General features: G+C 55.2%; 3 protein-coding genes across 3 annotated transcripts in view; all 3 read right to left on the bottom strand.

The window, feature by feature from the left end:
• Positions 1–34,383: 34,383 nt before the first annotated feature.
• Positions 34,384–34,704, bottom strand: TCIM (transcriptional and immune response regulator). The gene has a single exon (XM_026082915.1). It carries the CDS (start codon positions 34,702–34,704, stop codon positions 34,384–34,386), a length of 321 nt encoding a protein of 106 aa, XP_025938700.1.
• Positions 34,705–51,498: 16,794 nt separating this feature from the next.
• Positions 51,499–59,721, bottom strand: IDO2 (indoleamine 2,3-dioxygenase 2). The gene is made up of 10 exons (XM_026082913.1): positions 59,602–59,721; positions 58,563–58,736; positions 57,868–58,035; positions 57,540–57,658; positions 57,106–57,120; positions 56,356–56,455; positions 56,117–56,234; positions 55,613–55,664; positions 53,486–53,634; positions 51,499–51,869 (listed from the first exon to the last, which is right to left on the bottom strand). Exons 1-10 carry the CDS (start codon positions 59,719–59,721, stop codon positions 51,499–51,501), a joined length of 1,386 nt encoding a protein of 461 aa, XP_025938698.1.
• Positions 59,722–62,148: 2,427 nt separating this feature from the next.
• LOC112974199 (disintegrin and metalloproteinase domain-containing protein 32-like) overlaps positions 62,149–69,134 on the bottom strand; it is a 21,406-nt gene continuing 14,420 nt past the window's right edge. The window contains exon 18 of the mRNA XM_026082914.1: positions 62,149–62,270. Coding sequence (XP_025938699.1) covers positions 62,149–62,270 — 122 coding nt within the window. The remainder of the gene's footprint in view (positions 62,271–69,134) is intronic.

Below are 69,134 nucleotides of genomic sequence, written 5' to 3'. Positions count from 1 at the left end.
GAGGCGGTCGCAGCGTGGGAGTGCAACCGCGCCAAAGCCGCGCACGGCCCGTGCTCCGCGCGATGCAGCAGCTGCCTTTGAGGTGGCTCAGTGCAGCTGCGAAAAAAGGGTAACGCTGTGCTGAAAGCAGACCCTGGCCTGAAAGTCAGTATTTAGCATTTGGAAGCAATCTCTATAGACAGAAACAAGTCAGAAACTATGAAGTAACGCAGTGGTTTGCTCCCATGCTGGGCGTCTGGGAGAGCCTGGGTGGGCACTGCGGTGTCCCTCGTGCACGCGCATCGGCCTTCCTCCGCAGTGGAAACTGCTGCAGCAGCTTGCTTCGATTTTATTAAAGCAGCATAAGCACAAGCTGCCTCCAGACTAGACATGTTATTGAATTAAAACGCGTGCCTATGCTAGTGGGAGTTTGCATTACAAGGAGTTGGAGCAGAAATGCTCGTGCTGATTTTGAGGAAGAGCCGCACTGGCCAGCAGCTCCCCGAGGTTTGCAGGCGCTTCCCCGAGCGATGCGGCCGAGCCTCCCAGGCGGAGGAGGACCACATCCTTTGGGAAGCCCCTTCGGCCCTCGGTCGCCCCGCAGCGTTCGGCGCTTGGCCACGTTGCTGCTGGCTCCGCTGCCTCCACCGCAGCCTGGAGGTCTGCACGGGCTGAGCTTGGAGGCCGTAGGGAACCGAAGGGATGGCCGTTCCCATCCCTCTCCTCTAAATCGGGCTCTTTGGCTTTGCACAAYGGCTTTTTTTAGACAAGCGATGGATAAGCTGCCTCTGCGCTCTGCCAGCTGGAAGCTGTCCTGCAGCAGGCGAAACGAGCTGTTTTGTTCTGTTTTGTTTCGTACCCGTCCTGGTGCCTTCGAGCAGCAGCGTCCCTTTCCCAGCGCTCGCCCCTGGGGCGTTCTGCATCTCTCGGAGCGTCACGCAGAGGTTGTCGCCGTCCGCGGCGGGAGCGGGGTGTGTTCGTGGCGCACGCTGGCGGGGAGGAGGTGAAGCCTCCGGGCAGCATCAGGGTGGATGCAGAAGCACCGAGTTGTGGCAGGGACGTGGCCTCGCTGGTGGGCTTGTGCTCGCGGTTTGGCAAGTAACACGTCGAAGGTGGGAACATCCTCCACTCTCTGGGTAGAAGTTAAGGCTTCGATTAAAAGGCTCGTGAGTAGCAGCCCTGGTGCAGTCTGGCTCCCGGCAGAGTCCACGCTGCTCAATTCCTCGGATCGAACCCAGCTGGCTCCGCTGGCTGCGTGCACACAGAAACCGGGAATGCCGCTCCAGCAAGTGCTCAGCCACTTCCCGGGATTAAAGGACATGGCAGGAACTTTGTGAAATCTCTGCTGAGATGCGGCTCAGCTGCAGGGTGCAAACGGAAGAGCAGGGTACTCTGTGTCCGGGTCTCAGCCCTCTGGAGGGTCTCCTCTTGGTCTGGTGTAAACTGAATTCCTTACTGTGATGGCACAGGCTGGAAAACGTTGAGGCTGTAAAAAGCAGAATTAGTGATACGAGTGTGCCTGTGGCAGGCGCTGTGCCCACCTTCCTGCTGCCTGGCGTTTAGCTTCGTGCACGGGGTGTTTCCTGGGCATCTCCTTGTACTTCAGAAGCTGCTGGAGGTGCAGGGCCAAGAGAGCTGCTGGTCTTGCTCTGCTGTGCCCAGATCTTTGTTTTGTGAACCTTTGCCTATCGAAACAGAGGCTACCTAGCTGGAAATAGCTGACTCTCAATTTTAAATTCTGCAAAAAGCAAAACTCAGGAGAGAAAAAAGCCCTGACTTGTAGGCAACCAACTCAAAGACGGAATAACTACAGGATGTGACATCTGTTYACATTAAAGCAAGCGCCTTGTCAAAGAAAGTAATGTGCATGGATGAGTTGAGAAGTAATCAGAAGAATAGGTGTTATGGGTGTTTCAGGGTCTCGGGGGCTGGAAAACGGGCAGAAGTTCAGCAAACAAAAAGCAGTAGCATCTGCTTGAGGCAACTGCTGAGGTTTTTCCTAGCTGAACTCGAAGTCTGGGCTGTGCCGRGACAAGGGATGGCCATTGCTTTACCCGAGGACACGCTGGTCTCTTCCAGCAGAGAGAACTGACCCCTCCCTGGGTAGTCGGTGTGGTCGTCCTATGGACCCATCTCCGTAGTTGTTATTGGAGGCCCTGTAACGCCTAGGAACGGTGTTTTGAACGCTACCAGCACCACGACAAAGCGTGAAAAATACATATTGTTACTTGATATAAGACTAATGACCTGTTCTCCAATTATCTTTAGTGATACAGCCATAATCAAATTTATGGAGAAGCTGCATTACTCAGCGCAGTTGACAAGGATGCAGTGAATTAAAATTTATGCCTGCCTTTTCTATCAATTTAAAAACAGTCAGCTGGCACTGGCAGTGGATGTTGTGCTTATCAGGCCTCAGCATGAGATTTGCTAACACAACAGACGAAGTGTCAGTACTGCCAGTCTCATCCCGCCCCTCGCCTTGGAAATAGCTGCTATAAAACCAGGAGAAATTAATCGTTAGTCCGTTGTGCTGGTGCTCCTCAGCGTGGTCCCTGCGCCCTCATGTCCTTAGAAGCAGGCAGGAAACAGCAAAGAGCCTCCACGTGCCTTTTTCTGCCTTGCTCTAATGCCCCTTTGGGTGATCTCTGTTCCACCTCGGTAAGAAGTCAGAGCACCCAGCACCCGTTTCTGATAACTTCCAGAAAGCAGAGTAGTTTCTTGTGTCAAACCTCAAATTCAGTAAAGCACCTGATTTTTTTATTTTTATTTATTTTTTTAATTTTAGCACAAATGGGAGGTGGGGTGGGGGGGAAGCGACAGCTGTTTTAAGCGTCGGTTTTCACAAAACAGCTCCCAGCCTTCCTGTTGTCCTGCATCCCAGCAGGACCCGGGCTGATGTGATGTACCACGGAGGGGAGGTGTTATTTGGAAACAGTGAAGGAACCTGAAATTAAAATATCTCTAGCACCTTATGTGATGCTATTCGGTTCTCACAGTCAATGCAGTATTCAAAATAATTGCTGTAGAGGAAATATGTGTCTTATCACAGAGAGCAATGCTTTGACAATGAAAACATTTCAGAGCATATTTTTAGAACAGAAAAAATCAATCTGAATCTTAACGGGGTTTTTTATCACATGCCTTGATAAGTGGAAGGGAAAAAAAGGATCAGTGTTTTTGCTGTGCTCCTMCATCACTAGCCAGTTTTCAGCAGGGAAACGGATAAACTCAGCAGACAGCGAGGTTCAGTGAATCTCCTAACACATGCGCTTGCTGGAGAGGCAGAGAGTAAAACCTTTCCTCCAGAAAGTGAAACGGGCAAAGCATGCCCTTTTGGGTGATTGAGAGGACTAACAGAAAGAACAAAAAACCCCAAGAAAGCAAAACCTTTTGTTACCAGTAGTTTTACGTTTTTGTAATCCACAAGTCAATTCCCAGTTATGACAGTGCCAGGAGACCCAGAAGCATTAATAAAGTGAAGCAGTCCCTGCAAGGCAGAGTGACTTGCCGGTGGGACTCGGGAAAGGGAAAGGAGTTCGTGCCTGCCTCTTCCGCCTCTCCGTATCTTGGAAGAGGGATTCCTGGCGTCTGCAGGAAGTTTGGTTCCCGCGCGCGGGCCCCTGCTCCGACGTCCCCGGTACCCGGTGCCGCGGTCTGAAATCGCAGGGATGGGCAGAAAGGGGCAGCGAAGCGGCGCRTGGCCGCGGAGGGGGGATTTCTGTGCCTCTCCTTGGTGCCCCTTTGGGAAAGTCAAACCTTTACATATAACCTAAAAGGAAAGTCACGCTGCCAGTGCTAACAAAATAGGGAAAGGCGCTGCGCTCAGTAACAGTAAATTAATAACTAGAGAAAACAAAAACCTGCTTCACTGGCTGAAGCAAAATAACCTGTTGCTGAGAGAAGGGAAATGTGAGAGTTTCAATGTGCTTTTATGAGATCGGTGATGCCCGGGGGAACGGGCCCTGCTGCTCCCCGCGCCGGCGCCTCGGGAGCTCGGACGGCTTCGGCGCGATGCTCCTCCGGGACCTCCTGGCGCCCGTCGTGGTCACGCGCTGGGGAAGGGGGCTCAGCGCCGGCGTCCGGGCGAATCCCTCCGAAGCGCGTCCAGCGGCAGCAGCGCGGAGCCCGGGTCGGCTCGGAGCAGCCTGCGGGGCCGGGTCCTGCCGGGTCTTGCGCCCTCTGCAAGGAGGGGTTAATTCACACCTGCCCCTGCCCTCGCTCTGTGCCTGTGGCGCAAATTAGGAGCCTTAATTATCTCAATAGAGATTAATTACATGAGTCACTACAGCAAATCTCCAGTTCATGCCATGCTTTCTAGTTCATTTAATTCATTACCCCCTGTGAAATTCAGTGGATTTCTAGATAGAATTGCTCATTTAGATCGCATATGTCCCTTGCAACATCAGTCCTCCACACCTGCCCGTTCTCTGTTTTTTTTGTGGTTGTTTTTGCTCGCCGGGCTCTGCACGGCTGAACGCGACAAAGCAGTTTGATCGAGGGGACCACGTGGGACCAGGCCTGGAGGAGCAGCTGGGAAAGCTCCTGGCTCCAAATCAAGACACTAGATCAAACGTTGTTTTATCCAGCTGGCCAGCAAACTCCCTGGGTGGACAGCGCGGGCTGCGGCCCCTCAGCCAGCATACCGTGTAATGACACCGAGCAGCCAGTGATTCCAGGTCTTCACAAATCATCCCGTTTCTTTGTTGCTTCCTTGCTCCAGACCTGGACTTAGGGATGCGTGTCCTCCCCCCGTGCAGGAAGTCGGGTGGCCGTGCTGTGTCAGTCTTCATTCCCAGGCCTGGTTTTGCTTCTTCCAGCTTCCCTGCATGCATGAGAGAAGTCCTTCGTATGAGACATTAACCAGTTGTGCAACCCCTGCAATGATTCTTAGAGAGCAGTTCTTCACACTTTAATGTACTTCTGTAATAGAAATAAATGGGAGCGCTAAGACTTTTGGATGTGATTTAATTAGTTTTACTGTGTCTTCTGTACTCAGCAGACATATATCTTAATAGCAGAAGGTTTAATACAAAGACATGCATTAATAAGAAATTCAGACTCAAAATAATGCAAAACGACAAAGATCTGAGAATGAAGGCAGGATCTTGCAATTGCGAGGTGAAGCCACAGTGCAATAGGTGAACAACRCGCCTGTTAAAAGAGAATTATTCTCTTCGCCAGGGGCCTTACCTCTGCTTCAGATAATGCTGGATTGCACATTTAATCCTCTAGAGACGGACTAAAGACACACTGACATTGGGAAGGGCATTCAACAAAGGCAGAAAATGACCATGCAAAGCTTATTTGAGAATTATTGTCAGGTTGGTGCCCACTGTCACTTGTTCTGGCATGTTTATTATATCCAGTGCTGCACCATGCACAGAGTTTACAACCTGACCGCTGCAGGAGCATTTGCACTGGTGCAAAACAACACCCTGCTTCAACAGCGTGGCTGTGCGCGGCCGAGTCTCACTGGTTTCCAGGTCAAGTGTAAATACTGGTCTGAGCTGGGGCTAATGCACCAAGGCGGCAAGAAACCTGCCCGGGCAGTGCTTTATACCTGCTTTTCCTCAGGTGCGGGTAYGAGTTATAATCAGGTGCATGAACTGATTCGGGAGGAGATTTTGGAAACAGTAATTATCCTCTCATTGAGCCCTAGTGGCCTCTTTCCATTCCAGTCTGATGCCACTAAATGGCTGGAAATGATTGTAAATTAATTCTGTCGTTRTGAATTACTGATGGGAGGGGTTTTTATGAAGTCATGTAGGCCAAATGTCCAAATTGTCTGCTGAAATATGCAGGGAGGGAAAGGGAGGCATTTGCTACCTGTTCACCTATTTTGCAGCTTGAAGGGATGTTTCCTGTTAAGGGCTTGCAGTGGAGGTTTTTGTTTTTGTTTTTTTATCTAGCCCTTGTACCTTTCTGAATTTTTTTTCTTCCATTGAAAGCTTCTTTTCTTTAACRGCTGATTCCCAACTTTTCCCACACTTGGTTATAGCTATTTTTCAAGACAAGAAGTGCAGCAGCAATTAAAGGAGTGAGCTGGGAAAGTCAAACACAAAGCAACAACCATAGGAAGTCTTTTCTTAGATGCAGATCTCTCTGACTTTGATTTAGTACATCGTGAAGATTTTTGTCAGCATAATGATACTTCTTAGGGTGCACAATAAAAAAATGCAGTAATGGACAGACACCGTTCTCAGTTATCAGTCTGATCATTAGCATTTTGCTATCATTAACCTTCACATGATAAATTGCCTGCTTGTAAAAAAGATCCGTCTCTGCTGGTCATTAGCAGGTCTTGTTCTGGACAAGGATGTGGAAACGGGCCCAYGCGTTCTGCCAACACGGATGTGAGCAGGGCACGATTCGGAGAGCGGAGGACTGGAAGGAAACCCACCGCCAGCCAGGCCCGTGCAAATCAGGGAAGTTATTCCAGGTTCAGACCAGGATTCAGCCCTGGAGATATGAAGACCTTCACTGGCGTTTGCTCGGGYAGGAAGCAACCTCGTCCTCTGCCCGGTGGAAGGAGTGAGACGCGCAGCGAGGCTGCCCCAGTGCCGAGGCTCCGGCGGCTGCGTGAGCTTGGGAAGCAGATCTGGACGGGAACAGGTAAGGGTCTGGCCTCTGGCCTCTCCTTTACTACAGTTTAGCACTCTTCAGCTCTGCAGAATTTTGCAGAAAGTGTTTGTGCCTTTCTCCCTCCCGCGTGTACGCTGCCATCCCTGGTGCCGAGCTTCCTGAGCAGGGATTTGCCGGGCTGCTTGTCGCAGATGCCGTCCTGTGCTGGCAGCGCTGAAGGAGCGCAGGAAACGCTTCAGCTGCCAGGGAATTAGATACGCATTTATTTGGGAATCTGTAGTACACAAAGCACTTTAATAACCATATTCATCTAAAGGCTACATCAATAGAAATAGTACTGCCTGTTCCCTATTGAATGCCAGTTAGTGGGGAATGCTGTTATTAACATTTAACAGGAGCTCCAGGTCACCTTGATATAATCGAGCTAACACACATTTTAATGGGTGTTTAATTAGATTTACCATAGGGAAGATGCCATGTAAGAAAGTTGCATTTCTAATTTCAGAGCCTGAGATGGTGACTGGATTAAATAAAAATGCAAATAAAATATTGTGAGTAATAGACAAAGGCTAATTCATTTTCCCTGTTCAGTATCATTTTTCATTGTGCTTTGAAGAGATGTATCTGTTGTTACCTCTTTGCAAGCGTGGGGCCCTCCCGAAAGTGCGGGGGCGGGGGTGTTTTTAGCCTGCAACGAAATCTAAGGCTTCCATCGATGGGTGACTTTGCTCTTAGGTGACCTGGTCTTTGAGCACCTTGCTGTGAGGCTCTCCTTAAATCAGGTATGGGGAGCCGACCCCTTGTGCTTTAAACGGGGCTGAAACACAAGAAGAGGGATACGTCTGGCTTCCAGAGCAGTTTCCTAATACAGTGGTGAGCTGGTGTCCCAGCATTAGAGAAGAAATAGCCTGTGTCCATCTCCTACCAGTTTCGATGCCTTCATGAGTCTATGAGAGACTCCGAGGAGCGTTTTGTGTAACTGCCAGTTGTTCCTTCGTAGAAAATAAAAGTTTGAAACATATTGCTATAAAAGATTTGACACTTCTCTCAATGGATTTATTAAAAAGACCCCTAGAGTAAAGAGTTATAAAATCCGATCAAGTCAGCGGTTCCAGCTGTGTAATTGATATCCATTATTTTCTATTGACTGCTGTGCAGGACTTCATTTTCTGTAGCGTCAACAAAATTCCCTTTCAGCCTACTACAGAACTACCCTGGGGTTCATCAGAAAATACTGCTGATCAGCAAACAGGGAGCATAAATCCCAGGAGAGCGCCAAGGCGTTTCCCTCAGTTGCTTCCCATAAATACACACCTTCATCCTAATCTACACTATCTTGCAAATTATTACATTTGCATAGTTACAAATACGCTATGGCTTAGCTGCAGAAAAGAGACGGGGTGGCAGCTTCTTTTCCCAGATGATACAATTTCTTCTCATCCGCTTCATTTTTATGGCAATTTTATATGTCTTACAGAAGCAGGATTATTACAGTAAAAATTCCAGTGACACAAAATAGACAGAGGAAAGCTGTCACCGCAAAAGCCAACGTACCAGTTTGTTTTAGGGTGACTTCTCTGGCTAGCAGCTCCGTGCATTTCTGGGAGAGCCGTGGAGAGGAGCCGTCGCGCCTCGGGCAGAGCTCGCAGTGACCTTCCCGGCGTTGGTGCTGTTTTGGGCCAAAGCAAAGCCGCCTGTTACCGGGCCACCATGTAGCTCCGTGTCTGTCTGTCCTAAGCGTTTGTCTGCCAGGACACTTCTTTTCCATTTCCTTGTGCTCCCAGGCGTGTGCTGTGTTTTGCGGCTGCAGCAGCTTCCTGCCGCAGCAGCGTTCCCGGTGCATCCCGGACGGACACCTCCTGTCATCCGTGCTCGGCTGGGCTGGAAGGTGAGCAGCAGCTCCCTCCCAGCGCAGCAGGCTGCTGTTCAGCCCCCTCACAGAGCGTTTAGGTACTGGAATTGTTTTTGGTGGATATTGGAGTGATGGAGAATRACTGGGACACTGATGGTAACTGTCCTAACGTTGTCAAACATTGTAATAAGGAGCTGCATATTCCAGATCTGAAAGCACATTTTTCTTCCATCCTCTGCCTAGCAAGTATTTGTTGCTGATAATCATTCACCTCATGGAACAAAATGAGATAAAATAGTATGAAAGTGAATGAAACAGCATTGTCTGTGTGGTCTGGAAGCATTAAGAAACAGCGAGACTGGGGAATAGTTATCAATGCACAATATGCAGCTGGAAACAAGATTTTCCGGAGAGCCGAGTCTACGGCCAGGGTTCCCGGTGGGCGCAGATGGGCAACCGGAGGGTTCGTCATCCTAGCAAAGACCCCGTGCAAGGTTTCCTCCCCCTGCCGAAATGATTCCTTTTCCACCTGGGAGGTTAAACACCGCTGTGCAGGGAGGTTTTTTGCAACCGACATGCACAGTGCCATACTAAAAACCAGACTGTTCTGCTAGCTTTTATTTTTTTTAAACTTTGTTTCTCAGGGACCAGTGTAGCCATTTGCTGCTCAATCAATTAATGTCAAGCAGCAGCAGCCATGAAGCGTGGGTCCTTTTGAATCGCGGTGTGCACATTTATCACACGCTTTCTAGATGCATTGCTGGAAAGGAAGGAAATCAGCAGCATCGGGTGGAAAATCCGCCAGTGCAGAGCAGAGGGGTTTGTGCTGTGCCGCGCGGCTCGGAGCCCTCAGACACGGTTCTCCTTTCACAGCGCTTTCCTGCCAGGCTGGCAGTGCATCTGTGCCAGCTTTCTCCTGGTATTAGGCAAACCACTCATTTGTCCCTCTCATTATTTAAAGCTTTTCTATGCTGTCGACCTCCTGCCCCTCCTTCCTGCAAATCATTTGCTTTTCCAGATGCTTCACTATTAACTTGTACCATTTTGTTTCATTTTCTGCTCCTTATCTCTCTTCAGGAAGGAGAGGGATTACCTCATTCCCACCACCTCAGAAATAGATCCTCGTTATGGATTTGTACCTGGGGAGGAAGAAACTGATTTTCACTCCCAGCCAGTTCTGAACAGATATTTGAAGGTAATTGTTCAGTCCAGGGGCATTTCACTTGTCTAATAACCATAAAAAGTGCTTTTATTAGCTATCTATGTGAGGTTGGGACTATTTAGAAGATATTTATGGAGAAGATATTATTGCAGAAGACCAGAACATGGACGTCAGATTTACGTTTTTATTTCAAGGTGGAGCAAAGGGGAATGTCCTTACATCTATTAAATGTTTGATTGGTTTGTTTAAATGTTGGGCTCATCCCTGGCTCAGGCTAAACGCGGACGAGGTAAGGGAGCACGGCATTGCCCTCGCAGAGCTCGCTTTGGTGGCGCTCCCTCCCTTTTCCCTTCTTTTCCTTTTCCTCACCTGGGGCGTGCAATCTAATGTGCAATGAAAAGCCTGGAGGTAGGAAATTCCAGCTTTCCATTACCCGTCTTTTGGGATGCAGACTCAAATCAGGATCAAAAGCAGCTGCTTGTTCTGCCATGCACTCAGTGCGATACAATTCTCTCGGGCTGTCAGGATGGTTTGATCCCTTGTACAAAATCCTTTTGCATATCCCCCCCCAGCGCACATGTTTTTCAGTATTGCCTCAAATCTGTCACAGGTTGTCTCCTGAGGTGCCTAAAACCCAGCAGGGATGAGTAGCAGTTATCTCATCCGGTAGTTGTGAAACTGAGTGCACTGGTAGACGCTAATAGCATTTTTATTCAGGATCCAGAAGGTATCTCTAACTTCTGTCTAGCTAAACCCACTGCAATTCATAAGGCTGAAATTACAATGTGATGAGGCCCTTTCCTCTTGGCTAATTGCTGCAGAATGAAATAAGGGCCAGAATAAAACATGGTCATCTGCTAAATTGCTCCTGTGCCCAGCCATCAGGCTGTTTACTGCGGCGGACGATATATTGATTGTCGCAGCTTTTGAATGCTCCAGCTCTGCTGAAAATCGGACAGTGACTCCTCTGAGATTTAATACTCCTGGTTCAAAGCTTATTCTCCATAGCTGGTGATGACTGACTATTTGAAAATAAATTAAGAATGGCCAGTGAGAACTCTCTAGAAGTGGCAATTATGCGGTCCAATTTTGCAAGTTTACCTGGAGTTACATCCAGGTGTTTTCACATCTGCTGATGAGCAGAAATGCTTGACTGGTAAGTCAGCAATATTGGGGCTCGAGGACACCTGGACTCATGATCTTGTGCCTTTTTTATGTGTGCCTGTGCCTTATAGTTTTGCTAGTTTTGCTGCTAGCTTTGGAGACATCAAAGAAAGTTCACCCACACTCTTAGCATCCAGCTGCTGGTAAAATTTTTATGAAAGGGCCTTAATTATGCATGATGAATGACAGCTCAGTTACACAACTCATCTCATGGGTGAAGAACAATTGTTTAATACTAGATGCTTCCGTGCAATAGGCTCTTTTTACACTGTTAGCCTCTTAGTCTTTTTTAAACCTTCGACCTCACCAATAGAGATGGGAGAATTTGCTTGTATAGGTTGTGCCAGCTGAGTTGAGTAGGTGGTCCTGTTCCAGACGCTGAGTAACCCACAGATATTCTAGATTCCCTTAGGCTATCCAGGGGGTGGATGATGGGCTGCTCCGAAAACCCAGCTTGCTACCCAAAAGACTGTTGGCAGCAAGCTAACCAAAGGGCTGCGTTGGCTGCGCCGCTCTGCTCAGTTCAGGAGCCGATGCGCCTCCCTGACCCCTGGCCCTCTGCGCCCAAAGCCGTCTAACGCACGGCAAAATGCAGTAGATGTGGGCAGGCTGCATTTAGGAACCTCGTGTGCTATTCTGTGGGTGTAGTTATTGCAGGCTGCGTGCATTACACGGGTTTCCTGCGATCCAAGTGGAACTGGGAAAATGTAAATGGGATTAAATTACCAAAAACGAGGCAGTGGGAACGGCTCCTCCTGCAGGTAGTTAATATGCAAGCATGTGATTGCTCCCGTGTTTTCATTTTACCCAGCGTATGGCTCAGGAGGGCCCGTGCTTGTTTTAATTTGAGATGACGCTGGTCATCTGGGTCCTGGGTCCCCAGGACAGCTGGGACTTGGGCCGTGCGCTCCTCTCCCAGACGCCTTGCACCGCGAGCTCTTCCTCCTGCCTGATCCCATCACTGGCAGGGGGGTAACGGCGGGCTTGGCTCAGACGTGATTTCCAGCCCGGCACAGATGGTCCATGGGGATGCGCCTGCGGGAGCGAAGCCGCCCAGGCGTCAGCAGAGCTGCAGAGCTTCGCCCCTGATCCGCGGGCTCCGGGAAGTCCCCAGACCACTCTTGGTGGTCCGTGAAAGGTAACTAAGAAAAGCAGTCATCGTCGGTACTTTTAATTCACTTGACTTTTTTTTTTTTTTTAGTGGCCCACAAACTGAAAAAATCAGAAAAGCCCTGCAGCGCAGGAGCTGGAGCGCAGGCGCAGCCAAGGCAGGGCTGAGGCTCCTCGGCATCGCGGCCCCGCAGCCCTCGCCTCTGCCCTGCACCGKCGCGCTGCTGTTGGCGGCTCCAGTATATCAAATGCATTGTAGTGATGACATTATAGATATGTCCTTGGGCTCTTAAAAGCCTATGTAATTGCCCTGGGCCTAGATACTTACGATTTTTTGTTGCCCAAAATCTATATAATTTTCTTATTTTCTAATAGTCCATGCATAAAAAAGCACTAGAAAGCTGTAAATCATCCTGGGTTTTTTAAGGGTGAACTGAATCCAAATCATGCTTTCCTTCATGAAACGGTTTTTGGTATAAAGGAGAAGATAGATTAAATTATGTTTGACTGACAGATTTAAATTGAGACTCCTTTCCGCAGCCTCCACATTCATGCTCTAAATAGGAGGCTTGGGATTAGGGCCATTAAATTACTTAGTTTATTGGAAAAATAAAATATCAGGAACAGATGATGATGAAAAGAGATAGGAACRCAAACTGAAAGAGTGTTAAAAAATGATTAAGCTAAGGTAGCAAATGTAATAGAATAGCACTAAAACTAGATGACACGTAAGAAATTCTCTCAAAGTGGCAGTGCTGCGACTGTTAAAATACAGAGGTGTGAAGTCAAAGACAGATGAGCGTGATATTGCCAAGACCCTGAAGTAGGGCTTTTTTGCCACCAGCAGGGCTGAAGGTCATGTCCTGGGTCAAAGCACATTTAAAAAAGGAGAGAAACAAAATGCTTTGGGGCATTATACGTGTGAAAAGTTCCATAGCTTTTATAATTACATAGTGCAAAGAAGCAGGTTGGGAGGCAAGGCAGCCAGGCAAACCCAGGGGCAGCTGGACGTGACCTTTCATGAGAGCAGACTGCAGAAACACCTGCACGGCTCGTCTGTTTGGCTGCTGTGAGCAGACTCTTTCATTGCTGATGAACGTGCCTTCAAGGGGAAACTAAAAAAGTGTTTTGAAAATTATCTTAATTCCAGGGTAATTGTGCTAGAGGATTGCTGCAAGACTAGTACCTCCTCTTCGCTCCCACTGAATAGGTGTTTGCTGTCTTCTCTGTGGGATGCTCTGGAAATCATCTGCTCTAAGGAGAGTTTCTCTGCTCAGGCTGCAGCACAGCACAGCTCAGCGGAGCGTTGCACCCTGCCTAGTGCGTGCACATCTCCGGGACCTCGGCCAGGCCAGCCCAGCCCGCGGACAGCAGGGCACGGCAAAAGGCACGGAGGAAATTACATGCAGGCCATGGAGCGAGTTGAACCCTCTGCTGCCCTCGTCGCAGGCTGAAGGCAGTAATGTGCCCCTGCTTTCCATCTCCATTCAGCTCTCCTGGAGAACATTCCCCCCATAACTGGGGTTTTCAAGACCGCTGCTGTCAGCGCTGCCCTGCCGCCCTGCTTAGCAGTTGCAGCACGCCTCCGCCAAGCCCCACGTCCAGGCAGAGGTACGTTTCAGTCTGCGGGCTTTGAATAACTTCTCCTAACCTCTTTGGGTCTTTGCATCTGTATTGCCTCCCTCATTCTTTCCAGTAATTACATACAAGGCCATGGAAGGAGATCAAATTCTGCCGTCTCCTTTGAATCCTGGAAATTGCCTCTTATGGTACCCTTGAGTCTCTTTAAAGGAAACAAATTAAAACGCTGCAGCCCCGATGATTGCAGGTAAAGCCGTACATCAGAGGACCTCACACTTTCCAAACAGCCCTCTATACGGCCAGTGAAACATTTCCAAGAGATTGATTTCATATAGGGTCTGGGGAAATTCCACAGCTCCACAGATAATCTATAACCCTTTGCCCGGAGAAGAATGATAAATTCTTTGCCTTATTCTCAAGCATTTGTTGTGATTGCAGAAGGAGCAGCAGTGCAAACAGTTTTCCCTGCTCATGAAATAAAGCTAAACTTAGGTCAAAGGAGCATCTTTCAGACGCTCCTGCGCCTCCTGTCAGGGTTCGTCTGAATCAGGCTGCTCCCCCAGCACCGTGTTTCCCGTTGTGCTCTTACAGCTGTGACGTCCGGCGTAAGCTGTTGCCTGCTTTCTTTTCGTCCTTTGCTTTAGATTAGTTATTGTAATGAGTTGTTGGTTCTGCAGACTAGCAGCATATGTCCACTCAAGTGGCATTTGCACGTCCCCACTGACACTGGCAGCTCGGCTCGATGAATTTCACTGTCCTCACAAGCAGAATCTCTTCGGGTGACCACAGACTTGCACTCGGCCGCTTTGAGTCCGGCACCGATCGGTCAGCGGCGCGGTGGGGTTTGGGGTCCGCACAGGGCGTCTGCCGCGGCAGACCCGGGGCTGCGGGGACCTTTCCCGACCGGAATCCCGGGAAGGGCTGGAATAGCCCATGTGGCATTTACATGAAAAAGGCGGATGGCCACTAGGTGACAGCATGGGACTGCACGGGTGGAGCGGAGGGACAACTCCTCTGCCACCACCCGGGGGGTGCAGGACTCAGACCCAGGCTTCAGACCTGGCTTGAAGGGGCTTAATTGCATCTGAAAGCAAAGGGAAGAGTTTGGATAAATGGTGTAAGAACACATTTTCTTTTACAGGAAATCCCCATTCAGGGTCCTGTTGCCATTGGCAGCCTGATAAATATTTTGCATAGATGCTAAAACAAAGTGTAAATGAGGAAAACAAAATTGAAATCAAACCAAAACACCATATTGTGCTAAGATCATTTCTCTTGATACCAGGAAAGCTTCTTGGAATGAACCATCTCGTTAATATTTACCCCGTTTTTCTATCTGAATAAAGAATTTCATTTCTGCATTTCTATAAAAATAGTGATTTTCATTAATACTATCTTTCTGATTTTGCATTCAGAAGTCAACAGGGCCAGTCAGCGCCCTGACAGGATGCGAGCAGGGCTCTGCTCCGGATGGATAGATGCCCTTCCCTGGCAGCAATGAGAAGAATCCGCCGGCTGATGCACGCAGAGGGCGAAGCGGGAGGCGGGTGAGTGGTTTACCGGAACCGTCAGGAGCAAGGAGTGCACCGGCCCACGCAGATGTACCCAGGTTCAGCTTGCTGGGACCTCCCTGCCACTGCTCCTGTTGCACGGTGAAGCCACGCGTCTCTTCGGGGTGTCGGCAGCGCTAGGGACGCGCGTCAGGGCGCCTTGCCGGGACCGCAGGCGTCCTTCTGCATCCAGCCTCGTCATCCCGGCTCYGCGCTCCAGCGGCAGCGAGTCAGGCCACGGCACCTGAGCGTGGTTTTGTTCTGCCGCACAAGCTGTGCCCGAGACTCCCCACTCGGCCCCCGCGTGCCCTTGCCGCTCAGCCGACAGCTAGGGCAACGCGTTGAACATCAGTGCAGGAATGCACCGGAAAGAAGCAAGCGGATCTGGCAGGCGGCATAAAACAGCCCGGCGGCGAGCAACCGTCGCAGCATCCCGCTGAGAGGGGCTGCGTAATTTTGAAGGTTATCGATCCCTTTGCCAGCTTCCAGAGTAGCTTTTCACAGTCTCAATTAGTGCAAGTGTTTCAGTAATTGTAGCAAACTGGCAAAGAAAAGAAACAATACTTCACAATCCTTAAACTTGTTAAATTTGGAACCTTAAAAGATTCTCAAGGAAAGCACAGAAACCCCAGATAAATATTCTTCAGCCTACTTTGTTATTTCCCTATAGAGAAAACAAGCTCAAGGAGGGATGAATCCAGTCCATCATCACTTAAGTAAACTATAAGAGGCAGCTGGAGGGAACATCGTGATTTACACTGCAACAGAGAGAACTGCAACCGTGTGCCCTTTTTGATTTGTTATAGGAATTCATGCAAAGAGGGCCTGCAAAGGAGGAGGTAGAGGGTTTGCTGCCGCTTTGCCGCAGAAAGCGCAGACCTGCCTGCTTTAGGAGACTACAGAGATGAGAGAATTATTTATACAGTAACGTCGCAGGACAGAGGAGGGAAAGCGAATGGCATTTTGGACAGACTGTTTCAGCTGCTATTATTAAATCTGCTCTAACTTCAAAGACTAATATTTGGGGGAAAGGAAGCCTTGGTTAACTATTCAGCACCTTCACACTTCCAATTATTGTCACTGCTTCTAAGGCATCAGGTTTAAGATTTCCCAAAAGACCTGTAGGAAGGCCAGAGAAGATCAGACATGATGTTCTGGGCTTCTAATATGAAAAGCAATTGGGAAAATATGGAATAAAATAAAGCATGAGAGAGACTTCTGGTTATACTTCATATATTTAAAGCAGAATAAAATGACACAAAATCATGGCAGGCTGCTTTTAAATAAAACATCAGATAGAGTTGGGAGCAGCTGCTCGTTGAGATGGCCAGCACGGGGGAGCAACGGCTGGATGCGAAATCCAGAACGCGGTCACCCAGGGCCCAGCAAAAGCAACGGGGACGTTAGCGTGTGGTGTGTCTGTGCGCTCGTGTGCGAGTGAGGAACGTTTGCGGTATTGAGGGAAAAGTTCTCTTCTTTTAGGGTAATGGTTCCTATAGTGTGAACTGCCCTCGACTTTCCAAAATGCACTGTGCTTAATAATAGATATTGAGTCCCTGCAGTTAGCACTATAAATCTGTGCAATATCCTAGTCACAGGTCCAATGGACACCTGTCGCAAGAAGCGACTGTTTTTCTTTTCAGTGTAAAATGAATTTTTGAGCTCTCGTTATTGAGAATCTAACAGCTAGACCCAAACTACTCAGTGTCACCACGGATTAGCATTACTTCTATCTTTTTTCTGTGTCAGAGCCTGTTCTCTCAACCAAAGCATCCTGGTGGATGCTGACACAATCCCTTTTTCCTGCTAGTAAATGTATGCCACTTCACTGTGAAATTTTCTTAAATCCAGGCTAGGTTTTGGGTTGGCACCACAGAAAAAGCCAATCATCAGACAGACCAAGGACTTGGGTTTGGCTCCCCAGATTGTGAGTGAATTTTTTTGTACCAAGATACTGGTGACTCTGAAGTGAGGTTCATGACCACACTCAATTCCTGAATGAAGAATATCAAAGGATCTAATTTTCACTCTCACAGATAACAAAACCAAATCTTAAAATGCTCAAACTTTTTTAATTTTCCTGCCAGCCCTACACTACGAGTCTAATATTCATCTTTATTTCTAGGTGGAATTTCTTCTGATTTTGTGGTGGGGGGGGCAGTTAAAATTTAATGCATAGGAAGGATGTTAGTGCAGTGAAGGTTTCTTTTATGACTTCTTTTTTTATTACCACTTCTTGCTAGGGTGTAGATCACAGGCACCTCAGCCTGAAAGTCACTATAAACCCAAATTCTTCCAGTAGTCCAGCTCCACCTGGGGGTAGATTTTCAAAAAGCTTCAGTATCCGTCGGCTTTCACCTGCACGTTGATCCTTATAATATACTGTGATTTCTTCAAGGGTTAAGAAAAGAAGAACTTGCCTGGGTTTGACCCTGGAGACAGCGGCGTGCTTCTCGCTGAGCTTTGCTGGGGCAAGTCCCCAGCGGCCTCCYCGGCGGCGGGTGGGAGGGAGGGAGGGAGCCCCGGGCACGGCGGCGGGACCCGGCGCTGCTGCTTGGTGCCGAAAGTGCCCGGAAACACCGGCTGAAATGGGCACAGCCGCAACYGGGGCGCGAGCTCCAGGGTCGCAGCTCTGCCGCGGGGAGCAAACGGTTCCTCCACTGAGGGCCGCTTTCTGCTGACACCTTCTGAATAGATAACAGTTGAGGCGGATTATAAAATTTAAAGAAATTGTTTGAGAACACAATTAACAGCAGTGCCCCTGAACTGGAACTGCTTTGCCGCGAACTGAACATGTCTAAACCCAGCCACGGCTGAGCGGAGCTATTCCGTTCAGCATTGGATTAACTCGTCAGCAGAGCGCCCAGAATCTGATTTAATTTGAAAGGCTACAAAATTATATTTCTCTGCTGATTTTCCAGGTGGCAGGATTAGATGTGGAGCTTTTAGTTTTCCACTACTTCCTTTTAACTTAATTTGACAGAAGTGGCTTTGAATACAAGGCGATATTTGGTGGGCGCTGCGTCGGGGATAATGAAAATGTCAGATGCATGGCAAAGCATGACCGGGGCAGTGTGTTCGCTTCCATGTGGAAACGCGCTCAGTTTGGTAAACCCCACTGAACGTGTTTTCTGGAAGAGCGTAAACCAGCCTGGAAGCTGCAGGAGACCATGCACAGGAGTTTGGCTCGGAAGCAGCCGGCGGAGCCTTTGAAGGAAAGGACTGTGTTTGTAAATCACTTTTGCTTGTGCATGTGTTTCTTGGTGCTGGTTTAACCATAAACCTTTATGGAGGGGAACAGTAACGCAACAGCAAGTTCTGCGCGGGTATTCACGGGAAACCTGGTCAGAGAATTGTAACACGATGCGAGACCTGTTTTGTCACCTCCAAAGGGCCTGCATTTCTAACACTGCAACCTTCCTGGGCACATCAGAATTTATTCAGAAAACTATTTATTAGGTAACAGTAAAAAAAAATTACAAAAATCACCAGCTGTCATTATGCAACCTGCAGGCAGAAAACCAAGGTAATATTCATGGCATTTATTCTTTGTTAAGGACCAATTCCTCCACATTCATCTCACTTTGTGGCCTTTCCCGAAGGCAGGTGAAGCTCCCCTGGCATTGCTTTTCCAGGTTCCCCGGAGGGCATTTGTGAACACCCGGCGAGCCTGCAGCATCCTTGCCATCCCGTCTGCGCTGGCAGAGGTGAAGCAGCCTCTGACGTGCGGGTTATGGACGGATGCAACTTCAGAGGTAAGAGGCAGGGGCAGAGGGTTGGGATCCAGCCGATGTCTGAGCACTGATCCGTCCCTGCTCTGCACTCACTGTGGGGGGAACGGGGCTTGGCATGGCCAGTCCCTGTCCCTGTCCCTGTTTCCCTCCAGGTGCTTGGGTGCTTGGTGGAGGGGAGATTGGAGAGGGATGCAGGTGAGGAGGTGGAGCAGCGATTGCAATGGGACATGGGTGAGGAGGGGAGGGATGATTGCAATGGGACACAGGCGAGGAGGTGGAGCAGCGATTGCAACGGACACGGGTGAAGAGGGGAGGGGTGATTGCAACGGGACACGGGCGAGGAGGTGGAGAAGTGATTGCAATGGGATGCAGGTGGGAAGGGGAGGGGCAGCCAGCTCTCACCTTAAAAAGGGGAAGGTGGAAGCAGGAGGGTTTGGCTGAGTCTTAGAAGAGGCATGGAGGTGAGAGTAGCTCTGGAYTAGGGCTCTGCTCTTTCCTGTCCCTGTGGTTAGATGCTGTCTGGCCCAAGGCTCGCTTTGGGGAAAAGCTCTCTGAAAAGGTTCTGCTGGCTGGGGACTGGGCTGGGTGTGTGGAGGTCCYAGAGGTTCCTGGGGCCTTTTCCTTTCCCTGGAGGAGAAGGGGGTTGTGATCTGACCTCCAAACTGCAGGGACGTGGGGGGACACCAAGGGGACTATGCAGTGCCAGATGGTGTCATGACCTGTGAGCCTTCTCCCCGGTCATGGGCTCCTTTGGCTGCTAAAATGCCCGAATTCCTCTTTGGTCCAGGAGAAGGAGCTAACCTCTCTGGTCAGCCCACCCCTGTGCAGAAGCCCCTAGCTCCCCTCTCGGTCTCTGCTGTCAGGCCAAGGCAGAAGGGTTCGGCTGGGAAAGGGTCTCTGAACTACCAGGCAATGTGCTTACGAGAGGCAGGTTTCTAATGGTTCCCAAAACTGAGATTTTCTCCCTGCAAATGCAATTAGGTCTCAGTGTCCCTGATTAGCTCCTAGTGATGAATTCCATCTGCCTGACTGGGATCAACAAAGACCTGAAAAAACCAAGCACCAGACATGCAGCCTACTGTTTTCATGCTGTGCTTTGTTCATTATAGGAAACCGCTTACAAAACAAAGCTCTTCCTTGTTCCAGCCAATTTCTTGGGCTTATTTGCCATGAAATGTCACCTTCTCAGATGAAAGAATGGGATTTATCACAATTAAGGGAAGCTTTGACGTGTCCCTTTAAGTGAATCAAGTGTGTTTTGTACTCTGAATCTATGCAGGGTTTTGTTGGTGCAACATGATTCTCATGCGATTTATAATACTCATAAAACATGCACGTTCTTGAAGAGTGGTTGCATAATTTTTATTGCTTCCAGCAACACTCACTGCAGAGAGGACCTGCTAGTCTTTAGTGTGTGGAAGCTAATGAAGCATGTTTATGATGAGTAAATGCACGCACATTGACACAGCGCCGAACACAAATGGTTGCTGGGCATTGGGCATCAGTAGCATAATTGCTCGGAAAGCGCACAATAAACCGGGGCAATTACTCAATAAAAAAAACTGTGCAACTGTTTCAAGTCAGTGACAGGATAAGTGTTGAATGAGTTAATCTCTGCTGTAGAGAATAAAATGTGCTGCAATGTGCCTGGCTGCTGCTTTGTCCCTGCTCCGGCTCGCTGCTCCCGTGCCCTGGAGGGAAACCCTGGGAGGCCCTTGGGCGGAGGTGGACTTGCTGCTCTGGGCGGCTGCGCCCCATCCGGCTCTGAACTGCCTCCTGGCAAGAGGCCCTGGAGGGATCGTCCCGAGGGATCCGCCCTGAGGGACTGGCCCCTCGGCTCCAGCCAGGATGCTGGGCGGTGCAGTTGCACCCCTGGGCCAGGTCCAAGCACTGTCTCGGATGCTGGAAGCGTGCCTGAGCTGAGGCCACCGCCCGGACCTCGGGGGGGGGGGGGGAGTTCTCTATGGATAGAGGTTTTAGCTAGGTGGTGCAGCAGGTTTTACCGTTGTTTCCTGTTGTTCCTGGGGGTAATTACCTTGTTCACCCTTGCCAGAGCATGGGGTGGGAGACCCGGTGTCAAGCAGGGGAAGCCCAGGAAGGGGTTAATGAAAAGCAAAGGTGTTGCTCTTAAAGAATAATTAGGCAGGTGAAAGCTGGCCGGGGAGGCAGCTGCAGCGTGGGGTGGGGATGCAGCGTCGTGCTGGGGTGCAGCGTCGTGCCGGGGTCCCACATCGCACCGTGCAGCTGTGTGCAGGGCTGATGCCCGAGCGCTGCCCCTCGCTGGGAAATGGTTTTCTCCCCGGTTCTTGCCAAACGCTGCATCGGTTCAGATATTTACTTTCGGCCTCGTAGTCTCTGTGCGAGCTGTTTTGATAGACACTTTTGAAAGCGGAAAAACAAAGCCGGACCTGCTGGCATAAAACAAACAAAGCGGCTTATTATGAGCTCTCTTGGGATTATAAACCCCTAGCTAATATCAGAGATAACACCTGCAAGTTGAGGTAATGTCCATGGAATTCCTTATTGAACTGTTTTCTGCCTGAAATCCCATTTTTCACTGGTCGAAGGGAGGCCCTGAGTAGCCCCTGAACCGCAGGAGCTGCGCTGGGGCTGGGACCAGCGCGGCAGGAGCGCAGCCCGGGCTGGGGTCTCCCTGGGCAAAATCACCTCTCGCTAATCCTCCTCAGTGCGGAAAAGAATCCAGAAATCAAATGAATATTGATGCAGCCAGGTTTTTGCATGTTGGGTTTTCCCTTGCTGAATAGCGTTCTCTGCTTAAACTCAGCCCATAGCAGACACACAGCAGAATTTGTTTGGGCTGCACCAGAATCTTTATAGGAGCCGCACCTCTGTTCTGTGGGGAAGAAACGAGCTGTCTGCAGAGACTAAAACTACGTCTCTGTTAGCTAAACAGGCTAAAAGTTTTTTAACCATGAAAAATTTGACTTTGGTTAAAATCTGTTTGTTTTGAGGCAATTTTTCAATATAAGCTGTCTTTGGAAAAAGATCATGTTTTAGTGAGAATTTATGGTTATATTGCTCTGAAAAATAAGCGCTTTTTCTTGTGTCTGCAGGTACCAAGCAGCTGTGCGTCGCCGGTGTCACCGAAGGCTCCTGCACCCCATCGCAGCCCCGTCCGGCCCCAGCGGCGCYGCGCTCCTCCGGTAGGTGCATGCTTCCGTACCGCGTGTGGCTCGGTGCGCGCCCGTATCGTTTCCCATGAGTATTCCTATCTCGCAAGGTTGAAGGCAAGCGAAGGATTTGTGCTCTGGCCGTGCTCAAAGGAGCAGTGTTTCTGCTGGTTGCACGTGGCCGGTCCCGGTTTCTGCCGGAGAGAGAGATGTGCCACCCGGTGCCGAGAGCAAAGTCCCTCGGGGCGCTCGAGGAGGGAGCCAGGAACCCAAAGGACGGGAGGTTGCGTGGGTGCGGCTGGTCCCTTTTTTGTGCCTAAGGTGACAGTGAAACTCCTTTCAGATTAGAGACTGATTTTTATTCGAATAGACAACATGTGAAGCAGACAGCCGTGCGCTGGCGGCGTTGGCTTATCGCTGCAGTAAATATTGCCGCTGACGCAGCGGGGCCGGGGCGTTCCCGGCTCCCCGGTCTGCTGGGCTCTGTGCTGTGGCTCCGGGAAGCCCGCTCCGTTCCAGTGGGAATGTCGTAGGCACAGCCGCCGCGAGGGCATGGGGCGCATTCCCGATCCCCAGGCGCCGTCAGCTGCGCGGTGCTGACGCTGCTCTACACAGAACGGGAAATTCAGAGGGTTATTAGAAAAGAAAGGGTTGGCGTCTCCTTGCTCGGTGCTGTAAGGGCAGAAATCACGTGCTGGTTTTTGGTTAGTGACTGATTTCTCAAGCGTCTTCTAATATACTTGGGGGGTTTACACTCAAAATATACAAAACTTACCGGCCTCTTCTGGGACCATTTTGGTAGCGAGCTGTTTCCAGCCGCTACGTGGGAAGCAGAGGAGACGAATCGGAGAAAGGCGGGTTTTTTGCTGCGACTTTGGGGCTAGCGAGCGCGGCCGGGCTCCGGTGGCGGCGTGCCCGGGTGCTTCAGCCACGGGCTGCGGATGAGCCAGCGCACAAAAATGTGCTGCACTCRCCGTTGCCATAGCACAGCGGGGAAACCCGGAGCAGCCCGGGAGGTTCGTGAGTCACCGGGTGAAGTGTTTATCCGCGGCATCCTTCCCCCGTAGCCCTGCAGCGTGCATGGGCTGTGCGGCGTCAGCAACGCGGGGTGGGAGCTAGTGCGACCGCGAGAGTGTCACTGGCTAGTCATGCCCGCTGCATCCCAGTGCGACTGGGGCCAAAGATGTTGGGAAATCCTCAGTGCTACTAGAAGGGTTTGGGGTTTTTTTTCTGATGAAGCAAAAGATATGAGGTTGGAATAGCTATCCGTGGTTAATTGTGGAAGTGTTGTCCACTTGCTGCTGGGTCGGGCGGCAGCGGGACCCAGGGCCATCACTGCGCACTGAGCGCTGGGGAAGCTGCAGTGGAGGCACGTGGGGGCTGCGTGTGAGCAACGGCATGGTGGAACGAGCTGCGTCTGTGCTCGGGTTGCGGGTACTCACTGAAACCGGCACCYGCTCACCAGGCAAGCAGCGGTGCTTGGTGCAGCGCTTCCGGGCTCGGCTGCGGGTTTCATCTCGCTGCGCAGGATCCGTCCCGGGAGGTGCGGAAGCAGCGGGCAGCATCTCTGTGTGAGACTGAGAGATGCCGCGAGGCATCAGTGTGACGGGTTTAGTCTGTGCGAAATGCAGCCTGGAAAAATGCTATTCAAAATATTTTTAAAATTAAGGTTTGTTTTTACTCCGGCATAAATTTCACTATGACAACACAAAAGCACAACAATGAGTAAAATCCCAAGGTGTTCTGTGCTGTGAAAGTCACAAATTAGCGCGTGTCCCTCCTACACAGCTTCTGTCTTAAAGCTGCTTTGACTCTGAGCAGCGGCACAGTATCTGCAAGTCACGTCGCTGACTTGAAAGGTCACGGCAGTAACCGGGGCCGAAAACCCCGCCRGCGTCCGAGCCCCTTCCAGCAGCCCTGCTGACCTGCTCTGCCTCCAGACGCCCGTCTGGCGTCAGCACACCAAAGTCGCAGCCGTAGCGGTAGGTTTTTAAGCTGGGTTTATGGCAACTCGATTAGTCCTGCAGCCGCAGGAGGGCGACGGTGCTGYGAGCTGTAAAAATGCCGTTTGCGGCTTGCCCAAACTGCCAGAAAATAAAACCTGCTGCAAGGGAGAAGGGGGAACCCTCAAATACCCGCCCGCGGTTCTCGGTGTACGTGTCAGCGTACAGAGGGTGCTTTACCCAGGCCGTGCTCCCAGCAAGCGCTGCCGGAAGCAGAAAATCCCCTTTTGGCCCCGCTCCTCGGCGGAGGCACCGGCACTGGGCTCTCCCGGGATGTCACAGTGCCGTCACGGCTTTTGGAGCCCCRCGGAGCTGTCAGCCGGCACAGAAGAGCGGCAGGGAAATTAATTGATTCTTAAATGAGCTGAAAATGCTTCCTTTGCGCTGAGCAAAGTGGCTGGGTACAGCTCCCTTGCCTCGCGCAGGCAGCGCGGAGCAATAAAAGCAGGAGAGCGAAGGGCCCGGCCGCGCTGCTCGACGTGGGTGTTCGCAGCTCTCTGCGAGGTGCAGCGGTGCCGCGGCTCGCTGCAAGGTCTGGCGCAGCCCAGCAGGGCCGCTGCTCGCGATGTGGCACGCAGTGCAGCACACGATGCAGCACGCGATGCAGCATGCAATGCAGCGCGCAATGCAGCACGTGATGCATTGCACCTCGCTGCCGAGACCCGCTGCCTCGCCAGGGCTGCAGCTGGAGCTGTTCGTATCCCAGTGCCCCAAGACTGGCCCCGCTGCCCCAAATATGGTACAAATGTGTGGTTTATTGGGCTATCCCAAGGTGACTCTGTTTTACTGGCAAAGCAGTCCTAAACAGCAAACCAGAAGAGGTGATTATAGCATTTCCTTTCCTTAGTAGCTTGCATGGGCTGCGTTAAGAGTATGACTTCCAGGGGAAAATGTTAATTAGTTTTCAACCCAAAATTTATCCCCCTAAATCAGTTTTTGAGTACCAAAGGAAGGTCGAAAAATCATGAAGTGTTCCAGCAGCACTGCGAGCTGTTTCGTTAGGCAGGCTGACGGAGCCGGAAAGCCAAGGTGACTTAGGGCTGCTGTTGCTGGGACCTGTCTATGAGTAAGATTTACTGCAGGGTGTCTTGGCATGCTTTGACTTAACACAATATTCATATGTCTGAGAACTCTCTGCAAAAAGTATTTCCAGTCCTAAATATCACTTGGGGAGGGGAAAAGATTTAAATTACTTATTGTTTTGGTTGCATGTTTATAACAGCTTGAAAAAGCATTGAAACAGAAGACTAGGGCAGTGTGGCTGTGTGTTTGCCAAAATCGGACGATTTTGAGAAGCAGGGCCTTGCTTTTGAGGTAGCAGATAGCAGTGTGTGGTGGCTACCACGGCGGTGGTGGTGGGCAGGGGTTTGAAGGCACCCCAGCAGCAGGGCCCAAGGAGCCCATGTATATCGACTTCAATTCATGCAAAGAAATTCATGCAAAACGCTCCCAATTTATGTAAAAGCTAGGAAAATGTGCAATCGCTGGTCATGTGCTGTTGTGCTCTGCAGTGTTCAGTGCTCAGGCGGTATTTAACTTGAATTCCTGCTCAAGTAAATGGGATTTCGCCTCCGTAAGGGGTGGGTAAGGGTAAGTCCAGGCCAAAACAGATTCAGTGGTGTTTTGCACAGCTAAAGATAACTTTGGTTTGCTTAGTCAAAGCTCAGCCAGGAAAGAGCAAGGCTAATGCCTTCAGAGAAGGCTTGTTTGGTTAGTTTAAATGAGACTTTTCTGATAAATATCCCTGCAATGACTTAGTCATGAGGGTTTCGGGAATGGGTTTAAAAAAAGCCTCGGCCGCATCTGTYGACACGTGGCCGTTTCACGAGCGAAGCAAGCGGAGCCTGCGCGCGCCCGGCGCGTCTCGGTGGCCCCGCGCCAGGCTGCCCGAGCCGCTGTCGGCAGCAGCCTTCACTGCCATGCGCGCTTGTGCCGGCGTAGCTCCCGGAGAAAGGGATGTGCCTGAAGGGCACGAGGACTCGGAGCCGATCGAGCCCCCGAGGTCGCTTCTCAAGGTTCAACAAAGAGTTGGTGTAAAGCTAAGAGGGGCAGCATTCGGGACGAGATAGCCTGATGTCCACGTTAAACTAGATAAATCCTGAAAAAAAGAAACAAGCGCAAATTTGGAATTCCCTCAAAAATTAGTTGGGGATTATTTTATTGGCTTCCCTCTGGTATTGATATTTGTTCGCTTTTATTTGTAGTTATGTGTGAGGAGATCGTGTTGCAAATCCAAAAATACGGTTTCGCGTAGGATGGTCCTCTTAGTGGTCATTTTAAAGGTGCGTGTTTGAACCAGCTCTGAGAACGGGCCTGGATTTGCAGATTACGCAATGGATTGCAGAGAACAGTGTTGCAACAGAGTTTAACATGATTAGAGAACTGGAAGGAGCACTTGACCTAAAATAGTACAAAAGGGTGAAAACGTTAAATTTGTAGTAACCAAAACTGCCATGCTATAGCTCAAAGCAGAAGAGGGGTAAAAGCCGCCTGTAAGCCATACTTTGAGGATGCAAACACAGTGCTGCAGATTGCAACGCTTGGAAGCGATTCAAATATATCAGAACTCTTTTCCAATTGCAAGCTTCTGATTTTTATTTTTTTTAATAAGGTATTAATGCTGTTTGTCCTCTTCAAAATAAAAGGTTCAAGGGCAACAGCAAGGCTAAATTTCAGTCTGTAACAGTTGATCTCAGATTACTTCTGGGTTTTGTGAAAAAACAACTTGGATTTATGTACAGTCATTCTTTGGATGGGGCTCTCCACCGTGCATGTGACTGTGACGTACACACTTACTCGTTAATTTGAGGCAAAGAGGAGTAATTCCCTCCTTAAAATGAGGAAGAATGACTTCCCCGCCCCACAGGCCTAGAGAAAAGGCTTGGCAAGAGGCTGTGGAAGGAGAAGGTTTCCTTAACAACTGTGCCATTTCCCTGCCTACCCACCGCCTGCATATCCAGCCGTTTTGCATTGCCAGAAGAATTAATGGGCTCTTAATTTAGCTCAATTACTGCGCATTCACCTGAGAAGCTGTAAAGAATAGAACAGTAAATCTTACAATCAAATATTAAATTATTCCTAATTTATTTACTTACGGCAGACTATAAGCCCTGCAGTCAAGTGTGTAAAGGTTCGTGGCAAAAGCGCGTCCCGTGGGCGATGGGAGCCCGCCGCGAAGCTCGCCTCCCTGCCGCGAAGGGTTTCCTGGCCGGCGCGGCGGATGCGGGAGGGGATCGACCGCTGCAAACCTGCGGCGTCCCGGGGGCACCGCGGCGGTGGCCCCTCTGGGGTGGGATAACCCCGCTCTGCACCCCGGGACCCGGGCTCTGCGCGCGGGCACGTCTCCGCGGGGAGCGCCGCGCTTCGCAGGGCACGGGCTTCCTCGTGCGCGTCCCCTCCTCTGCGTTGCAGGCTTGGTTTTCCAGAGCGTGCGATCCGGCTGAGCAAGAGCATGTGATTGGTACGAACTGATAGAAGAAAAATATTGTAAAAGAACTACAAAATGTTTAGCTTTAATGGACAGGGAATATATGTGCATCAGTTCATGCAGGCAGATGGAAACACATGGTTCAAATGCCCTAATCTGAGTACTAATTGCTGGGTACTTGTGACTCGTGCTGGACATCCCTTCAAATGGGGAACCAGATAGAAACGACKCCCTGTATTTCTGCGGACGTGCGTGCCTGGGAACGGCTGTTGATAGGCGGTGACCAGCAACAGCCAGCGTCACAGGGAGGGGGCCGAATGCCGAAAGGAGCTGTGGCGGCAGGGGAAGGACCGTCCCGAAAGCAGCAGAAGCGATGTGTCTGCAACGCAGGCGTGCTGCAGCGTGCAGCGCTCRGCTCAAGTCGAGAGAGGCCGTGCTGGTCTGCAGAGCTCTGAACGGGCGCTACTGCCCGTGTCCGCAGCCGCTACGGGGGGGTGCAGCGTGCTGTGGGGTGTCGCGTGCTGCAGGGTGTAATGTGCTGCAGGCTGTAATGTGCTGCGGGGTGTAATGTGCTGCAGGCTGTAATGTGCTGCGGGGTGCAGCGTGCTGCGGGGTGTCGCGTGCTGCAAGGTGTAGCTTGCTGCAGGGTGTAACGTGCTGCGGGGTGCAGCGTGCTGTGGGTACCCCCAGGGAGCTGGACCCCGCACGCAGGAAGCCTCGCAGGGGGAAATCAGTGACGTTTTCAGCAGAGCTGTGATAACTTGGGCTGATTTCCCAGCTGGCGTGGCACGTCTGCGGTGCTCCCTGGCACGCGAGCCCTCTTATAAAGGCATCGTTGTTAGTGTGTAAGTGCATAGAAGCACACAGGAAAAGCCGTGTCGATGGGGTTGTGTTGGAGAGTTGGTCTGCTTGTGCATTCCCTAAGCTGAAGAGAAGCTGTAAATTGGTGCTGCAAGTCTGAATTCTGCTTTATTCTGGTTACCCACCCCAAGACAGGCCCAGTCTGTGCGTATGAATTAGCGAAGAGCTTTGAATCCCTCTGCAAGCAGATGCCAGAATTCTGTTTTATCAAGCCACTTCATGTAATATTTCCTATTTTCCATGTTTAAAAAACATGTGCCTAAAAGATACTGAAATACTTCAGCAAGCAGAAATTTATCTATAGATTTTTTTCTCTAAAGAATACTTGTGGAACTTTGAGGGGTTTTGGTTAAAGGTAACGTGTGGGTCATTTTTTCTAGCTGATCTGCAGATAATTGACTTCACAAGGTAGATAATGTTTTATTCACTTTCATTTTAAAAAGCTATTTTATAAGTTGGCCAGTTATCTAGGGAAAACTTAGAGCATCCCTGGTTCTTGGCTTTGAATGAATGTCTCCCCAGCATAGTAATGCATTTTTGCATAATTTTTATTGCAGTTAAAACACACAGTTTAGGAAAAAACTTATCGTTAGATTTGAGATAAAAACAGCGTATGTTTGGCAGCATTTTCTGCAGAATACATTCAAGGATTTTACCTCTGTAGGCAAAATCCTTTGAGCTGTTTGGATTTTTGTCACGGACTTCACTAGGGTCAAGATTTTGCCAAGCCTTTGAATTCTGGGCTGATCCTTGAACTCCTGGGCAGTCCTGGGCAGTCCTTCCGCAAATGGGCTCAAAAATGCCGCTCAGACAAGGGGGGGGTTGATGTAAATCAGAGTCTTCCAGAAATTCTGGCAGAAGCAAAGGGACGGGTGGCTCAGTATCACATCTGTGAAATGATAAACCGAGTCTTGTACTTTATCGTTTAGAGAGAGGAAAGGAGAGAGCTGCCTCTGGATTTGAACTTGTGCTGTTCGGGGCGGCGGGTGGGTTGTGAACGCGACCCGGCGTAAGAGCACGTCCAGCCCGGCAAGCACGGTTACACAATTTTTCCTTTCCTTTGGATGACATAAGTCAGGGGGGACCCACTTTAAGTGCATATGTTCTATTTTCCGTCCTGTGGTATCTATGTAGCCCTCTCAGAGCAGAATCTATAGGAGGTGGGGAAGGTGCCTTGAGCCTCGCCAAGTTACTGTGAGACGCTTGTATGCGAGCATTGGTCTACTTTTTGAGGCATAGGAGCATCTTTATTTTGGAAAAAGCAGCCTGACCCCTCGGTGCGCGCCCGGGCAGAGGCGAGCTCCGCAGAAGGGAGGTCCTGTCCCTGCCGTCCGGGAGCCGGCTCGTCCGACCCCTCCGGAGCTCAGGCTCGGTGGGGAGACGCCCGGGTGGGGGGCGTGGGGGGAAGCCGGGGACCCCAATACTGCCCAACCTGACCTCAAAACTCGGTGCGGCTCCCGGAGGGGCTCTGCGTTGGGGCGGGCAGAGTAGGAAACCTCTCCGACCCTTTTGCCCCCTAAAAGTTTCGCTGCCGAGTCTCCGYGGCCCCTTCCAAGCAGTCACACGGCTTCATGCTGCCCTGGGAATGCCTTTTCCTGGGAAGGAGCTGAGGGGCGTGGAAGTGACCTCCGGCCCCAGCCGGGCGCCCACGGTTCTGCGGCCGGGAGGTGCCGGAGCAGCGTCCCAGCTCTCCGGCCGGGCGCCCGTGGGAGGGAGGCAGGAAACGGCTGCGATTTAGCAATATAAGCAAAGCYGCTTGTTGTGCAAACAGCGCCGGGGAGCGCCGGGCCGCGCCGGGCTGAGCCGCCTCGTTCCCGCAATTAGCGATTTGCGCAGTGATGGGTTCGGCATGACTCCCGGAGCTGCATCCTGCCCCGCTCCGGGGCCGTGCTTGGTCACTTGGAGCATCCCTGCGTGAGCAGGAAGGAGACTAGGGGCGGCTGGCGTCCTGCCACCGCGGCTCCGGCCCTTCCCGGCTCCGACCCCTCCGGGTGCTCGCGGGGGCTCCGAGAGCCTCCTGCGGGGAAGGAGCAGCGGCAAGGAAAACTCACCTGCCAATGCGTGTAATGGAGCAACTGATCTTGCGTTTAGGTTTCGGTGCCTTGGGAATGTCCCGTTGCCCGGAGCTCTCGGAAGAGGTGGCCTCCCGAGTGCTTGGCCTTAGGCAGGGCTGGCTCCGCTCTTTGCTAAAGCRGAGCATCCTGCTTTCCCGCAGGCTGTGCCGTGCCGTGCCGCGGGCACCAATTCACCCGTTCAGTGGAAACGAGGGGCTTTTCAGGGCTTTCTGTGTGGTGGGAAAACATGCACTGTGTTAAGACTCTGGTCATAGCTTAACTTTTACGTTTTAGCCAAGATCAATGGCAGCTGTGCCACCTCCTGCTGGCAACAGCGTTTCCGAGACTTTCTTCCCATGAACAGCCGTGTCTGAGCGCTTGAGCCCGGCACCGCAGCATCGTCCTGCTGCGTGCGAGGCATCCCTGCTTTGAACCCCCGGCAGCTCTTTTCGGCAGCTCGCTGCGACCCGGTGCGTGGCCACCCAGGGGCCTGGGTGTCGCTGCATCCCTTTTCCCCAGGCTGCTCCGTGGGCTCTGCTCTGCTCCGGAAGCCACCGTGGCTGCCAGCTCGGCAGGTGAATTTTTAACTTGCCTCGCTGCTGGACGGTGCTGCGGGGAAGCCCACCCGGGAGGCCTTGCCCCGGACCGGAGCGACGTGTCCCGCCGGGCACGAACCCTGGCGCGGGCGCTGGGGGCCTCTGCCCGTGCAACGTGCGCTTGGCTTCCGCAGGCGCTGTGAGGACGCAGAGCAGGGCAGAGGGACAGGGAGGGCAGGGTGCTGCAGGCGCTGGATAAAATTAGTCGTTGGGACGCGCGTCCCTCGGGATGCCGCGGCAGGGGACGCCCAGTGCAGCCAGCCTGACTCGGAGAAAAGAATTAATGGAAGCGCCGGGCTGCCACGGGAGGAAACGCCTCCAGCGGGAGGAAATGCCTCCGGCAGCCCTTCCTCCGTTTGTTGTGCGGGGCAGGCGGACAATGGGCGCCGGCTCCGGCCGGAGCGCTTCGGCACGGCCCCGCGAGCCGAGTGCGCCCCGGCCGGCAGGCGCCGAGTCTGCGCCGCCGAGCGCTCCGGAAGAGCCGGCACAATGCCGGCACGCCCGGCCCTGCCGCACTTCCCCGTGAAACGGCAGCGGGAAGCGACGCCGCAGCAGCGAGAGGCGGCTCGCGGCGCTCGGGCGCTTGTGCCCCAAACTCGCGCTGGCGAATGTTTCGCAATGGTGCATTGCAGCTCGTACCGAACCTGCTGCAAGCTGCGCTACTGCTCATAGCGTACGAACCGCCAAAGGGGATACGGGCTGAGACCAGGGAAAACTCCCTTTTTTAACTGTAGAAATTAAGTAAGCAAGCCACTTCTTTTGTGAGCAGCCTTTATTCATCAGGAAAGCCACTTGGGCTGATAATTTAAATGTAATGAGACAAGAGGGACTATAAACTCCCTAAGTCACAGGATCTTATCAATCACGTTATGCAAATGTTTGTGAGCAYGAATGTCTTGGCAACAGTAGGAAGTGCCAGCAGCAACTGCTTTAATTGGTGTTGATTTCAGCCTGCCGCGATCACGGCTTCCTTCAGATTCTCTGTTTTTTGTGCAAGGAAAAAACTGTCAGATGATGCACGTTGCTCTCCCTGACTGCTGGTAGCATGGGGCCAGAGGTGGTTGTAGGGATATGGGAGATGCGTGCACGAGCTGGGACGCTGCTCTGCCGTGGTCCGGGACCRCTCCAGGTCCAGGCCCCGGTGCCAGCTCCTGCCCGGGGATGCATCCGGCTGCGGCGCGCTGCGGCTGGCCGGTCGGTGCACGTGCCAGCTCGCACCTTGCGGCGTGCATCTCTCCGGGTGCGCGGCTTAACGGAGCAGCTCGAGGTTATACAGGCAAGGGGCTGGGGGGGGACGGTGATGCTGGGAAGCCCACGCGGCTTGCCTGTCCTCAAGGAGCATCCTTCTGCCCTGCAGACGCCTCTGCCCGTCTCTCGCAGTCTTGCCGCCCTCCAGGCTGGAGCGCGTGTCCTGCACAGGGCCCCCTGATCCCAAACACCGTGCTCAGCTGGGATGCCAAAGCACTTCGGGCCTTTCCTTCGCGCCCCTCAGCTCCTTCAGTGCTTGGGCGTGCGGTTTGGGTGTTTGGGGCCAAAAGACTGCCTGGACCGTGACAAGCTTACGGCCGAGTCTGGTGCAGAAAATGCATTCGGGGAAGCGCGATGCTCGGGCAGGGGGGAGGGAGGCAGGTGAAGGTCCGAGCTGGACGGGGCCGCGGGGCCGCGCGTGACGCGGGTGCCGGGAGTGGGCCAGGCGCATGGAAGCGGTTTGTTCCGCTGCAGATGCCGCCGCGAGTTTGCACGCCAAGCGAGTTGGCACCGCGCAGCCGGAGCCCGGCAGCTCCCGGTCGAGCAGGTTCCCCTTGCGTCGGGTTTGTCCGAGCGAGGCCGCCCCGAAGAAGCGTTTAGGGAGTCCGGTGCCGCCCGGGAATAGCGGCAGGGCCACGTGGCTGGTGCCTGCCGGGGGATCTCGGGGCCGCTCGCAGAGAACTGATGCTGCTCGTCAGCTCGCTGCGCGCCTCGTTGTTAAACCTCGCGCGCCGGGGGAATGTTTGGGTGCGCTTCGTCACTCTATAAATAATTACAGTTATCCATGCTATTAAGTAATTTAAAGGGATGTTTTCTAGTCTCCCTGGCTTATAGGCAATTTGTAGTTTTTACTGCAGGAAAAAAAAATTGCGTCTGGGCTATCATTCTTCCGAATTGTTCTAACTTGGTTGCGCTAAGCAGAGCCCTGGGAACATTCCTTTTCCGAGCCAGCAGGTTATTAGAGGGCATATTTATAAATAACTAGTCTTAGCTATTTTAAAATATTTTCTACATACGCTGTCGTGATGGCGCAGCGTAACCTGTAGCAAGACGGGGTATGAGGCTGGCAGCGGAGCGGTTCGCGATCGGCCTCGGCCCCTTTGGGCGGCGGGAGCTGCGTGCTGCTGCCTGCCTGCTGTGCAGGAGCAACGCGAGCCCGAGGAGCCCCATCGCTCGCTGCTGTTGGGAACTATTCATTTTCCAAATTGATTTTTTTGGTTGCAGTATTGCAAAGCACATCATTGTCTTTTATTATATAGGAGAAGCTAACGGCTGGGTTTGATTTATAATTAAATTTGGCCAGATCTTCCTGGGAAGGCCAGGGCAGCATAGCAGCCACGGGTAAAACTCTGGTACTGGGCTGCAGAACTTCAGGGAAACCAGGTGTTACTGTAGACCCTAGGAATATATTTCCATGTTGGCATTCCTGGTAATTAAGGAGAGGTGCTAGGTGGTCTGTTCTTCAGATAGAACCCATGTGAAATGACCAGGAAAGCATGACCCCACTCCTCCAGGAGAACTGAACATTTCAGACAAGAAAATTTATATTACTTTTATAATTTATTAAACTTTCAGATTGCCATATGCAATAAATTATAGTTGGTATAATAATAGCATTGTCATAAAATATTACCATGGAATACTTTTCTAATATCTATTGTAATCTATACAAATAAGAACTGGAATTATGATATTTAGTGTTAATGGGAAGTGAACAAAATATTAAGGAACTTCACAGTAAATTCAGGGAAAAATGTCATTATTATTGCTTTTGTGCAAATGATTTATACTGTACACATACTGCTTGAGAAAGAAAAGATACAGGTATGTAGTGTGCCTCCAGAGCAAATGCATTCCCTGAAGGCTGAACTTACTGCACCCATATGGTGCATTTAAACGCATTTTAACAAATGCAGAATTATAAATGATCAATAGCTGATCAAACTTCGGAATCCTTCATCCTAGCAAAAAACAGCGAGGCTTAGAAAGTTTTTAAATTCTAAGTAAACCGGTTTAAAAAGACAGAGCAAACAGATGAAGTCAGTAAACAAGTTCTTAAGGAGTCCTGGTGTCGCGGGGCGCGGAGCCACCGTGCCCGTGGTGCCGCCTGGGCGGTCCGGGACAGATGCCGGGACCCCCGCTGCTGGCTGTGTCCCCCGGCGGGGCGGCGCCGCGTGCCCGCTGCCGGTGCCGGGTGCGCTCCGGGTCAGAAATCCCTCGGCCAGTCCGTCAGGTCCGCTTGTCCTGCCGGTGGCTTGCAAGGCAGTGGGAAACGCCACGTTTCGTAGGATGTCGCGAACAGTCTGCTTCTGAAATATTCCCTTGCATTGCTGTTCCTTTGCTAGTTCAGCGAACCTTGATGGAATATTTCCGAAATTTCAGGAACTGGAGGAGTTTGTCTTTCCTCCTCTGCTTCAGCGCCATCAGGGCTCTCGTCTTCTCCTCCAAGTCCTGATCAGTGGCGAGGATTATCTTGGCTCTCTCCTCCGCCTTCTTGTCTCCGGAGTTCCTGAAGAGCTTCTGCAGCGACTCTTGGTTGATGCTTTCGAAGATGTTGGCCGCGGCTTTCTTGCGCAGGGCTGTGTCGAAGCGGTAGCCGTGGACCGAGGGGCTCACTCGCAAGGATGTGGACATGGCTGAGGTTTTCGCGCCCCTCTTTGCTTTCATCTGTCGATGCTCTGGCGTTCGCCTTCRGCGCTGGTCGGAGGGATGGTGCGGTGCTGGCTCTGCGCGCTGCTATTTAAAGGCAGTCTGGGGCGAGAGCCTGAGGGCTCAGGTTACAGTGATGAGATCATGCTGATGTCAACGCTGAATAGTCATAGGCGAGTTTAACAGTTAAGCTGCCAACTTTCCTCTGTTATACGGCCGAGAGGAAAAGCTGATTGTGTTTCTGCGGTGAGCAGGACGCTTTCCTTTGCCTTGGTGCGGAACAGGCTTCACGCAGCTGCAAACATCCTTGTGCAACTCTGAGCTGGTGCAGTTCGAGCTGTGCACACAGCCTTCGCCATGCCCCGAAAAGCTCTGTGTCCGCAAGCCTTGCCAACTAAACCGGACTCTTGCGTGTAATAAAAAGTCGAAAGTCCAGGTGAGGCATTTACCAGCCTATTGCAGTGCTCGCCAGGTAGCCGGGGCAGGCAGACGTGTGCCCGGCTACGTCTCGGTTGGAGAGAAGCACAGCGAAGCTGCTCGGGTCCGGGTGTGGGACGCCTGTGCTGCCTCCCGGACAACCCAGGTGSTGTTTAGCGCATTTCCTAGGTGGCAAGGGGTTTGCAAAGGGCAGCTGGTCAGGGCGTCCTCGGAGGGGAGCACCCCGGTGTCGAGCCCTGCAGCTGCCGCGTCGCTGCACCGGGCTCTCAGCCGGGCGGCAGGTCAAACCCCTCCGCCCCGACCAGCGCCGGGCACTCTGCACCGCGCCGCCGACCGCCGGAGCCTCCCTTCCCACTGGCCTGGGCAGAGGTGGCTCAGCCAGCCCAGAACCACCTATAAATAGAGCTGATTAAGGCAACGTTTTACACCTCTGCCCTGGTGCTGATATTCCACGTGACGTCCCTGACATCGCGTAATAGGTGGGGTCGYGCTTCAGCTTCTCTTCGGCAAAGGATTTAAGCAGTGTCCTTCCAATAAGCAGACTTCTGCAAAAGTTTGTAGGTGTCTGATACGCCTGAGAGCTGAGCCCTGTTAAATATGGCCCAGAACGGCCAGCGGATTCCACAGCCTCTGGAGGCCAGGGAGCCAGAGCTAAGAATATTTTAGGTAATATCCCAGCTGCCCTGCAGCCGGATGCTGCTGAGGCACTTTGGAAAATTGGTTGGTTGTTTACTAGTTGTGTTCACRATCCCCCTATTACTCATTCTCGCTGAAGAACCCCGCAGACAGGTCTTGTCCCAAGGAAGTTTAACTAATGGCCCTCAGGGGTTTTCCCATATTTGCAGGAGACCCATGGAGGTGACACATGACTACAGCAAAGAGCAGATCCATAGTAATGTCATCTTGTGCTGGTGGCTCCTTATTCTCCTCTTTGAAAGCTTCTGTCCCTTCAGACAGAGGGGAGAGGAGAGGTGTGATGAGGAGAGCAGCACAAATGCCCTCTTCCGCGGCCAGGCGTGAAGTCGTGGAGGAGGCAGGAGYACACAAAGTCCACGTGCTCGGTATTTGTGCGAGCACGGAAAAGGACAGGTTGCGATGCAAGCGGTGTTGCTTATTGAACAGTAAGCGCAGCGAGGCAGAGCGGTCRGCAGCCGCCAGCCTCCTGCGCCGAGACAGCGCCTGGGCCGGGGTGCTTCCTGCCGCCTGGGGCTCGCCAGGCTTTATCTTGAGCCGAGGGAGCGGACTGCACTTAACTCTTCCACCACTTTCCTATCTGGGACTTCAGGAATCGTAAATAAGTGCGAGGCACACCCTGGTCTCAACCTTGCACCCTTTATTCAGCCAACATCCTGCTGAAACAGCTGGTTTTCCCGCGGCTGCGTTGCCGGGACTTGTTCGGCACCATTGTTACCTGCAGRAGCTCTCCTTGCACGGGGCCGGGAGGTTTTTTCCACCGGTTCTGCATTCTTCTCATTGTATAGGTTACYGACTGCATTTTTGTCCAAATCTCTTTTGTATGTGTTAGCTAGTACATGATTTAGTGCATAGACAACTACTTTTGAAAAACCTTGAGTTTTTCCTGCTGCCAGACAAACCCATCTCTTACTTTACTGTCGTCTTGCTGAATCTGAGAGAATTACGCTGCAAACAGTGTTTGCCCAATGTTTGCAGGGCTGGTAAATCCGTCCTGAAAATAGGATCTTTTGATGTGGCTGGCTTCTGGGTTTCTGCCTGTGAAAGAGCCTCGTGTTTTATAGACTCCTCATCAAAATGAAATACRAGGGGGAGCAGGAGAAGGAAGGACTAACCTCATAGCTATTCCTCTCCTGCTCAGAGGCAAAGGGCTGCCTGAAGCCCTGTGCGAGGGGAAAACCTGTGTGTTAAAAATGTCTGGCTGAAATGCTAAATGTACTTTGCTTCACCAGGCAGATAAGTATGCTTTCCAACAACTTAGAACAAAAAATAGTGCCAGGAGATCAGCAATGATCTCTTAGCTGYAGAAATGAGCCTTTCTTTTGCAAGGTGTGATTTCCCCTAGTCAGAAACTAGAGCTGAAGCATGTTAACATATGCCTATTCTCTTACAGCTCTTACTGTACATGGACTTATTCTGCAGGTATTTACAGAGACATGGCTGATAGAATAAATTAGCAGTATTTGTGGAAGATACAAGCTCAGAGAAGTGTGTGCCATGGAAACCCAAAATAAAGCTGATGCTTTAAGAGTAAGACATCAGAAAGCTGCCAAGACCAAGCATGCATTTTCTTGCGAGCTCATCTTGCACGGAACAGTAACAAATGTCTTTGCCCCTTAGTATAAGTGTCTCTTCCCACACAGTATAAATTTAGTTGAGTTCAGTTCTGATTGAGGGACAAAGCATGCCTCATCTGTTTTTTTTCCAGTGATTTTTGTTTATATAATTCGTTACATAGTGCTTTCCCAGTGACGCCTAGGAGGAATTATTCATGTTTTGCGTTGGGGTGAGTCTTTAGACAAGATGCGATTTCTATCGCAGCGCTCCTCCTATTAGTGTGTAATTGCCTCTTGAAACATAAACGCTCTGTTTCACACATTGATAGAAGGCTCCTAATTCCTGCGCTCACCGTCTCCGCAGACTAGGTTAGCCACATCCCTAAGGGCAGCGTGCTTCGGAAACGGGGCTCGCTCGTGACGCGCCAGCTATCGTAATTCCTCCGGCTGAGGACGGGCAGGTTTGTTCTTGGCTGGAAGGTGCAGAGGGCTCATTTTATAGCAACTGCTGGTGCCGCTTGCCAGCTACGTTCATCCTGTCCCAGATCATGGCCTTGAAGCTTTCGAAGCTGAAGCTCCTGTGATTTAGGACAGGCTAAAGCATCCTCCAGGCCTGACGGTCAGAGCAAGCCGTGGCYGGAGGGGGAGGTTCAGGAAGGATCAGGTCTGGGGTCCAGATCTGAGTCACTTACAGCCTTCGCTTCTCCCCCTTTCCTTGCCGCTTGGAGAATCCTTCCCTTCCCGGGAATGATAACTACAGCTCTCGGTACACTTGCTCTCGCCAGGGAGATGTATCTGGAGATCTAGATCTAGTGCCTGGCAGTGCAGAAACAGCTGTGAGATTTCTGTAGGGGCAAAGAGGGACCAGTTCGTCATGTTCCTCGCGGAACCCACATTCCCGGGAATTTGTCAGACACCCAGGGCGTGCGAACGGCCGTACCTGGCCACCTTTCCAGCTCCCTCCTACTGCGGCTGGCATCTGGTGCCAGCGCGTTGCAGTTTTGGCTCTTTTACAGCACAGGCTCCACCTGGTTTCTCGTGGGCTTTTTTTTGGTTGTTGATTCTTTAATAGAGCGCCTGGGAGCGTTTGTCCCCAGAGCTCAAAGCTGTGCCTGGTGCTCTTTGCTTAGAAAACGTGAAAAATTAACTTGGCTGCGCATGTTCCCTGTGACTTGTCTTGTGGTCTCAGGTTTAGATGGGTGGTGGAACGTGATGGATTTTAATGGTAGTTCGGCTCCAACTCAATTGCTGGAAAGTTAAAAAAGAAAATCAGTTAATTTCCACAGACAAATCTGCTCACACAGCTGCCTGCTTAAAAAATAAGGGAAAAAAACTATCATTCTTCAGCCCTTGGAAGACATGATTAAGCTGGTTAAATTGCAGCTGAAAAGTTTTTAATGGGGAAAAAATGTGCCACCATGTCTGTTCAAGACGCTTCTTTATACGTTTCTATGCAGACTACGCCAGGTGCCGGCGGCCGTGCAGCGGAGCGCGGCCCCGCGCGGGCAGGGTGAGCCGGCGCTGCCGCCGCTGCCGGTCCGTGGCACCGCTGCTGCGTAGCCGCAGCAGCTCGCCGTCRTGCTGTGCGCGGAGACCATATAAGAGTAAAGTTTGTGGTATTACCGGTTATTAATGTCTCCTCGCTTCCCATAAATCCTCTGCTAAATGTACAGTCGCTGAGTTAATAACGCAGCGCAGGACATAACGAATAGTCAGTTACAGTAAGTAAATCACGCCGGGTTTCCAAGTAGAGAAGCTTATCGGAAACAGAAACTTCTGGCACTTTTTAAAGCCAGTACCCTTAAAGAGCAACCCTGCGCRCAGCAAAGCTAAGCCGAGGCCAAAAGGACTTTTGGAGTGAAATGCTCGTCCCCAGGGCGTTCGGGGGCGACGGGAGGCTGCGTAAGGAGGCCGCGGGGACTTTCGCGTTGCAGGAGGTTTCCTGGCCCTGTGTGCTGGCTGCGGTGCCGCCCTGGTGCAGTGCCGCCCCGTTTGCAGACTTGCTGACAAGGCACCGCTCTTTGCACGGGAGTGGAATACGATACACTTAATGCACTGCCTTCAGCATCTTCCTCCCAAGCCGGAGAGTCTGAGCCTGGTAACGAAAGTTTAGACTTCCCAGGATGAATAAACTTTTTCTTTCTGTGCCGAATTTCCTGTTTGCTCTTCCTGCAGGTCCCCGAGTGCTCCTCGCCGGCAGGGGCGAGGGCAGGATGGCTCCGGCTGTCGGGCGGCGCATTGTCTGCGCCGCGGGGACGGGCTCGCGGGAAATCCTGCCCGGGGCCGGGGCGCGGGCTGCAGCCCAGCCCGCGTGCAAGCGCGCCAGGCGCACGGACCGCGTCTCCAGCGCCCCTCGCCGGGGTCTCTCGTGTCTGCGGAGCCGCTTCCTCCACGGCAGACAGGACGTGCGCCTTTGTGCTCCCAGCGCCGGGAGCCCGCGGTGCCGCCCGCGCTCCTCGGAGCCGCAAAGGCTGCAGCCGGGACGGGGATGGGGCCGGGGCTGGAGCCGAGCACTCGGCCTCCCCAAACGCCGTGGGTCAGCCTCCTCTAGTGCCTCCTGAAGGCTCTGGAGCAGGAGGGTCCCCTTCCCAACGCCATGGTGCTACCTCCTGTAGCGCATCCCGAGAGTTGTCAGGATGGAGGCGGACCGGCGGCGAGGTGCGGCGGTCCCCGGGACCGTTAGCCGGTCTGAGCTGTCTGCGAAGGGCCTGGGATGATCCAGACCAGATTCTGAGCTTGACAGCACTTTCCTTCCCCAGAGGTTGGGGCTGGTGGTCTGCCAGGCTCTGCGACACGAAGCAGAGCTCGAGGGACTTCTCCCGAACCCTGCAGCGTTGCGAGCAGTTGAGTGTGTCAGCGAGCCAGCAGCGGGGTAGCGCCCCAAAAACCGACTGTTTAGTCACGCGGTGATGGAAGATAGTTAATTAAAATGGCAAGCATCCTTCATCCTCTGCATTCGGCCTGCAGTCAGTTTTGACCCGCAATGTGCTGCTCGCTTGCCCCGTCCGGGTGTTGCGGTGTGCGGCAATAAGGCCATTGCCCAGCTCTGAAGCATGAGCAGCGCCGCTGCCATTTTGGAGGTATTTCCCAATTCCGGCTTGCAAAACGCAGCGCTGGTTTGTGATCTGTTCAGAAACAAATTAAAGCAGCAGTTCCCCGGTGAGGAGGGAAGCCGCGTTCGCCTCGCCGCAGGGAGAGGGGAGCCGGGCTGTGGGCTGTTAGACGCATTGGCCAAGGTCGCAGAGGGAAGCTGTAGCGGGAAACCTGGAATTTTTGTTTTCAGTTTCTTAATCTTGCGGCAAAGCAAAGCAGGCGCACGAGCGTGGTAGCTGCCGTTGGGGTGTGATTTGTGGAAGAGCAGTGTGTATATGACAGCAATATGCACAGGGCTCAGGAAGAGCCGAGTGGAGAAAACTAATCAGAGCGGAGGAAAACACCCGGCCATGCGGTGCAGAGATTCATCAGGGAATCAACTGATATGTGAATCATGCGGGAGATTAGGCTGAAATTATGGTGTTATCAGCCTTGTATTTCATTGCTGTAGTAACAAGAGTCCCCTGGAGAAAACAGATGGTGTCTGGCTCCCCGTCACCCTCTCTCACACCCTGACAGCTTTCACTTGGCAGCCGCCAGGAAAGCGGTGGCCGCGCTCGTCCTCCCGCCGCCGCGCTGGCCGCAGGGGAGCCCCATGGCCTCGTCCTTGCGGGTCTCCTGCTGGGATCACTCCCCTCGCCGGCACAGGGATGCCGGCCCACCTGGGAGAAGCAGGTCCTTCAGCTGGCTCCGCGCTAAGCTCCCCGGCATCCCCTCTCCCTGCCAGTCGCTCTGGGCACAACGAGGTGCCGACCCAGAGCAGCCACGCGGCATGCACGGCTGCATGCACAGCGCTGTGCATGGCTGCATGCATGGCTGCAGGCACAGCGCTGTGTATGCTCGCACGCATGGCAGCATGCACACGTGCTAACGGCTGCCAGGCTGCCCCGAGCCGGTGCCGTGGTCCCTGTTGCCATCCCGTGCTGGCGGGGAGCCCCTGGGAGCACTGGCAGTGAGAGCCAGTGCCCGAGTCGCAGGAGCTGGCGGGGCTGCTGGTGCGCCGAGACCTGGGCACGGTGCCCCTAGTCTTTTTTCTTTTTTTTTTTTDYATGCTTTTTGCATGTCCCCCGGGGCTCAGCATCGCCTCCTGCAGAGGCCGCCYGGGCGCAGTGCCAAGGGCTGGCGGTGCCCCGTGCGGTGCCGGACCCCCACGTCCCCCGCCGGCAGCAGACCCATACACTGTGCTGGGGCACCCCGCCACCGCCGCAGTGGGACGGGGATGGGCAGCAGCGCGAGCGTGTCCAGAGCCGATCGGCCATTCGCGGGACCATCGCTGCCGTTTCTGGGGTTACGGCAGGTTGCTGAACCTCTGCCAGGTGCTGTTTTCCCCAGTAAACTGTAATCTGCAGTACGCGTCAGCCGCCCTCAGAGGAGCAATAGCAGGGCTGTAAAACACGCCGGGAGCAGAGGCGAGGCAGCGCCTGCCCGCGGCTCGAGTCGCCGCGGAGGCGGCACCGGCCAGGCGGGTTGCTGCAGCAGCGATGCGGGCGATGCTCAGGCTGCACCCGCGTGGCGGCACGGCCAGACCCCTCCGGCTCTGCAAACCGCGGCGCGCTAGGAGTAGCTGCACCCACATGTGCTTAGGTTTTGCAGTGGCGCTTTCTAGAAGTTTCCCAACGATTGTGTTGCCTAAATATTGTAATCGAAAAGGCCGATGCCTTGTTTACAGGGAAGTCTTGTCTTTGTTCCAGAGATCTGCCCTTGAATCCTTGTCAAGTGTCAGTTCTGTTTTATGGGTGTTTTGGTCTCTCTACCTTGGTTTATTTATGCTCACAGTTCAAACAAAAAGGAATGGTCTGAGAATTGTGAGTTTATTTCAGTGCTGTGTTGGAGGGGAGGAAAGGGCAGAGAGATTATGTGTGTGCATATATATATGTATATATAAGTATATTAAAAAGTACTTTGCAACCTTCCTGGCGACAACATGGCTGTATAGCAAACTGCTAATTGAATGCACAAAACGTAACTCCTCCTGCTTTGGTTCTGGTTTGTGAAAGCTTCAGCATCAAACTAAAAAGCAACCTGTTTTGCAGTTGTAGTCTAAAATTATCAGCATCTGCCTAAGAGCAGTAAATCAGATCAGCATTTGCCTTGGAAATAGGAATTCACCCATCACGAGCGTCTGCCTGAGACTCTGGTTTAGCCGAAAGGGAGCGTGCGCTGTGTAAGCTGCCCCTTTAGCCTGCAAAGAGCCTCTGGGAAGAGAAAATCCTCCCAGTTGTGTATTTCGTCTTACAAGCTCGACTACCTAACTGCGAACCTTTGTGTAGGTTATGCTTTATATTTAGTAGGTTAAACTGTCATGCATACGCTGCAGAGACCTTCCGGCAGGTCACGCAGCTGCAAAGCCTGGCCTAAATCATATAGGCAAAAGCGCCRACTCCTTCTCACCGCGGATGAAGTGCCAGCGGCCGCTCGTGCGGCAGGGCTAGATTCGGGCAGAGACTATGCCTGTAGCTTTCCCGCAAGCGCAAATTCATCGCTTTGTGGCCCAGGTCCAGAGCACTGAGCAGCTTGGTCAGCGCGTAAAGTATTGTAAAGGAGGATGGAAAAAAAAAGGAGGATGGCATCAGAGCCGCGGGGATGCGACCTCCCACGCTCCCGTCCCAGCAGCCGACGGGCTGCAGCGCGTCCTCAGCATGCGCGATGCTGTTGTGGGGCTGCGTGCATTTTCCGTAACGCGCGAAAGGGCCATTTGTGTGGAGGACCGTGCAGCAGGTCACATCCCTCGGGATGCTCGAGGTTGGGGATTTCCTGCCATGCGGTAGATTACTTGGGGGTAGAGAGGATTAATAGCCCTGCTCGTCGCTCCTGGCCTTGCCGGAGCTGCATCCTGAGCCACCCTGGGCTCTTGCTAGTGAAATTGTTTCCTCTGTAGCTCCTGCTCCCCATGAAGCCACAGGGCGCCTCTCTGTTGAGGAAACTTCTCTGACCAGTAGAAATTAAACCAGGGAAATATTTTCCATTTCTGTCAGGATAAAAGTGGCTCGAGCCAGGCATGATTGCTTAAAAAAAAAAAAAAAAAAAAAATCAGAGCAACCCCAGCGCCTTTTCGGAAGGCTTCCTACTGTTCTTGCATGCAGTAAACACAGAGTATATTTAGAAGCAGAGCCCAGCGTGAGACAGCCTCGAACTGCAATAATAGCTGAGTCTTTCTTTTCTTTTTTCTTTTTTTTTTTTTTCTTTTTAAGAACTCGGTTTGACGGAGCTCCTGGGAAGCTTGGTGCGCGTTGCCTCAGAGACTCACCATGTCTGTTTGAAATGCAATCGTCTTTGTTTGCTCGTGTTTACCCTGGTCTAGCAACTGTGGGTTTTGAGTGACTAACTTTGCAAACAGGAGTCAGCGCGTATGCGGTGCTTCCTCCAAATGGCAGCAGCGAAATGCCACCAGTGCAGATAATGATTAAAACCCTGGCTCCTGGCACGCAAGGCCATTCCAACTGTTTAGAGAAATTGTTTCCAGCCACCCACCCACCTTCGCTTTGCCAGATTTGACGTCGGTGCCGCTGATGTCCCGGGGCTGGAGGTCCGCGGGGCGGCTGCGGGATGATCCGCGCCCGGAGCGGCGCCTTCCCCATGGCGCTCACCCTGGGAACGGGGCTCTGCCTGAGGCGGTGACGGTTGCCTGTTTTAATCCTGAAACAGCGAGAATAACAAGCGAGCTAAAGGAAAGGGATGTCGATTTATTGCAAGCCTTGGTGACAGACAGGTACTCCAAGTAGCACCCACTGACCTGAATATATTCTTCTGCTATTATACATGCAAATAGTGGCCATGACATTTTTACTTTAAAAATCTGTATTTCATAATAATGCACTTCCTTTATGGTATCTATTATTTAGATCGCCCTAGCGCCTCATCATAAACCAGGAACCTGCTGCGCTTGGCTCTGAGTAAATACAGAAAAAGGCAGCTCCAGCCGCAGAGAGCGTGCCACCAAAATACACTTATTTCAGCGCTTCCCGTGCTAAGCCGCCAGCTCGACAGTGCACGCGGCTCAACAGCTACCGCGTTCCCGCCGTGCCCCTTTCCCCCAGGCGACCTGTCGCGATCTCGGGGGCTCGGCGGGACCCCGGCCTCCTCCCCTGCTTCCCTGCAGCAGCAAGGCTGCCCAGAAGGGGGAATTCAACAAAATAATCGCTGCTGGTTTCTTGCCCCTGGTACACACAAGGATGTTTCTAGGCCACAGTCTTATATATATACTTAACACTCAGTCTTTGGAGAAGGAGATAGTACAAAACATCTCTCATCGGGTGCGTGTTTCCTAAAAGCAAAGCTGCAAACCGAATCCTATTTCCTGTCATGCACTAAATTTTTGGTGTACGTTTTATGTGCAAGAAAGATTTTTGCTGTGTCCCAGAAACCCATAAAACGGTAGCTGCCAACAAAGTCATGCAAGTTGTCAGTGGAGGGCTCCGGGCTGGACTGCAGGCAATGCAGCGTGTGGTTGCAGTCGTGCCCGTAATCCCCAAAGGAGGCCAGGGACCTTGGCCAAGACGCATCTCTGGCTCCAGCTTCTTTCCAAACTGCGTTTGTCCCCATGCAAAACTGATTTTATTCTGATGCTCTGCTGCCTTTCAGTCCTTGGTTCCTGCTGTTTCCAAACAGCTTTAGCAGTGCAGCGTTTTGTAAACGCTGTCCATGCATCAGGGACTTAACAGATTGAAACCAAGCCCTTTCCCAAAGGTCCCTCCGGGTGGCTTTCCATCTGGTGACTCGCTTTAGAGCCGGTGCCGTTTCCCAGCACAGAGCGTCCACCGGAAAACATGAGCAATGTTCTTCTGACACGGGCTGCTCTGTCATTTTAACTTCCCGCTATTCAGAAACCGAAGGTGCTGAGAGCCGCGGCTGAACGAGCCGATGACTCTGGGCGCTCCGCGCGCGCATCCGCCGCCGCTGTGCCCCAGCCGTGCTGCAGCTCTGACACCGCGTCCTTATAGATCGCTCGCTGCAGCAGCAAGCTGAAAAATTACGGGGGAAAGCGTGAGGATTCAGCGAGGGGGAGGCAGGGGCCGAGGGGCGATGGCGAGCGGTGACTGCAGCCCGCTGCAGGGACCCGACGGTGCCGGGCAGCGGGTCGGCTGCAAGCCGTTCGCAGAGGCGCCGGCTGCGGCAGCGGGAACCGTGGTGTCCGGACGTCCTCGGCCCCGCGGTGCCGGCGGCCTGGGCTGAGACAGCCCCGTGTCCATCATGTCTGCGGAAACGGCTTTTCAGTCCGTCCCTAACTGCCCTTCCATATTAGGAGTAATTTAGCAGCTCCTCTCTCCTCTGCCTCATCAGTGCTGTAATGAGCAGCCTTTGGCTTGAGTCATGTCCTTTAATCATATCGGGGCTGCAGGCGCTCCTGCCAAGGCGAAGAATTCCCCAGGCAGCAGTAAAGTCCTCCGGGTTTCTTGAGCTTTCGCCAGGTCGAGTGTTCGGGGGATGCAGGAAGACCGGGGTCAGCGCAGGCACCAGGTGCAAAGCCAGGGCTTGGGCAGGCGGCAGCACTGGGACGGTGGTTCAGGCAATTGCTTTCTGTGCCCTTCTGTTCCTCCCAAGTGGGGACGGCAAAGCAAACTTGGTTGTTATCGGGAGATCGCTTCGCGGCCTGTGGCTGAGCCAGGCGGGAGAGAGGAGACAAGGGCTCATTTGCGGGAATGCTGTCGCCGCTGGTGTGCTGGCAGCATGCGCCGTGCCGGTGCAGCGCTCGCGGGCAGGGTGCAGTGATGCGGGAGCCACTTTTCCAGGATAGAAATAGCAGAGCGGGGTAAAATCGGGGATGCAAATGGGCAGAGACCTGCAGCTGATGGGTGCATCGCGCTGGCAGGTGCGGGTACGAGCCTCCTGCCTTGTGCGTTAAGCAGGAGTTAGGTGGGTTGCTCTGAGATACGCTAGCTAGTGGATAGAGAAAAATTGGGATGAAAAATAGCAATGCTGGCACAGAATGGGAACATGTGGAGATGAATGCCAGACATGCTCTGGGCAGGAGGAGAAGGCAGTCTAGATGGGACCTTTAGGATTACAGAAGCAGCCGAGGGATCTGAGCTGCTGCTGCAGCCCTCCCCGGTACTTTAGGAAAGTTGATCATGAAATGTTTTACAGCTTATGAGGAGCTTGTAAGGCAGCCAGGACCTGGATAATGGGGGATTTTAATTACTTGGATATTGATGGACATAATAACTGTGCTGAAAACCACAAAGGGGAACCTGTGGCTGGAGGGGAGAGCAAGAYTGATCTATACACAGCATGTTAAATAACCTAAATCGTTCGGAGGCTCCTCTGGCCCCGGTTCCAGGAACAGAGCCAAGCATGATAAATAAGGTCGAGGCTGAGAAGTGCCTAGAATCCAAATGTTTATATTCTTGTTCGATTTCAAATGCTCATGAGCACAAAAGCGGTGGCAGAAGTCAGAGCGCAGCACTCGGCTTTGGGGAAGGGGCCTGGGCTGGGAGTCCGGCCGCCCGGGGAGGTGGCTGCAAGCGCGGAGCAACGTTTCGGGAAGGTTTGCAAAGATTCGCTGGGGCGGAAGGAAACCTCAGCGAGCCCCGAGCAGGGAGAGGAGGGCAGCAGGGGCCAGAGCCCTCGAGGGGGGTACGGAGAGTCCGGGTGAATCGCCGGCAGGGCCTGGCCGCGGCGCCGGGGGCTTGCAGGCAGTGGCGAGCTGTGCGCTGCCCCGCGGGCGCATGCCTGCCCCTCGTTCTTCACCTACCTAAGGGTCAAGGTGAAGCCTAAGGGGCTGTTGGACTTCGTGGATGGAAACCGCACTTAACTGAGGGTGCAACGAAGTGTGCCGTGACAGTGGGGCGGCTCCACGCCACGGGGCGTGTGATGGAGACGYGAGCCGGGCAGGGACGTGTTTGCGCTGATAAGATAGCTCCGTGCGGGCGGTGGCAACGGGGATTGCGTCTCTGCTGGCGTTCGGGCTGCGGCCGGGGCTGCGACACACCGGCCATGCTTGTGTCGGCTCCGGCAGAGCCCTTTCCCAGCGTGACAGGCCGATGCGGCGCGGTCCGAGCGGTGGTGCAGGACCCCGCTCCCGTTTGGTTAGAGCCTGGGTAGATAAGGATGCTCCAGCGAGCGCTGCCGTCGCAGCTAATGCAAAGCCTGCACCTGGGAGCCAACGTCTGGAAGGGCGCCCAAAGGGCACGCGGAGCATCCCGGCCCCGTGTGGGAATAGCTCTGCTCCTGAATGCCCCGTACGCTTTGCATCACCCGCGGCTGCAGAAGGGCAGCGCTGTCTCGCGAAGGACCAAGGGTGCGAAGGTGCCGCCCCAAAGCAGCGCGTGCGGGAGCAGAGCAGCAGAGGCCGCACATGGCTGCTCCGCGTGTGGCTCCTTTAGAGGGACAGGCAGGCACAGCGGTTCCTAGGCAGGCGTTTAATTTGTGGGAAATGCCTTTATACGACAGACCCAGCTGCTGCCTGCAGCGCTGGTGCTCTCTGCCTTAGGTGACACGAGAGAAACCATTGCTGTGGCCGCGCAGACCCCGCGTGCGGCTCTGGGGCCGGCTGCGACCGAGCGCAGCCTTTGCAGGCGCCGCAGCCCACGCTGGGCAAACCGAGCATCGCTGCTCCCGCGGCGCGGGAGGAGACCACGGCTCCGAGTCCTTGGAGYGGATGATTTGTCATCGCGTGTGTCGCTGGAAAGGTCCCATCCAYCACGGCTGGAAGAAACCGGCCGGGAGTCAGCGCCGGGCGGCTGTGGGCAGCCCACCGCAGTGCCRGCTTTCACGGCGGCTGCGAAGCGAGTGCCAAGCGCCGTGTTATTTTTAAATGTGTTGTGGTATTTTTAGATGTAGGGCCTGCTAAATAATTTAAATCTAACTATGTGCCTCCAGTCACAGTGCACCCGAGACCAGAGATGTCTGCGCCCTGTGATCAATATTAGACATCGTGGCTGGGAAAGAGGGATGAATCAAAGCTCTCGAGAAGCAGCTGTCCCAGCACGCCGGGAAGCAGGGCAGGGGGGCCTGTGCTCGCTGAGACACGATAGGATCCTCCGAGTCTGACTGTGCAGGAGCCGCAGCCGATTAATGCGTCTGCTGTAGCTGGATGCTTCTCTTGCAAGGTGTTTGGTGAACTGCAGTCAAATGTGATGAGTCCTTCCTACGTAGCGTGCSGGGCTGGAAAAGCTGTGGACTAAGAAGCGATTCCAGGGGCGCCGGGCAGGTTGAGGCATCGTCCTCCCTGCCGCGGAGGAGGGATGGGCCCGGCGGAGCCCGCAGCGGTGCTCCCTGATCCCCAAAGCCCTCCCACATCCCTCATCCTGCCTGGGTTCCCTGCTCCCCTTCCTCCTCCCCAGTTGGCATCACCATCCCTGCTGCTCCGCGTTGTCCTTCTGCCGGGCGGCGYGTGTGGAGCGGGGCAGCCGTGCGTCTCTCTTGCGGCGCCTGTCCGCGTGCGCTCCCTGAGACTCTGTACTGTGTTTGTCACGTAGCCAGAGCGACTTCTTTTTTTTGGTAGTTTATGCTGTTTTCCTGAAATGGTCTGAAATGTAATAGACCAAGACAATCACTGGTATGAAATATTTCCTACATAAAATATGCAGCAGCTATTCAGAAACGAGGATCTAGTGGAATGAGGGCTGCCTGGCAGAGATTTAGAGGTGCTGACATGTTCCTATAGGTTGTTTACTGTAGATATCTTCTTCTAAGCCCCAGTTTTACAACTGCCTTTCAAAAGAGGGCACCACATAAAATTTAGCAAGGAGCTTTAACAATTCAAGCTGCAGTGTGCTGAGGTTTTTGTTGCCCTTCTGGGAATGAAGCCTCGTTTCAAAGGACCTTGACTTTCTTCTTACGGTGCCGGAGAAGTGGCACTGCCGGAGCTATTTTTGCACGGAGACACGGACCGGGCGTGAAGCTGTCGCAGGTGGCCGTGCCAGCAAACCCGGGCAAGGGAGACATGGGTGCTTATGGCTGGATCTCCCTAAGGATCCCAACCTCCTGTAGCACCGACCGATTCCAAGGAATCTGTGGGTTGTAAAGATTCCAGCCATTTGGGCATCCGGCATTACGAAGAGACCTCGTCACTGCTCTCGGTGCAAAGATCTCCCCGTCTGTCCCACGGCGCGGAGGTGGCAGCGGTGCAGAGGGAGGGCAGGGTGCCCGGGACACCGGCAATGCCCTGCACAGGCTGGGCAAGGGCCAGGTGAGCGGCAGTAGGACCGAGGTCCTTGGTGGAACATGAGGAACAGGAGAAGTCTGTGCGTGCCCCGAAGCGGCAGCTTCACCCTGGTTTTGTCTGGAACCCTTAATAGATCAGGAGGCGCGATGGAGAGTAGCAGCGCATCCTCGTTGCTTAATATATCATCGCCAAACTAGCGCGAGCCTCCTTGACACCTCGCGCTGCTTCCCACATGGTCCGCTCCCTTCTCCCCTCCGCCGTCATCCGCTCTCCTCTTTCCAGCTGGGTTTGAGTGACTTCGGCATAATTCCGGTGACTGGATAATTAGTGTTTGTTAGCAGACTTAGCCTGTGAGTAATCATGTTCCAGATGCAGATGCACCGTCTGGTTAAGGCCTCTGCCTGTTGTTCCAACTGATAGTAGGCAATTCAGTAGACAAAACTGTCTCATACGGAGGCAAGTAATAATGAAACGCAATAAGGAGTCCTATTTTTAGGCGGGACTGTTTGTTGTTTCAAGCCCAAGTATGAGGTTCAGGCTGAGAGATCTGATGAGACTTGGTGACCAGAGATTGCCCTGATAGTTTTGGACCCACGCATGTCTGGCAGCTCTGGACACTTAAGGAACATGTGTTGTTCCAGGTGTTAAAGTGACATGATTCAGTTTGGTGCGGGGGTGAGAGGAGTCGCATCTAACAGCTACAGAAGTGTCTGAGATGCCGACGGCTCTGGGGTCTCGCAGAAAGGCTCTGCAGACCCCGTCTCGCAAAGCGCTCGCACCCGGCAGACCCGCAGCGCTCCTCGCAATGCTCCCCAAACAGAAACTAGTATTTTGTTAACTCTGTCCTCTCCCCACGCTTTGACCTTCTGCTGCAAGTGATGGCTGTTCCCAGCCACTGATTTATCCAGCTTTGACCCAGGTGCCTTTCAGCATCAGTGCGAAAAGCAGGTTTCTGCTGCCACCTTGTGATGGGAGAAGTGCCCTGAACTGTCTGCGCGGGTTTTGATGTCTTGGTGTGGGCGGCTGGTTGTGCCAGGGTGCAGAATCTGAAAATCTGTCTTTGCAATGGAAATACGAGGCCAGAAGATAGTTTTTAGGAATTCCAACTTTATTAGTCAATTTACTTCAAGTGATCTCGAATTGCTTGTGCTCTGGCTCCTGGTGGTTTCTCGGGGATCGAGTCTCTAGGGTGGGGATTGGAAAGCGGGACCAGTCCAGCGGGGGCCGGGAAGCGGTGCTGCGAGGAACGTGGCTCTGCCTGGAGCCTGCAAAAGGTGCTGTGCGCCCCAGGTGCTTTTCGGTGTCTGTGAGCAGGGGTGCTCCCCTCCCTCTAATGGGCTTGTCATGGCGCTGGCCATCTCCAAAAGATAACCGTAAAATCACGGGAAAGCAATCAAGAGAAATATGTGCATTCGTGGAAATGGGGAAGGAAGGGACCTGCTCCTAAGCATGTGGAATTCCCCGGGCCTGGAAGGGAAACCTCCGGGAGCAGGGATGCTTGTGTTTGCCGTCGTGCGAGCGTCTGCCCCGGGGCGAAGGGCTTCCTTGGGAGGACAGCGCTGCCGTCCTGGCCGTGACCAGGCAGACCTGCGGCGATGGGCTGAGACCCCCACGGCGGCCCCGCGCGCCCCGGCACGCCAGGTCCGGCAGAGAGCCCTGGGCAGGAGCGGCCGAGGCACGGCGACGCCTGGACTTGGCGTGGGTGGGGATGGATGATGAGGGGCAAATGCTTTGCCTCTGATGAAGAGCAAGTCACCGTGGTGCCGGTGCCTCCGACCGGCACAAGTGGGATTGGGCTATTTAGGATGAAGCTTTCAGTGAGGGTCACTGCAGTCAGATTTGGGCTCGTGCTCTGCAGACACTAAACTGAGTCAGCTGGTCCCCTCGACCTGCTTTCAGCAGTGACTCGGAGACCTTTAGGACGGGTCAGGCACTTATCATCCCTTCCCTCGTCGTGTCCCTGACGCTCTTGAGGAACCTGAAGATGTGTGAACCGCCAGTCCCCTTGGCTTCCAGCAAGGAAGGTGGCTTCCCCGGCGGGGGGCCGGCCCCGTCGGCGGGCTCCCCCCTCCCGGCCTTGGCCTTGGCGGCCGCGGTGGTGATGTACTTGGTGACGATGGCGATGTGGTGGGTCCTGAAGTCCGTCAGGGCAGAGACGCACTGGTTGAAGGCAGCGCAGAGCTTCCCGTTCCTGGAGGAGAGGACGTGCTGCCGCAGGGAYGGGGCGCGCTGGATCTCTTCCACAAAGGCTCGGTGGGGAGGGGGCATGTAGTCCCTCATCCTGTGCAGGAACGCGGCTGCAAAAGAGCAGCAGAGGAGGAAATCGGTCTGGGTCCAAAGCAGTCGGACCCTCTCGCGGGGAGCAGCCAGCCTGGAGCCGGGGCGCTGGCGCAGTCCACGGGCTGCAGCGGCTGTTCCCGCTGCGCGCTGCACAGACGCTCCGCCAGCTCCTCCAGCAACCCATGCTGGCGCATCCCGGTCAGCCTGCTCGGCCCTGGCTTACATGGGCCGTCCTGGAGGGAGCCTGCTGCACYGAGCGGCTCCGCTCTCCAGCAGCCTTTTCCACTGACTGCCAAAAACCGCAGTGCTGGCAGCAGATGTGCTGCCTGGAGCCTGCGCGTGCCGAGGGCAGCGGGGATGTGCCTGGCTTTGCTGCAGGAGAACTGGCTGAAGACAGCTCCTCCTTTGCTGCATGCCCAGGCGTTTTTACCTGTGACATGCAACTATAGGTGTTGTTAGAAACCTGTTGTGAGGCGTGCTAAAGACCCTGCAGCGCGTCTGTGTTTCTTAAATGCATGATGCTAAGTATCCTCGTGTCTAATACCCTCTCGTATGTTGATAACGTATATCCTTGGTAGGCTAAGGGTGTGTGGGAAATCTATGTGGATGCCAGGCGTTCCTTCAGACTGAAATGTTGGATCGCTTTCCACTTCATGTTGGCTCTTTGAAGGTCTATCTATGCACCTGGAAAAGCTAATAAAGCTAATGTTAAACCACTAGAGGACCTTTAAGAATGGCTGTAACGTAAAGCAATGAGACGAGGAGCAGCATCTGCCAGGGGCCCTGTCCGCAGCCAAGTGCAAATGCTCTCAGAGCCCCGTGTGGCTTTCAGCCGGCGTTTGCCGAGCCGCTGGAGGGTGCCGCGGTCCGGCTCCTTGCCCCGGGTGACCAYGGCCCTCTGCTCTTCACCCAGACGYTCCACCGCCCCTCGGCCCRGCTGGGACGTGGGGCTGCCCGGGTTTCCCTCTGTGATGGAAAACCATGCAGGAGGTGTGCCGTCTGGCTGCCCGGGCTGAGCCCCAGCTCGTGGGCACCCCCGGGCGCCGGGAGCCCCGCGGCGGCGCCTGACGCTGGCTCTGCCCGTGGGCAGCCCTCTGCCCGCAGCGCAGCAAAAGCGAGGCAGAAAACCCCTATCAGGTCAGCGCACCCTTACGGCTGTGCCTGCCCTAAAAGGCAGGCGTTGGCCCGTGCTCGCAGTGTTTCTTTTGCCGTTAGAGCGGTTTCACTAATTTCTGATAAATATTTCAGTCGGGGGCAAGGCGAAGTTGGAGYTATGTGAAAGGCTGAGCTAAACTCCTGGCAGGGCGCTGGCGTTCTCTGCTCCCTCCCGCCCGCGCCCGTATATAACCGCCGTAAAAATCTGAAGCGCCAAAAAGATAAAGCAGCCTGTCCGCGCGGGGATTTATAAGGGAGTGGAAGCGCCTGCCAGCATCCGCTTTATAGACTTCCTCCCCGGTGCGCCGAGCGGAGCCTCCCCGGCTGGGCTCCGCGGCCTGAGGCCAGGAGATGCACACGGGRCTTTATCTGCCGGTAAATCTGCTGGGCGCGAGGCCATGGGAAACGCGCCGGCCGGCCGGGTTCTCCCCCCYGCGCTCCTTTGTTTGGAAAAAACCCAAAGGCGCGTTTGACTCACTGCTTTCCGCGCTGTGGCGAATCCCCAGGAGCTCGTCGAAGGCATGGAGGACGGAGCTCTGCGCCGCGCTGCCGCCGGAGTACGCCAAGGGCTCCTCCGAGACGCCTTGGTAGACCAGCCCGTGCGGCATCGCCGGGTTGTCCCTCCAGCTGGGCGAGGGGGCAGGCGGTGGGCGAGGGGCTCCCGTGGGCCGGACCCCCGCGCCGCACCGGGCTGTGGATGCTGAGCGCAACCGTCCCGCCCCGGCCGTGCGCCGCCTGCTCCTCGCCGAGCCTCCCCAGCCATCCTCGCATGCCAGACGAGCATGGGAAGGGAAGGTGGCGGCGAGGTGCACGCCGCCGGCACGGCATCTCCTCGGCATTTGGCCCCGTGCAGAGCCCGGCTGCAGGCTGCAATGCCTCGGCACGAGCCGGGGAGCGGAGACCCCCCAGGGAAACCTGCTGACCCCTTTGGTGTCTGGGTCAGGACAGCAGGGATGGCCGGGGAGCATGGCTGGGCTCTGTGCCGGCGTGCTGGGTGGCCGCCGCAGGTCCCATCCACCCCGGAGCTGAGCCACTAGCTTCCATGGAAGCTGTTCCGAAAGGTCAGGGGTGGAAGGAGAAATCGCTCGTTGCCTTTTGCCTATGAGCAAAAGACGCCTGGATTTCTGCAGGCTGCTGTGAGCCCCGGGCAGATCCCAGGGCAGCTCCCRCGGTGGCAGTGGCAGCGTCTCCGTCCGCCGCCCAGGCTGCCGGAGCTGGGGCAGCCGGCACATGCCTGAGCGCTGGTCCTGGTGCTCGCGTCGAGCGGGAGGAGGGGAGCGGTGGCTTTCCTGGTCGGAATAACGTAGTGGTACCCAATAAATTAATGCCTTGAAATGGCCACGGTCTGCTGGGAGCGGTCAGGCCACCTCTGCATCGGTGACAGTCCCCCGAACGCCCATCGCAGCCCTGGAGGTTTGCGCTGTGCGTCTGGCTCTGCCGCTGCCGCCCTTAAGAAACGTCCCCGAGGGCGGCGCGGGGCGGCCTGCCGCCGTCTGCCTCGGCGGAGGACAGCACCGTAGTGCGGTTTCCTCCCTCTCGTAAGAGGCGCCAGTGCTGGGCGAGCCCAGGACCGGGGCAGTGTTTCTCGCCTCCCCCTCTCTGTGCACCGTTAATCCGCGGTCTGTGTCGTCCTGGTTTATGCGCCTGCTGTGCTAAGCCGGATAAATGCGCTCTTACGAGTGGGAAGAGAAGCTATAATTTTAGAGAGAAAATGTGCCTGGCACAAAAATATCTCTTGACCTTCTGGAGGATGCACCATTTCATGAAGCTTTCAGTACTGGCTGCTAAGGCTGTTTAACTGCAGGAGCAGATTTTGCACAAACTGAAAATAGCTTCATTATCAAATACCTTATTATTTTTAGCAGTCCCAGGGATGTATTTATAGTAACCTTTACTAGTGGGAAGTTCTTATAAGCAGAAGGGAGTTTAAGAGGCATGTTTTTGCAGGCTGATGACCATCAAGGCAAGGTCAGCTTGGATAAAAAATGAAGGAAAGCTAATCAGGATGTGTGGAGCCTTTTGACTTAGGAATGCTGAGATATGCTGAACAGAAATAAAAATAGAAACCCTCCAAGAAGCCCAAGAGCAGAGTAGTTTGGGATGCTTGCAGCTCCACAGGGAAGATGAGGGATAACAAAAACCGCAGCTTTGGCCTCTCATTACCCTGTTTCTACCTTGCCCAGCTGACAGTTTGAGTACTTGGGGGAAATGTTTTTTTAATTAATGGAATTGTAGTAAAACGACAGCAGGAGGCTTTTTATAGACGTTGCCTTAGAGAGCAGCACTTGGGGGAAGGGACCGCGCTCAGCCCCGTAGCCGTGTGCGTGCCGTGCACGAAGCAAAGAGAACTTAGTCTTGTTGAGCCAAGGACAGCAATGGTTCCTCTCGCGCAGGCAGGGCTGTTTCTGCGCAGGGACCAGGCTTGGGGAGAGGTTCAAGCAAGGGATGCCRAGAAGCGGGAGGGGAGGCGGACGGAGCCTTTCCGCCCTGCTCCTCGTCCGGGCAGCCCGGCTCTCCTGCCGCGGCCCCCATCTGCCCTTCCCTGCTCCTCCCCACCCTCGGAAACTGCTGACTTTTCACTTTAGCGGAAAATGCGCCGACTTACCCGGAGAGAAAGATCCGGATCACAGAGTAAAACACTGCTGGATCCACATAATCTAGGAGAGAAATCAGATCATAAACGGTACTGCGGGCGAAAGGCAATTAGTTACATCTGCGTCAGCTTTTCCCGTCCGGCGGCACTTCCCCTCCCCGGAGCTGGGAAGCGGCCTGAATCCGCTGCGGGAGAAGCGGGCGGGCGGCGCGCGGTGGACCGCCGTCGCCCCTTCCCGGCGGTGCCCCCGCGGCAGCCCTCGGCCGCGCCGTGCGCGGTTTTGGGGCTCCGCTCCGCAGGTCTTGAAAACACCCCCAGCTTTTAGCAGGGGTCGCTGTTGGGGTGCACCAGCCCCATCCATCGCCCGGGAGCGCTTAGCTCCCACCTGACTCTCTCCTGCTGCTGCGGTAGCTTCCGCTCCGTCCCCCCGGAGGTGCTTTACGGGCCGAGTGCCGGGGCGTTGGGGCTGCTGCATCCAGAGGAGCTAGCGCATGCATGCAGGAGGTTCGTTAGTACCGTGCATCCGCCTCAGAGCCTTGCTCATGTCCCCAAYGGCCCCTGCCAGCTGCTGCAGGGCTTTATGCAGGGTCTCTTCGTCAAGCTGCAGGAGGGCGTTAATGGCCTGAGCGATCGCCTGYGAGAGAAGGGGAGGGAGAGCCATGAAGGGGCTGGGACCGGTTTGCTCTCTGTGCAAGGTGACAGCAGCAAGGGAGAGCGCGCGCATGTGCGCCCGCCGGCTCGCGGCTGCGCAGTACCTTGATCCCGGGCACGGCTGCCTTCTCCACCAGGAGGGTGACGAGGATGAACCCTCTCAGGCTCTCTCCGCCGGGCAGGGAAATGATGGGGTCCAGATTTCTGCAAAGAGGGCCGGCAAAAGGGCCGGGCGAGCGGGGTGAGCAGGGTGCTCGCGCCGTGTCTCCCGCGTGCGCTCACCCAGCCGCGGTGCTCGCAGGGGCGGGCTGGGCAGCGGCACGGGCCGGTCGGGACCTGCGGTCTCCGGAGGCTTTGCTGTGGCTGTGGCCAGCAGCCGCCTAGGTCGTTTTGCCCCTGCCCCCCAAACTGGGGTGCGCGGTGCTTTTGGGGGAGCCCATGCCGTTGCATCCTTGCCCCGTGCATCCTCCTCCCGGCCCCCTTGCCCCAAGGCGTGGGAGAGACCCCGAGCTCGCAGACTGGAGAGCCTGGGGGCACCCAGAGCCGAAGGCTGCGGAGTCTCCCGTCTGCATCGGGTGCCGACACCGAGCCCAAAGGGACRGGGGCCGCGGAGCCGCAGGGCTCTGCCTCCGCAGGAGCCTAACCCTCCTCGCACGCCCGCCGGGCTGGAGACCCGGCCCGTCGTCGCGTTGTCCGGGCAGTGGTGTGCGCGTGCCAAAGACCGAGCTGTCGGGTTGTGCTTGTGTATCGGAGCTGGGTCTAACCTAAGCAGAGCCCTGCAGTGTTGGAGCCGCGAAGSCAAGTCAAACAAAGCTAAGGCTGTTAAAAAATAAATAAGCATCCTGAATACTTACTCAATTTCCAGAGGCCTGAAGGCATTTCGGGCATTGCCAGCAAAGGCACCAGAAAAGGAGARAGAGACATTGCAAATCGTGTTAGCAAGGGGTCGTGTTGCATGGGATACACGCGTTCCCGAGYGCTGTCCCGAAGCCTGGCGCTCCCGGGGCGCCCAGTTTCCCGTGTGTTTGTGCATGCGCACGCACGTCTGCGCTGACGGGGGCCCGAAAGATCGCCTCTCCCCCGTCCTGACGAGACCCTCCCAAGGAGCCTTCTCCTTAAGACAGGCCTCGAGTGGTGGTTGGTTTTAAATGGTTTTTCATCAGCATATGAGTCAAAACAGGAGTGGTTTGGGGGCCGTTCTTCCCCGTTCGGCTCCGAGGCTTATCRCTTTTAACCCGACCGCTGGAAAAGCTGTGTTGGGCCCGGAGGCCGGACTTTGCGCGTTTACCCGCCTGGGGTCTTCCTCTTCCAGTTGGCCAGCACGAAGTCGGCGTGGCTGAGGATGGGGGGGAGGCCAAGGCGCTGCGAGACCTCCCAGAAGGGGACGGCCAGGTTTCGGGGCAGGACCTGGAAGGCACCGCGCGGAGAGGAGGAACGCCGTCAGGCCGAGCAGCGGTGCCCGTCTGCGGCGCGGGGCCGGCCGGGAGAGGGGCCGCTCCTCCTCCGCGCCGGGCGGGAAGGCTTCGCCCCCCTCCGGCTGCTCCCGCGGGTTTGCTGGGGGCAGCGTYGGCCGGGGATGCCCAAGCGCGGGCGAACGCGCTCCGCGCCGCTCCTACCTTGACGGTGCCCTCCTCGCCCTCCTGCCAGAGGTAGCCCATGGTGAGGAAGCTGAGCACCAGGTGAGCCAAGTGCAGCTCTTCGCGCCCGCTGAGGTCCCCGGCGCTCAACTGGGGCATCTGCCAAAGAGACCCTCGTGAGCAGCGCGGTCCGGCCGAGCCGCGGCCCTCGGGGCATCCGGAGGGGGTCCCTGCCGCCGCAGGCTGCAGCGCGCTCCAATCTTTTCCTCTCCTYGGCGGCGGATACGCGTTAGGATTTGTCTTGTTGGCTGTTTCRGTGCGACTCTGCTCAAGAGACTTTGCTCCTGCAGAGCCGAAGTGACCCGCGCTGACCTCGAACCCAGCTGCGGGGGCACGAGCATCACGTTTTACTTGGAAATGCACCCGGGCCTTGCCGGCCTGCGTACGTGGCACGTTTTCCTGGTGGGAGCGTCCTTGCTCCAGGTCCCCAGGCTCAGGAGCCAGGTCTGCCAGGGTGTTTCCCAGCGCTGTCCYTTCGGGCAACGCGCTCCTGGGAGCYGACCTGTCCCTAAGCGAGCAAAGCTACCCGGCGGGACCGGCTAAAGCAGCGAAAGCGCACCGCAGCCCAAAAAGCTGCCCATACAGCAGGCTCCTGCCCACATGGACGTGTCGGGAGGGGAGGGCTGGTTTGCTTTTCCGTGCTTGCAGCTTTCCATGCTCTTTAGCCCTAAAACCCCGGGGATCCGCGAGGGTACCTGGTGGAGGCGCGAGCGGAGCTGGCGGCTGGCGATGAGCTGAGGCAGGCTGCTGGCGATCTCCATCCACGGCCCGTAGGGAGCCGGCAGCTCCATCTCGGTTGGCGTGGAGAGAGGGGAGAGAGAGGCAGTGAGGCGCCAAGCCCCGCACGGCTCCGTGCCGCGAGGCTGCATCCCGCCGCCTCGGGGCAGGGAGGCTCGAGGCCGCGTCCTCGGCCCAGCGGCCCCGATGCAGCCGGGTGCTGGGGGGACGCTCGCAATGCAAAACCGGGCTGAGGCGCAGGGAAACTGGGGAGTCAGGGAGCACCGGCAGCCTCGGGGACATGCAGGGAAGCTGTGGGATGGGGGTTGGAGGGAGCCGGGACGAGGACGGGGTGCTGCTGGCACCCCTGGAGGGCTGGGACACCGGCTTGACGCTGGGGATCACAGATCCCAGGGAAGAGCCAGGGTGCCGGCGAGGGGGGACTTTGCCCGGCCGGGGGGGGCCTGGGTGCCGCCTGCTGTCCCGCTGCCTCGCCTCCGCAAAGGTCTTCCTGGGGATCTGCCAGGGCTGCGCTGTCGCTTCCCAGGGAAGCGAAGGGAGCCGAGGCCCCTGGCCTGGCTCCTGTGCTCCAGGTGCCCGCTGAAGGGCTGCGTCCAGTCCCTCCGCTTGTGGCATTAGCCTGCGTAATCGTGAGCTAACGACTGACGAACAAGCATCTGTCTGTCCCCGAGAGGGAGCCCCAGGTGCAAAGGGCACGCGGGACCCGCAGCCTGAGCTCTCCTGCTTGCCCAAATCCCCTAAACCGACATCTGAACTGCAGAGCGCTCTCCTCCTCTCTGTGCCACTTGCTGCAACCAGTGCAACGACTGCAAAAATGAGGAACGTGTCCTTTGCACTGCCTAAGCCAAAGTACCGGATGCATTCCTTACTGCTTTTTATAAATTACTGTAAAATAATGTTAACTTTTAACCCAAGTGGAAGGCTGTTCGCTCACCCCACTTTTTCTCTGTCCTATGTTTCTTTTAGTATGATGACGCAGTGACAGTCGGTTCCTACCAGGGGATTCGGAAGAAGGAAGCCGTAATCCTCCGAGACCTGAAACCTGCTCAGCGTGAACGGCAGTGGGGTCTCCTCGTTTTCACCGCTCGACGCCATCCCCAGGCGGCCGGTTGCAGAGTCGGGACTCCCCAGGCCGGCAGCGGATCGGGACAGGGATCAGGACCAGGATCAGGACCTGGATCGGGACCGGGATCGGGAGGAGCGCGGCGCTGCCCGCTCCCTGCAGCGCCCGGTATGTGCTGAGCCAGCGAGCGGGGCCGGCGCGGGGCCGAACCTTGTCCCGGGGGGGAGCGGCGCCCGCGCTGCCCAATGGCCGGGGGTCCGAGCAAACACGGTTAAAGGTTGCTGATAAGTCGTTATCCGCCGGGCAAACAGCAGTGTCCGTCTCCATCGGCATCCAGCCACGGAGGCGGCTGAGGGAGGCTCCCTCCGGCGAGGGTCCGGCAGCTTGCAGGAGGTGCTGCCGCTTCGTGTGCTAGCCGTGTGCCCGGCACAGCCGGAGCAGCGGGAGCCGCAGCCGAAGTTGCTGCCGCAGAAGGAAGCACCRCCTGGCAGGGAGCCGAGCGTCCTCACCCGCGTGTCTTCTCGCTTACGGTTTTCTCCGCATTTCCAGCCAACTTCCTAATGAGCAAACGCGAGCTGATGTTGTTGTGAACTTGCCGGTGCCAAGCGAAGTGGTAGCCGTGAGGGCTGTTTTCAGGAGCGCCAGGGAAGGATGTGCTGCGGCGTGCCGGCGCCTGCACGCGTGGCCCTGGGAGCAGGGAGTGACCAGCGGGCGCTGGGGCCTCCGGCTGTCCTCATGACCGGGTCTGCGGGTGTCTGAGCTGGGTGGGCAGCAGCGAACCTCCCTGCCCATCAGGCGGTTTTGCTCCCCGTGTGTTTCTCCTCGGGAGGGAGCCGGGACCAGGGCGAGCAGTGCAGCAGGGGCTGGTGGCCGCGGCCCAGGGATCGCGACGGAGATGCTGGAGCAGTGATTGCACGCGGTGCAGCGCTGCTGCCACCTCGAGCGGTGCCTCCCCAGCGCAGCAGCGGGGGTTACCTTATGGGCAAGGTGGCGCCAGTGCCACCGTCTCCAGAAAATCCTGCACTTTGGGATGAGCTTCCGGGTGGGCAGCGGAGCCGCTGGTTTGCGCAGTCTGGCGCGGGTCTCTGTCGCTGCTCCTGCATGTTGTTGTCCTCGCGTCAACGTGCCAGTGCTGGTGCCAGGTGCATCTGCCTGCGGCCCCTGTGCCAGGGAGCAGCCCGGCAGCGTCGGCAGTGTGTCCTCGCGCTGCACGTGAGGCAGGTCAGCGGGATCGCGGGTGTCTGGGGGCTGCAGCAGTGCTGCCCTGCAGCGCTTGGGGACTGTGGGAGCCTCTGTGCTGACAGTGGTTTGAAGCGCAGGGCTGACCTGCCTCTCCTTGTGGCCGATACCTCCTGCAGCGCCGCAGCTCAGTGGGCGTTTGGCCTCTCCAGTGGAGATTTGTTTTCCCCATGTGGTCTTGGCGTGACAGTGTGAAATGTGCCCCCAGAGCGGCTGGCAGGTCCCCGGAGCGTGGGAACCCCTTTGCTGTTGTCTGCACCCAGCAGAGCCCCATCCCGGGGTGGCCGTGCCCGGCCGAAAGCATCACCTGCTCTGCGCCGCTGCAATCGGCCGGTTCCGCTCCGCTCTGTACCTTGAGTCCAGGCGCAGCTGCTCCCTGCACGAGCACGGACACGAGGAAGAAGCACTTGCTGCTGTCCCCACCGGGGAAGGGACATCCAGATCCTGCGGGGAGAGACAGGGTCGCAAGGAGCAGGTCAGTGCTGTGCCGTGGTGCCTTGGGGAGTGCTTCGGTGCTCTTTCAGGTGTGCCGAGATGCTGTCGGTGCTCTGCACAGCGTAAAGCTGTTCTTGTGTGAACCCACCGTGGGTGCAGATTCTGCAAAGTGTGTCCTCTCAGCAAGGGTGTAGCATTTTTGGGGTGTCTTTTATTTGACGGGTGGCAGCCCAGGGAGGCGGGTGGGTGYGACGAAGGTGCGGGCTGGTGCTGCAGTGGGAGCACAGGGGCAGGAGCCGCAGGGGCCGGGACAGTCCCCTGCCGCCCTGGCGGTAACAAGTTGAACGGGGAGTCCAGCCAGACTGGATGGCAACTGCCGGCTACCTGTCTGCTCGCAAATGGTCTGGGGCTGCTGTTTTGGCCCCGTGGGTGCGTTGTGGAGTCTGGCACCCTTGTTTTGGGCGGTGCAGTGGGAACACTGCTGTCCCCCTACAAGCACACCTGCCCTTTCCCTAGTGGAGCTGTGTGCAGGCCATGCACAGCCTGGCGACCTCCCTGGTCGTCCTGGTCCCCTGGTACTGTGTCATTGCACTTACTCTATGTCCATGGGCCTTCAGTCACCATCAGAGCAGAGTGGAGGAGTTCAGAGGGGAAGAGAAGGAGAAAATAGCATTAAAATCTTTCCATCTGTTGCTCTGCAGGACCAAGCAGCTCTGACCAGCTGAGGAACTGGACCACCACATGGGATTTGACCGGCCGGTTTGCAGTGAAGCCTTGTGCTCTGCCTATCTGCGAGGCTCCCGTTTCCTCCAGTTGGTGAGGACGCAGTCGGCGTAGATGAGGACGGGAGGAGGCCCAGGAGCTCCGAGAGTGCGCAGTAAGGTACCGCCAGCGTGCGGGGCAGGCTCTAGGTGCAAGGGGAGCAGTGTGAGGAGGAGCGGCAGGCGCTGCTGTGTGGGGCAGCAATGCAGAGGAGTTGGGCACAGCGTGGGGACGGGATGGGTCGGCAGAGTGGCCGGAGCAGGAGCGGGGCTTTGTGTGTGCAAGGCAGCGGCTGGCAGGGCAGGTGCCCATTGCGCTGGGCCAGGTGATGCAGAAGTAGAGGAGCAGCCTGCCTGGGCTGCTCTGGGCGTTCCCGTGCTGGTGGCCTGCTGGCTGCAGCCGAGGATGAGCCCGTGCTGCTGGGGAAGCAGCCTGTCCCCCATGGGGGCAGGCAAATGCTGCTGGCACCCAGCGCTYGGGTCTCTGTGGGGTGTCTGTGCTGTCCCTGATGGCGGGACAGCCTGGCAGTGCTGGCTAACGGTGGTGTTTTCTGGGGTGGCTGGATGGGGTGGAGAGCTGGGGAGCCCCAGCAGGGAGAGGGAGGTCTGCGTGCTGGCACAGCCTCGGGGTCCTGCTGCAGGTGTTCCCTGGGGCCTGGGGAAGGGCTGGCGAGGGAAGTGGCCCGAGGGACTGGGATCAATGATGTGATGTGTTGCTGGGGCTGTGCTCTGTCAGTCCAGGTTAGCTCCGGGGAGGTGCTGTGATGGGGCGGAGAGGGCCTGTGAAGTGGATGTGTTACTCGCGGGTGTGCAGAGCAGGGTGGCCTCTGTGGCCCGGGCAGCGGTCTGGCGGGTGCGAGGAGCGGCTGCTGTGTGTATGGTGTAATTTGGGTGCTGCTGTTTGCTGTGCAGGTGGCTCGCCGTGTGGCGTCTGCTGGGAGCCCAGGAGTGCTGAGGGAGGAACGCCTGTGCTGCCCCCCCCCCCCGTGCTGGATGGAGAAGCCTGTTCTGCCCCATAAGTGCAGGCCAGGGGTAATGATGTGCAGGAGAGGAAGCTGGGGCTGCCCTCGCCAGCCCCCAGAGTGGCATCATCACCCTGGACAGCGGCTCCGGGCAGGAGCGTCGTGTGATGGGAGAGCAGCCAGGCCTGCCGTGGTGCCCGCACTCCCTTGTGGCACCCTGCGCCCCACAGCCATGGGAAGGAAGGTGGCCCGGAGACAAGCAGGTGGGTGTCTTTCCTCCTCTCTTGCCAGTGAGGGTCTGCTTTCCCTCCCTGGCTGCAGGGGAGGTCAGAGCTAGGCGTGCAGCAGCCAGTGAGACCGGGAGGCCTTCTGCCTGGCTGGGTGAGTGTGGGTAGGCACTTTTCTAGGTGGTCTCAAGGGGTTCCTAGTGGCTGTGCAGCTGAGAGCCCTGGAGCTCATTGCCCTTGTAAAGAAGTGCAGTGCCCCAGAGCCTGTGGAGCAGTGCGGTGTGCTGTTTGTCAGCCCTCATGCTCCTGAAGTGCAGATGATGTAGGAGATGGTCCTGCAGTGGATGGTAACCATTCTGGGGGCTATGAGGAGCCTTTGTCTGTAAGAGAAGCAGGGCTGTGCAGTTTCCCCTTTCCTGGCAGCAGTGCTGAGGCTGATGTTACACTGGAGGTTCGTGTCCCTTTGTCATTCAGGGTGAAAGCAGTGTATGCCCCATCCCACTTGGAACTGGGAAGGATGCTGGCCCTGCAGGGAGTGATGCTGTGGTCTAGGTAGGCTGTTGGAGAGCTCCTGCACCTGAGGGGCTCTCTGTGGTTGTGCTGCTGGGAGGCAGAGCTGCTCTCCAGGAACCTGAGCGCTTGTTGTAAGGGATGGGGAGCAATGCACTGTTGGGGTGACTTGTGGCTAGCACGGGCCCTGGGAAATGGAGGATGGTGGTGTTTAGGAGAGCAGCTGCTCTGCAGAGTCTGGCTGCTGTCACTGTGGCCCACGCTAGGTGTGTTGTCTTGCTGGGTGCCACTCTGTCACCCTTGGGGCAGTGAGTGGAGGGAAGTGAGTACTGAAGAGGCACTGTTGGAAAAGCTCATATGTATGTATGTATATGTATGTGTATTTCTGCAAGTGTGTGTGTGTGTGTGTGTGTGTGTGTTGTGCCAGGGATCTGTTGTGGCTGCTGTGGGTGGATTGCACTTGCTAGGTGTGTGGCTGCCTGGAAATCCTTGGGCTGTTGCCACAATGATGGGGTAAATGGTGTTTTCAGGTTGCTGTTTCTGTTGAGCAAGGATGTGCATTGCTTCCTGGTGGTGTGAGGTCCTCCTTGGAGGTGGGTGTGCCCCTGATTGATTGCAGGTGGTGATTTCTCAGGGTCCAAGCTGCCTCTGGGAAGATGGAGCCCAGGAGCATGTGCTGTAGGATGGGAGGTGATGTGTGTATGTATGTGTTGTGTGTTGTGATGGGTCACTTTCTGGAGGACTGTGGGGGAGGCGGTGCTCTGTCTGGATGTGGAAGCTGCATGCTGTGCATGGCTCTGGAGGGCAGAGGAGCAGTAGTAGGCTGCTGGGCAGGGTGTGGTGTGGGCCCTGGAAAGTGGTGCCAGGGTACTGAGGCAGAGTTGGTTTGTGATGGAAGTCAGTCAGTTAGTTAGTCTTGTGTGTGGGAGCTGTTTGTGATGGTGCTGTGTTTGTTTTCTGCAGGAGAGCTGGACTCTGGATGGGAAGAAGAAGTTGTGTGTGCCTGAAGCTTCTTGGAGGAGTGAGGTGTGGAGAAGATGCCCAGAGAAGAAGAAGGAAGTTGGGGCTCTGCTGTGGAGTCTGGGTGGGCTCTCCTTTGCAGGTGCTGGCTGGTGCAGTTGTCTCTCTGTCAGCCTGGGTGCCTCCTGGGCTCCCCGCTCTCTGGTGGAAGTGCATGTGGACAGAGCCTTTGTGTGGACCTGGGAGGAGCAAGGCCTGGAGAAGGTGGCCAGAGCAGGGCTTGGAGGTGTGCCGTGGAGTCTGGGTGGGCTCTCTCTTGCAGGATGAGGCCAGTGCTGCCTGCTCTGGCCCCTCGTCGACTCTATGTTTGTTTGGTGGTGTAGGGAGTGCTGGAGGTGTCCCTGCTGGCCCTGGGCTGTGCAGGTAAGTAAGTAAGTAAGTRAGTAAGTAAGTGAGTTTGTAATGGCAGTGTAGGAATGTGGTCAGGAGAGGAGAGGTAAGTAGGTAGGTAGGTAGGTAGGTAGGTAGTTAGAGGGGCAGAGTAGAGTGCTGCAGGGAGTGTAGAGGGAGTGGGCTAGAGTGGTGTGGTGGGGCTGAGAGTTGCAGGGGGTGGAGTGAAGGGGACTGGGTCTGTGTGAGTGGTGGGCAGGGKCAGAGTGGTGAGGAGAGGAGATGTAGGGAGTGGAGCAGAAGRGAGTGGAGGGCAGTGGTGTGGTGTGGTGAGGTCTGAGGCAGAGTGGCCTGGAGTGGAGGGAGCTGGACTTGACTTGAGTTGAGTGAGGGAGGTGTGTGGGCAGGTAGGTTGCCTGGGTGAGTAGTGGCCAGATGATGGCCAGGAGGCTCTGTGTGCCTGGATGSCCAGGGAGGGAGAGATGCATAGGTGGAGAGATAGATGGATAGATAGATAGTTGATGTGAGGAAGGAGGGGTTGCTAGCTGGAGTGGGAGGTGTGGATGAGGTGCTGCCTGGTGTTCCTGGGGGAAGAGGGGCAGTGTGCAGGGCAGGGCAGTGCTGGCAAGTGTGGAGGTGGAGTGTTCCTGGATGGAGGTGTGGGTGAGTGAGTGAGTKAGTTAGTTGGTTAGTGAGTGCCTGCTTGCTGAGGGTGAGGAGCTGAAGTGCTGGTGGCGGCAGCTCTTAGTCCCTAGGGAGTTTGTGGTTGAGGGGGCAGGCTGAGTGAGTGAGTGAGTGAGTGAGTGAGTGGTGGCTCTTAGTGGGGGGTGCTGGGGCTTCCTGGTAGGCCTCCTGGGAGACAGGCCAGTGGGGCTCTTGGCCCCATGGCTGGAGATGGATGGATGGATGGATAGGTAGATGATTGATAGGTAGAAAGAAGGGGCCAATGAGGGGCCCTCTGGCCCCGTCTCCCCTGGTGGGGGTGGGCTCTGGGAGGTGGAGGGGCGGGTGGCCCCAGGGCCTGATGGGCCTGGGGCTCCCTGGGCCCCGATTGGAGGCCCCCGCTGGGGGGAGGAGACAGGCAGCCCAAAAGGGGCCGGGAGCAAGCGACCGAGGGAGCGCAGCGAACGGGGACGAGCAAACGGGGCAGTTAGCGTGGCAGTTCGCGGGGGCAGGGAGCGGGGCCGGGGCCCGCCACTCTGCCCGAGCTCCTGCAGCCCTCCTGGGCAGACCTCGGCCGCCAGGGCCCCTCTCCTCCTCCAGGTAAGGCTCCCTTCTCCCCCACAGGGCCCCGGCCTCGGGGCTGCCCAGCCTCGGGGGCCCTTCCCTGGGCCGGGCCTCCACCACGAGCCCCTGGTCCCCAGGCCTGCTCCCTGGAGCTCTGGCCCCAGGCTCCTGGCGGTCCGGGCCCCCAGGGCAGGAGGCTGCCTGGGGCTGGGCAGCCCCATCAGGACCCCGGCCAGGGCCCAGCGCTCTCCACCATCACCCAGAGCTGCAGCTAAGAGCCTCGTCCAGCACCACCCACCTCTGCCCACAGGGGGAGCTGGCCAGGGCTCGGCACCCTGCAGCTCTCCACCAAGAAGAGCCACCAGGCAGGCTGGGCACCTCACACTCTACCCAGGCCTCCACCACCAGGGGAGCCTGACCCACCAGAGTGCACCCAGCAGGGCTCAGGTCTGCCCCACACACTCCACTTAGAGCTGGTGGCTCCATCACCCCAAGGGGGGGGGGGGCCCACCAGGCCCTCAGCCCCAGCCAACACCAACAGCCACACTCAGACATGACTCACTCATTCACTCACTAGGAGCCCCCACCACCACTCAAGACCCATCTATCAATCATCTATCTATCTGTCTTCCACACATAGGCCTCACTGCCCATCACCACTCCTGGGGGCAGGCCCCAAGAGCTGACACCCATCCCACTCCAGCACAGCTTCCCTTGGAGCCTCCTCCACGCATCAGGGGGCTCACCACCCATCATCACACCTCCAGCCAGGCAGGGTACCTAGGGGAGGGCCAGCTCAGAGGGCCAGGGCCCGCACATCTTCACTGAGCACCACCTCCCACCAGGCAGGGCACCTGGAGAGCACTCAGCTCACAGGGCTAGGACCAGCCCCACTCCTGCCCATCATCTTCCTGAAGAGCCTGCCCTACTCACCAGCTGCCAGCACACACACAGGTCTTCCCATCCATCACAGCAGCAGCAAGGCAGGCCACCTGCAGGGAGCCCCACACAGGAGAGGCTCTGGCCATCCCAGGGCTGCACATAGCAGTCAGAGGAGCCCCTCAGCCAGGGAGCTGCTCCACACACTGGGCCTCCCACACAGACACCACCTGCCACACACCCACCAACAACCAACTACCCACCTAACAACTTCCTTGCTGCCAGGCTCCATGCAAGGGGACACTTCTTCACTCACCCACTCACAGCTCCACCCCAACAGGGCAAACAAACACCAGACGTACATAGGCTCAGCTGGAGAGCTGCCACCACAGGACACCTGCRGGGACAAACACGCTCCCCTCCTCACCAGCACACACCACCTACTTACCTACCTACCCACCTACCTACTTACCTACTCACTCACTTTCTARGTACCTAACTAACTAACTAACTAACTTCCTTACTCACTTACTTTACCCCACCAGGGACACTGCCAATCCCCACACCAGCCCCTTGCCACCTCCCACCACGCACACATATCCAGACACTCCAGAGGCCCCACAAGTAGCTACCCCCTGCTCTGCTCCAACAAACAAACACCTCCAGCTCCAGGTGACACTGCCACATACCTCTCTCTCTCCCCCACCCCCTCTGGCTAGCTCTGCCCCAGACAGACAGACACCCCTGTTCAGGGCCACCCACACACAACTAACTGCAGTCCTATGCCCTCCAACAGCACCACTCTCTCCTGGAGCAGGCACATGTGCAGCAGACACCAGGAGGCCGTGCTCCCACAGCAGCCCACCCTGGCACCCACAGGCAGCCCTGCTCCCTCATTATCTCTCACCACACAGACAGCACCAACACAACACTCCAGAGGGATCACAGGACTCAAACATCAGTAGGAAAGAAAGACCTTTTATTGACCCCAACACAAGTCATGGGCACTTACTTACTTACTTACAGCAAGCTCTGCACCTCCCTTCAGCAGAGCACCACAGTCATCCACAACACAGCCCCCCCAAGGGCAGGCATTCACTTCTTCAGTGGCCCCGGCCCAGCAGGACACTTCCCAAACAGGCCATGTCCCACTCGCTCTCTTCCTTTCAGGCGCTGCACAGAACATGTCCAGGCCCCACCTTCCAGGATCCACACAGCCAGGCACGTTGCACAACCCTGTTTGTTTGTTTGTTTCTTCATTACACACTGCAGAAAAACACAAAGCAGAGACTCCTGTGAGCCACCAGACCTCACCAGCACAGGCACAGCCCCAACAGAGCCTTCCACCCCAAGGACCTGCCGACAGGACCATCACAGCACTAGCACAGCAGAGGACCCTGCACRTGCAGCAGCTACCCTCCGGGCACACACCTAGAGCAAGGGAGAGGCACAGGGCAGGCCCCAGGGCCACCCTACAGCTGCACACACCTCACCTCATTCCCAGAGGGGGCTGGCACAGTGGCACCACCCGGTACTGCCAGCCTGCCATCCATCTGCAGGCCATCTGCTGCACCCAGGTAAGCGTGTCCTGCTACAGTCCCCAGGCAGACACACATCTGTCCCAGCACCAGACCCGCTCCAGGTAGAGGCAGGCTCCAGCCAGACACTCCTGCAAGGGCCATTACTCCACACCACCAGGTGTGGGACACACCACTCCCAGGCCACCTTTCCCACTTCCACCTAGCATGCTGGCACCCGCAGCCACAACACCCCCTCACAGTCACCCCACTCACTGGCACATCCCTGTCACCACACTCGCAGCCACTCCTGCCCTCTGCCACAACAAGGGCCAGCA

The sequence above is a fragment of the Apteryx rowi genome, unplaced genomic scaffold, assembly GCF_003343035.1.
Source record: "Apteryx rowi isolate R43461 unplaced genomic scaffold, aptRow1 scaffold_597, whole genome shotgun sequence".
NCBI classification, from domain to species: Eukaryota; Metazoa; Chordata; class Aves; order Apterygiformes; family Apterygidae; genus Apteryx; species Apteryx rowi.
Note: the sequence above shows the minus strand (reverse complement) of the source record. Positions and strands in the feature narration are given on the sequence as shown.

Bases quoted from the DNA above. Each gene is read 5' to 3' on its own strand.
- TCIM (XM_026082915.1), bottom strand. From the start codon at position 34,704: ATGAAAGCAAAGAGGGGCGCGAAAACCTCAGCCATGTCCACATCCTTG.